Genomic DNA, 71,856 nt, shown 5'->3' with positions numbered 1-71,856 from the left:
AAGAATCTCAAGGAGTGTGATATTGAAAATCACCACAGCTCGCTAATTAGGGTTTATAAATGGTTTTGTTCTATGTGGGATATAAGGTAGAATCATATATCTGTATAACAAAACACAACTAAGGGTCCAATAGTTATACAAGATAAACATCCCATCAAATTACAAATGTCTGATCCCACGGTATTGGTTTTCTCCTCTCTCTTCAATTTTATAGTCTTTCCTCTCCTCCTCCCCCACGACCTTCCCTTTTTTAATAACACCCCTCTAATTTTATTATATTTCTTTTTTTTACTCTTTCAACCCCAATTTTTTTTAATAATACCCTCTCCAATTTTATTATTTTTCCTCTTTTACCTCCCAAAGAAAATGCTTGTTTAATAGGCACATGTGAACTTTAGTAACTATTAATAATTGGGCTTGATATAGTTTGGGCTAAAACTATTACACCAATTTATAGGATGAGATGGTATGAACTAAGAATGCCCATTTTTGTTATCGAGAAAAGATATGGGAAACATGCTCAATATTATTGGATTGAATAGTTACCTCAACTCCTCTTTGTTTGACGAAACCATTCATTTTAATTGGTGTAAAATTTTTCAAGAAAAGAAGATAATAAAAATAGTGTTTCGTTAGAATTTTGAATCCCATTGTGTTGTGACTAGATCCAAAGTCACACACGGAAATCGGTTATTGAAATCAATCCTTTCCAACAATAACTGAATCAATTTCAATAACCAAACTTTAAAAATGTGTTGCAAAGTAAATGCAAGTAATAATAAAGAGAGTAGAAAAATGAATGCAATCACAATACTAAATATATATGGTTCACCCATAATGGGGTTATATCCACGGGCAAACTATAAGTAAAAATCCATTAAAAGAAGAAATTATAAGAATGGAAGTCTAGACTTACCTTCCACACTCTGATGAAATCCACCAAATCTCTACACCCAACTCTAGTAAGAACTCAACTCATAACAACAATGTGATGATTACCCTCAAATAATCTTGAACTTTTAAGTTTTACAAAAGAAGAAGAATACATATAGAAAGAGACTCAATGCTTTCTCATATTTTCTACCAAAGAGAAAAGCTCTTTTAGAGAAGCCCCTTTTTATGGACTGTAGCAACCATCTAGGAACTCTCTTTTGTTTCATATAAACTAATGAAATGAGATTACCCAAAATACACTACATAAGTGGAAAAGCCCATCAACTCATAAAAACAAAAATGATGTGGTGATTTTATATCACCAAACCCAACACATTGAAAAATGGTTTGGGTTTGACCACATACATATTTTAAATTGTGGATCGTCTTTTGATAATAGCCAACTTAAGAAGATGTATGGTGGAATCTATTGTGAGTTTTATATAACAATGCCATCAAAATTGCAATAGTAATAAAATTATTAAACACACACACACACACATATATATATAGGTCCCATTCAGCACCAAACATTTTGGTCAACATTTTAGCCAACCATTTTTGTCCTACATGGGTTAGAAGTTTTGGAATGGATTGATTTTTGGTGAGGATGATTTCTACGGTGAGGAGATCATCCTCACCAAAAAGCAGCCCATTCCAAAACTTCTAGCCCCATGTTTACAAGTTGAAAAATCGTGGACCGTCGATTTTTTTGTAAACCATTTTTGATGGGGTTAGAAGTTTTGGAATGAGCTGATTTTTGGTCCTCACCATAGAGATCATCCTCACCAAAAATCAGCCCATTCCAAAACTTCTAACCGATGTTTTGAAAAATGTTTTGCCAAAATGTTTGGTGCTGAACATTTCCCATATATATCTATAGATATATATAAAGTAAACATTTTTAATAATAGTAAAGGAAATGGATATTAACGGGTCTTGTTGGAAGCCAACATTTAATCATAAATAGGAAAAAAAAAAAAAAAAAGGCAAAGAACATAAACACTTATTTGTATTAACTGCATATATATTAAAGTTACAAATCTTAAGCAAGGACATACATTCATAGCCAACTTGGACAAATATTACTTCACATCCCATGAACTTCACTACATTACTCAATAAGTAAAATTAGATAAGAGTAGCATATCTAGTAGATAATCGAAGGACACATTTCAGCTTAATTCACAGTCCCTAATAGTTAATAACTTAGTCCCATACTTCATTAATCCTTATATATCCCTAATCTCTAATAGGAATAACTTAGTTCCATGCTTCATTAATCTTCATACTGCTTGGACAAATCGATGTTCATGGTTCGGGCATTCTCCTAGAGTCCAAACACCAACAATAGTAATCGGACCTTGAAATCTCCAGCAATTGTTCCGGGCTCATTCGTTCAAGTTCATTCTGCGCCCTGGATGAAAAATTGTTGCGGTTTTGTGCATCAGTAGCCATTGGATAATCCTCCATTTGATGAACTTGGGATCTCATTCTCATGTAAAGCCTCATTGTAGCAACACAATCATCGTAAGGGTCTTGTATACCAATCTGAATATCATATCTGTTAAATTGAAATATTAGCCATCTCTTGATGTAAAAATCAAGAAAGAAAAAAAAGAAGTGAGCTCACCCAAGATAAGCTTGTGTTAGGTACTTGAGTGAGTTACTGAGCTTGCTTGTTTTCATCAATGGAGGATATTTGGCTGTGTCCCTGAACATAATTACATTCTTCCAAATTAATTTGATCGTCTTCATGGGTACGGTTTTGTTACAAAATCACTTGTTGTAAGGAAATCAAATACCTTAACATATGTGCTGGGTACTCCATTCCTAAACAATCGAGGTCATTATCCAAACCATGTCCTACAAGAATCCTTGCTTTTCCGGCCCTCGAGCGAATCTTCCATATCGGTTCACCATTGCACAAATAGTCTTGAATCTTCCTTTGCACTTGCCTTACTGGCATTGCATCCCTCAAGTATTCCGGCTGAATGCCCGTGATCACATACCTAAATAAAAATTTGAATTTGTGGACATGAAATCATACAAATCACGAAAGTGATAAACATAAAATCAAGAACATACAAAACACTTCAAGACTTAACGTCCACGGATGATATGAGAGCAATTCACTATATTTGAGAAAGAAATAACAGCCAAAACTTTCTCACAATACCTCTCAGATGCATCAAACCCTCAAAACCCTAGTTTTGTTTTCAGTTTCTCTCTCCCATGACCCTAAAACACTTTCCTAATGATCACTAGAATCAAGACATCTTCACAACAGAAATAGATTTTTACGCGACATATTAATGTTACTAAAATGCTATCTAGCTATTAATTTACACCATACCTAAAGTTTGTGACTGGAATCTGGGGCTTGACATAAGAGTGGAAGATGATGTTTTCATCCTCGTCGATGAGGCACACCCTTGCACAGAGATCCAGTGAGCCATCACTGCCGCCACCAACCATCTTGCAACCTAATGCAACTACTTGTGGGCCCCGAGTTCTTCCAGTATCGATTTTGAGATCGTCGTGTAAGCCCAAGTTAGATGTTTGTGAAATTAGTCCCTAGAAGAAACAATATATATCATAAGTAAATCAAACTTGTTGGACTAAAAAGAAGTTACACAGGATCATAAATCAAACTTTGCAGGTCATGGGTTACCCTCGAGAGTTGGCATGTCAATCGATGAACCCTAAGATCATCAGGACCATCAAGAATGGCAAAGCAAAGGCTACATCCTCGGCCATTAAACATCCTAGCACATTCTAGCTTCGGCAGTGGTCCTGGAAAAACAAAGAAGTAAGTCATGGGTTTCACAAACAGACGGTGACCCCTTTTTAATCGATTTCACAAGCATTAAAAGGCCAACTAAATAGTAATAGTCACAAGAAGTTGAGATTTACCCATGAGATGTTCCCTTAATGATTCAAAAGATCGACAATGCTTTCCACAAATTCCACACATGGGCTCATGAACTGAGTGATATGAAGTCCTCATGTGTTCCACTAGATGCTCCATTCTATTAAATTGCCTGAAGCATGCTGCACACTTGTTCCTGCTTGCAATAGTTATTATTAGAAATTAAACATGTAATATTGTGATACAAATTTTCTATAATTGATGGCCGCCATGAAGTGTATGTAGTTTTAATTAAGCCTAGTTTCCACAACATGAAAAAAGCCTATATTTGACCGCCCAAGACCGTCGAATTTCATAAAGTTTGATGAACCAAGACGTCAAAATTTTCATTGTCAATTGTTTTTTTCAACGGACCGAAACCAATAAATTAATGGAGGATGGGAGAAATTTGAAGGCTCTAAGCCATTGAATTGGGGATCATAAAAAATTTCAACGGCTATAGGCCTTCAAAATTCGCTTTCTAAAATTTGTGGGCTTTGACCCATCGAATTTTCTTGTCAAAATTTTTAGTTTTCACGTAGTGTTCCTAGCTAGTTTTATTAAACATTTTCCCCAAAATGATATGCAAGGGACTGATCGATAATAGAGAGAGAACCTTAGTGTTTCCGAAGACTCAAGTCGGTTGTAGTCCATGAGAAATATGTTGTGTAGGGGGAGAAGGAGAAGGCTAGGGTGGAGTTGGGGGTGAAGGTTGGGGTGAGGAGAGGATGTATTTATATATGATGGCTGAATTGGAGGATTCCTCAACTTGAATGTTGAAAAGTTGAAATGACTCCTTAAGGGATTAAATTTGTGGAAAAAAAAAAAAAAGGTTTTTGGGTGCAGTGTACCAGGAAGAAAAAAACAGGCTATTCAACTTCATACCTTAGAAAGTGGAGTCTCATGACATGTCACCCTCCCATGTATTATTGTTCACATTGATGATGCAAGGCTCCCTCTTCCCTGCATTTTTACATGTGAAAACTCCCACTTGTAGAAAAAACATCAATTATAGAACATTCGTTGCAATCCAAACTCTTTGCACCCACTAGCTAAAGTGAATCTGAGGCCAAGTGTTTGGATTGGAAACGAATTTGAAGTGTAAAGTCAATAGTTCCATATAGTTGGAAAGTATTAAGTATGATACATTGTAATAAGGTGTATGTTTTCGTGAAAATTATGAAAGGGTGCTTTAGGAGAACTATCATTGTTTTGCTGAAATTATCAGCTCAACCATGATTTTAAAATATTTATCAAAAAGGCCATGTACCCATTTTGGTATTTTTTAATTTTATCAAATACATACAAATGAGCTGTTTTTTTTTTTTTTTTTTTCCTTTTTGAAAAAGGCTACCATTTAGCTGAGTTTACCTTTATACTCTTATTTTTAACATCAAATAAACATTAACCATAAATACATTTTGGGTCTTTCAGTAATTTTGTGAGAAAAAAACATGGTCTTTTTATTTGAGGTTCAGAAGAAGGCTAAAAAATAGAACAGCAAATGTGTTCCCACAGTGGATACCCATTCATCTATACCTATAGAGTGGTGATAATCTGATTACCCCACGTGACATACTCAATTGACTACTTGACGTGACAAATTCGGGAACCTTAGATCTGCACTCCTCGGGATACACAACTTCCTCAAGATACATTTTTTAAAATGAGGAAGTGCAGCTATGTATCCCGAGGAGCACAGGCCTACCATTCCCGAACTTGCATCAGGGTAGTCAATTGAGTTTGCCACATGGGGTAGTCAGATTATCACGATTCATACCTATATCATACATTTATGAGTATGTCTGCATGGGATGAAAGAAAAAAAAGTAATAAAAATAGAAAAACACTTTCCCTACTAAGTTAGTAAGGAAAGTTTCCTAATCGCAAGCAACAAAAAACATGATCCAATGCTACAAAGATGTAGAGAACAAAATTCTATGAAATTTGAAAATAAATAAATTAAATAAAGTTATTTTTCGCCGTTGAATTTTAATTTTAAATTTGGGAGTTCAATGGCCTTTCATTGTCAACACCTTGTATCAAGCTCAAAATTATTTATTTTTGAATTGTTCTTTTTTTTCATGAATTTTTTAACAGTGTTTCCTACACCATAACTAGGAAGAACAGAATTTTCATGAGTAAATCAGGAAAGTACTAAAAATGGGTATTTCAGTATTGTTTTAATATTCTAAGGTATATATGTTGAATAAAATTTCAGCCTTTTCATATCCCATTCTAGCTGGTGTACTTATAATAAGAAGAAGGAATTGAGGAAGACAACGATAACCTTTTGATCAATGTTAAACAATCGAGAATGAGGATGCAAATGTGGATGATATTGATTATTTGATGAATTCTTTTTGGTTGATGAATCCAAAACTTCTAACCCTAGTTTACAAGTTGAGGAATCATGGATTGTTCAATTTTTGTAAACCACTTTTGATTGGGTTAGAAGTTTCAGAATATGCTGATTTTTGGTGAGGATGATCTCTTCATCATAGAGATCATCCTCACCTAAAATCAGCCCGTTCAAATTGAAAATCCACTTTTGATTGGGTTTCAGAATATGCTGATTTTTGGTGAGGATGATCTCCTCATCATAGAGATCATCCTCACCCTAAAATCAGCCCGTTCCGAAACTCCTAACCCATACATTGAAAAAATGTTTGGTTCTCTTTAAGGCCTTCGAACGTCACCCTATATATATACAGGGGTGGCGCTAGTAAGGAGCTGGTGGGGGCAATTGCCCCCACAGAACTTTGAAACACCCCTATATTTTCAACTAATTACATGTCCCATTTGTTCCCACTCCCTCACCTCTCTCCCCATTTGCCCCCACACCCTCAGCTCCCTCCAATTTTTGCCCCTCCCTTCAAATTTTTTTTTTTTTTTTGTTAATGACATTGCCTCTTGACCGGCCCTTCTCATATACTAAATGAAAATGACCTAAATATCCTTTTCTTCAACTTTTAACTAAAAACCTCTGAATTTCCTCCTAAAGCCATTCATCTTCAAGTTCTTCAACTATACATCTAACCATAGTTTGTCCCCACTACAAGAAAATCCTAGCTCCGCCCCTATATATATATATATATATATATATATATATTCTTTTGATAAGCAAGCAAGGGATTAAAAAACAGAAAGAAATAAAGAGAAGTAGGATTACAATATAAGTAATGTTGCATGATTCTAACCGAAGGAAACTAGAAGTATCTCCAATGTAAGTCAACTTCACCCAAGGTGGCACATCCATCATTGAATTTTTTAAGGTAGAAGAGCCATTTCAACCATGGTTTTATAACTCATTTTGACATGTTGTCTCATCCATGAACGAGACCAAGTCGTCTCGATCAAGTTTTCCTATTTATTCGAGTTGTCTCGTACAAGAATGACACTGACTTTTAAGAGATATGTCAGATTTGAGGCGACTTGTCAATCCGTCTTGTTTGGTAGATTATACTGAGACAAATCGGATGAGTCATCTCAGTCTCGGACAAGTTTTAAAACCATGATTCAATAGGCATGATGGGCTATTGGTAAATCATCAGCAACTACATTAGCTTATCTATGTATTTTACCGACCAAGAGTAAGCTGTAAAGCTATCCAAATAGGAACAAATTGTTGATACATAGATGATATTTATATAGGATTCGATAATATAATATGAAATTCACCACTTATTGGGAATAATTACATATTAAATCCCCCCCTCCCTTTTTTTGTTTTTTTTCTTTCTTGCCGACTTATTTTCAAATCCCGATTTGGTGGCAACTACTTAACAAGTACCGTTGAGATGCCTTTATAAGAACATCCTTGTCAAAAATTAAGAAAGATAAAAAAAGAGATTATCTTCACATATGAGGGTAAAAATCTTTAATGCTTTCGGCAAAAGAAATTATTTGGTGATAAGGTCACAATATTGACTTGTTTCTAATGGGGTTCAAGGTTGTAGTGGAGGTGAGGACTGAGGAGGGGAAAGAACTTTGACTTTTTGTTGAATAACCAATGAATATTGACATGGTGGAAAAAGTCAAACAGACTATCAACTTTCTTTTGACTGTTGTCGTGGGTCCCAATAGATAGATTCTTACTTTGAAGATACTCAATCCCTCTCAGAATCAGACTAAAAAGCTGTACAACAGTGGAGGAGAGAACATTTGTGATTCTGTTCTCCTCACCATGCATCAACCTCTTCATATAGAATGTCAAACCAAAAGGAGAGGTCATCCACCCTTGAAGCGTCAATGTTTGACTCTTCTTTTCATTGTCTGCTTCTTATTCTTTGACACGTGTCAACTTTAGATAACTAACTAGGCCTAGGGTATCATATTCAAGGAAAATAGATCATGAGGTTTGTGCTCTCCATGTTGTGCTTCGTCTTCTCTTATATGAGCCCCTTAAAATAAAAACAAACAAAAACCCACTAAAGAAAGGATATTCTCTTATGATTCGGATTCTTTGGTAGAGCATGCCATGGTCCATGGATGGTTATAAATGATTTAAATAAAAATTCCAAGGAAAATGAGAAAGTGGAAGGTACTCAAAACATTTTTTTTTATATCTTTTGGTTCAATGAAAAAGCATGGGAGGATGAACAATTGGGCATGCTATTGCTTCGTTCACCCGCTAAAATGCTCTTTTTTTTATAAAATAAATAGTGAAATTACTCGTCACTCCCACTTAAAAAAAGATAAAGTAGAGCTTCATTTGAATTATTGTTTTTCACTATTGAAAATTTCTAACAACTACTAGATTAGGAGTTGAGGTTTTCCCAATCATTGCTAACCTATTTTTCAAGTTCTAAGGGTATTACTTGTTGTATCTTAAAACTTATGTAGATTCAAAGAAGACGGAGAATGAGAAAAAGGGGAGAGATGAATGAGAGAGAGAAAGAAGAAGAAAAAGGAGGAGGAGACTGAATCAAATTTGGTAAGGGATGGTGGGTGATCAAAGCAGTACATAGAAATTACGACTTTAAAGCTGTAAAGTGGGTGAGACGAGCAATAATAGTGCGCCCCCAAACAATTGATTAGGTGGATCTACTGGACCATGTGGAGTATGAGCCAAAGTCTAAAAACTATGAATGTTTTATTATTTTTTTTTGAAGATTGTAAACTATGTAATTTCTTGTGTGATATAAGGATACCAAAGACATTTGATTAATTATAATCAGTCTAGAATTCTAGTTCTAATATTGTTTCAACTTGAAATTTTGTTGATTCATGAACTCAACTGTAGAGAATTTAAAGGTGTCTTAGTATATAAATTAGGGTGTCAACAAGTTGGTTTTGGTTCACATGGCCCCGCATACTCCAAAAATTGATCTCTAAATAAAATATCGATCCCAATTCTTGGTGGTTTTGGTTCCAAGTATGTAATCCCTTGGAACTAGAACCGATCCTACAAATACATTGACTTGTCTATCCATCTCGTTGGTGGACGATACTGAGACATATCGGACGAGTCGTCTTGGTCTCAAACAAGATTTATAATCATGCTTGGGATGTGTCAGAACCATAGATTTTCTTTCATCGGGATTCACAACTGCACAACTTTATGGGGATGTGCAGTTGTGTATCATGAGGCATAAAGTCTATGGTTCTAGCACCTGCCACGTTAGGAGAGTATTTTTAGTATGTCAAGGGGGGGAGTCAGCTTATCACGACTCTTTTTTTTTTTTCTTTTCTTTTAAAAAAAAAAAATTGTTCTACATCCATGTGTCACTTAATTGTGTTTTGGGGGCTCACATGGACATATGATCCATACAAATAGGTGGTCCTTTGGTCCATATGACTCCCAACTATGTATCAAGATCAACGGTCACAATTTTATACAACATTTTTAAACCACTCGAATGCCATCCATTTTGCAAGATCGAACAGCCTCATATGATGTTGTGAAAAAATATTGAGAAAATGGATGACATCTAAACATTGTCTTTAAAACCGTTGTATAAATATTGTCCCTTGAATCCTCTATTTCTATAATGCAATACTATATTATATTTTCATGTTGTCATGGTCTAGAACCCCAAGGGGTTGGCATAGTGACAAGTCGAGCCTTGATAAGCTCCTCAGGAAGCCTAGGTCAAGTGTTTAGTATTTGAAACCCCATGAAGCAATGAATTCCTTGGAGTCACCCTCCAAGATCAGATTGACTCTTGACTCAATCAATTGCACATAGGACTTTCTGAGAGGGCAGTGTGTGTGTGACCATTCCCACGATAAGTTAAAAAAAAATTTAAAAAAATGTTGGTATGGTCCGGGGTAGTTTGGGCTAAATGTTGCTTAGGCCTAACTCGGCCCAAAATTAACTGGTTTGAAAACTATTAGCTATATCTTTCTTTTTGGGTTTGAGATCAAAGCCCTAACACTTATTTTTGGCTGGGCCCAGCTGAGAACCGTACCTTCGACCCTATTATCATTCCAAGGGTAAAGTAGTAAATTCGAAGAAAAGCTTCTATATTGACTTTATTCCTCAGGAGTGGATGCCACGTTTATGAAAGGAAAATGCGATTTGGAGGATCTTTATCAAGCGAACGGTTGAGATGAGAATATTTTTTTTAAGGACCCAGATGAATTCCAATAATTTGAAATGAGAGGTGCTATTGGCACCCCAACTTTTACTTATTTCATTTCAATTTCTTATATTATTTATATCATCCCAATTAAAGATTAAAACACACCATCCAAATATTAAAAAAATTTGACTTAAATTTTAATCTCACCATTACAAAACATTATAACAATCATTCTAATTGTTGTTTACAATTATGATTAGGATCATATAAAATCTTAAAATCGAAAAAAACGAAATATGATAGAAAAAACTAATGAATTTATATTGGCAAACCAACTTTTACTTATTCTCACGTTCTCAACCCTTCACTTATGAGATATTTCTCAAAATGTGCGCAACACAATTACCATTCTAATATACTGTTCATTTTAATTTTCAAAACTTATTTTTTCAATGAATTCGTCATTTTTATAATCAACGAATTCGCCCACCGGAAAAAAATATTTTGAAAATTAAAATGAATAATGCACTGGACCAGAAATTTAGGGCATGAAAAGGAGATTCACCCTTCACTTAATTTTTTTAATTTTTAATTGGGATGTGATAAGTAAAAGTTGGGGTGCCAATAGTAGCTCTCTTGAAAAACCGCAACTCCAGCGAGGCAACAAAAGCTGTCACACTGCACCATAAAACCTCAATGACAACCGATTTTATTAGCGTAATTACTCGAGCAAATTCGGTTTAAAATGGTGAAAAATTGTTTGTTTTTCTGAAATTTTCATTTCGACCAGAGGATTTGATGTTTCAAGAAAGCATGTTTCATTTTCTTATATTTTGCGGAGAAAAGTTTTGACATTTGGAGGAAAAAAAATGTTTTTTTTTGTCAAATTGTTACAGAATATTGGAGAAAATTGAAGCTGATTTGAGTTTTCAACAAGAAAGAAACGTCCTTTCTCGATTTTCTGGTTAGATTGTTGAGAGAATGAAGGTTTACAGCTTTAAATGCAAAGATCGGTGAGGGAGGAAGAGAAATTTGAGAATATTAGAAATGTAGTTGATTTAGGAAAGAAAAAGGATTTTTCAAAATTCAAGCTTTGTTAAATTTGAATGTTTTCTGTTTAGGAGATTATGTGTAACTCTGCTGTTTTAGATGGATTTGAAGAAACAAACAGAATTGTAGGGCTTTTTGAAATCTACATTTGGTCCATAAATAAATGTTTGTGAATTTTTTATTATTGGATGGTTTTTGAATCTGGGTATTGTTTCGATGAAGAATTTGAATTGGTTTAAGAAGATATCAAACAATAGTAGATCAGATAAAGAACCTATTTCTTGGTTGAATTATTCGATGTCCCCTGATGGAGAGATAAAAGGGGAAGTAGAGGAAGAATGGGGTGTCGATATGTCTCAGTTGTTCATTGGGCGTAAATTGGCGTTGGGGAGGCATAGTAGGATTTATCATGGGATATATAAGCAGAGTGAGGTGGCTATAAAGCTGATAAATCAGCTTGAAGAGGACAAGAGTTTGGCTGATTTGTTGGAGGATCAGTTTGATTCAGAGGTGGCATTGCTATTTCGTCTACGGCATCCAAATGTCGTCCGGGTAATCTCTATTTCTAACTTTACATTTAATTGATTCATTTGCTAGGTTGTTGCTTGCTTCCTGTAATTGAAATTCAACAGTTTTGATTATAAATCTTGGAATTAAGAATAAGGTTGAAGAAAGAATGTGTGGTGCAGAAACACCCAACCAACCTTCAATCCAGATGATTAACACACCAAGATTTTTGCAAATGAGAAATAAAGAACAGATCACTCAAGAGACAAGATTTACGTTGTATGGTAAAATTGCCTATGTCCATGGGGGGCCATGAAAATTTCCTATTGGCGTAGTCACGAAAAATACAATATAATTTAGGGTTTTCCAGAGAACATATACATGGCATCCTAGGGCTTCCAACATATTTTCTAATATCAAAAACACCCCCAAAAGTTGTACCGGCCCCGAACCTCTGGCACTCTAGGACCCTAATTAGGTTTTCCTAGGGTATATATTTCTCTTTTCTTGGTGGAAGGTTGTAATCTGTAACTGCGAGTTTCTCTTCATAGTGGAATTGTTGTGATCTGTGAACGTACTTCAATATTGAGGGAATCACGTAAAAATCTGTGTTTGCATATTGATCTTATTTTTATTCTTTATTGTTCTTGGATCAGTTTTTCTACACTTAATGTATTTTTTAATTTTTTTCATTTAATACACCTACTCTTCTAGTATTGCAATGCATCTTTGATGGTAGGAGTCGGTACCTTGATTATTCTTTCTTTCCTTTGTGTTATTTTTAAGTTTTGTCGGCCACATTTACTACATTCAGTCTTCACCAGCTGCTATATAGAATAAAAAACTCAATAGATTTCTTGTTCACAATGCATCTCCACCTCCTATTCTTCTGTTCCCTTCGCAACTATCTCATTAGCTTTACATTTCATTCTACAAATTCACTTGCTTCTGATTAGCTCTTTTCTCAAATGGGGCTGCCACTACGTTCCACATATTGGTTTCTTCGAGTGCTTTGAGTTTTTTTTTATGGCATCCACCATGAATTGCTGTTTTGGCATATGACAAAACAACAGGAATTGGACCCATTTCAGTGGCAAAGCTTCTTGATAGTAACTACATTCTCAAGACGATTAGGCAGCTAATCAGTGAGAAACTAAGTGTAAATTTTGTACTTGAGATGTGTCTTAATAATATTCTATCCAACTATATTTTTAGTATCTTTCTCCAATGCACAATGTACATCATCTATAGCCTTTGCAAAAGGAGTCATAAATTAAATTTTCTGAATTGGCGAAATCAATTTAATTTTTCACACTATCGTTCAAGGAAACTAACATGTTTTTCTTTAAATAATTCTCCAAATGTCAATAGTGTCTGCTTCTTTTGTTCTGTTTATCAGCATCAATTATATTTTAAAGTTCACTGATTTTGTGAATTCTGTTTAACTAGTAGTAAATGCTACCATGACAGTGCGGTGTTATTTGTTATATGCAGTTTGTTGCAGCATGCAAAAACCCCCCTGTATTTTGCATCATCACTGAATTCTTGGCCGGGGGCTGCCTTAGAAAATACCTTCATGAGCAGGAACCCCATTCGGTTCCACTCAACTTGGTTTTGAAATTTTCCCTTGATATCGCACGTGGAATGCATTATCTTCATTCCCAAGGGATACTACATAGAGATCTCAAGTCAGAAAATATATTGCTCCGGGAAGATATGTGTGCGAAGGTTGCAGATTTTGGTATCTCATGCTTAGAGTCTCAGAGTGGTAGTACAAGGGGATTAATTGGTACATATCGCTGGATGGCACCTGAAATAATCAAAGAAAAACATCACACAAGGAAAGTTGACGTATACAGTTTTGGCATTGTTCTTTGGGAGATTTTAACAGCGTTAACACCATTCAATGGCCTGACTCCAGAACAAGTTGCTTTTGCTGTCTCACAAAAGGTATGATCAATTTGGTATCTTTGATACTGTGCACTTTCTAATTTTAGTTAAATGGTAATTCCTGATGCAACATCATGACTCGTGAGCTAGATTGGTTTTGAAATACAGATACAAGATTTGTAGTTAAATGGTAATTCTTAGACAGCTTTTGAAATATATATAAAAGATTGGTTATTGATTTAATATCAGTCTGGTGGTAAGCAACCTCAGGAAATATAAACTTACCAGCATAAAAAGGTGAAACAAAGTAGTGAGTTAGTATCCAGAATGGTGTCTACGTGACGTGTTTTGGTAAGAGTTTAAGACACATTGGGCTTCTAGCCAAACCATTTTTCATATGGCACACAGCCCAATGTGTTTATTTTCCATTAAACACGTGCCACGTAGACACCGTTCTGGATGGTAACTTTAAAGTAAAACCTATGAAACGTGAAGCTTTAAATATTCCAGTAGGAGCAAGCTACTTATTGGTATAAACCCAATGGACAGCTTCTTTTATTTGATGGAAAGTTGAATTTCAAGCACTTGTTGTATTTCCAAAATTTCTTCATAGTTTTTCTTGTATTTATAAACGTTGGATTGATGCAGAATGAAAGGCCACCTTTGCCTACTGCTTGCCCTGTTGCATTCAGCGATCTCATCAATCGATGCTGGTCAAGTAATCCAGATAAACGGCCACACTTTGACGATATAGTTTCAATTCTCAAAAGTTACGCGGAGGCTTTTGAGTATGATACTACATTCTTCTTATGGTACAAACCATGCCAACATCAAACTTTAATGAGATGCATTCCAAGGTGTGTCGCAGTCCATAGTTCTGATTTTTTGGAGGCCTAGAGTTCTTCTCTAGGACTGCACTGTGCCATTTTCTTCTTGGTGTCAGATGCTCACTCAAACATTACTCCAACGTGTTTTCGATAAGCAAAGGAATACAAATTGAAAGGTAATAACTCCTTTCGCTAGTATGTATTTACCTTTTATTATTATTTGTGACTTTTTATATTTTAATTTTAGTGGGTAAAGAAAGTGAAATCAAATTGAAAATCCATCACCTCAAAGTCGCATTTGCTATGTTGTTGGTTAAAAAATCTGAATGTCTGTAATATGATCTCTGGGCCTAAATAAACTTTTTTTTTTTTTTTTCATATATGTACATATGGGAAATGTTATTGCTCAAGCTCTAATGGGACGTTAGCAAATTTCACAATCTTCAGTTTTTCAAAAAATTTCCTAAATAATAAAAAAAAAAAGATTTTACGTACCAAGGGCACAAAATCATAGACCGAAAAGATCTATGGTTCTATGCACTTGTTACATCAATCGTGTGATGATGGAGTGAAAATTTTTGAGTAAGAAAATCATTAGTCACCGTTATGTGACAACACATTATGCTTATTTAGACTATGAAACTAAATAATAATAAAAAGTGGCCCACTGGTAGGGTCCCACTTTTACACCAAATTCGATTTATAATTTAGTGTTACATCGTGATGATATAGTCAATGAACGGTGGAGATAGACAATTGAGTCGAAATCAAGCGTTGAAGGGCTTATGACATGCATGAGTGATTGGAATCGGTGGGTCCGAAAGTGAGCCATTGATGATGCGCTTGACGATCCACTGATTGGCTGCTTCAGAATAATGTATGCCATCCCAGCTAACGTGCGCCTTGGGATCATTGCAAGGCTTACCATAGACCGTACCATTTACTATTGCTGTCGTACCACAGTTCACATGATAACCGTAGTAACTTCCACAACAGAACTTCTGGGGATCAACAAAACCTGCCAATATCTCAAAAGTGGGTCAAACATTCTGAACCGTTGGATTGGTGGAAAACAGCAGAGAAAAGTTACCTTGATTCTTTGCATCACTGATTAGCGTGTATTTAGCTGAGTACACGTCGACGTATGTGAATGACGAGTTTGGGAGTTTGTCCTTAAGCTGAGTCAACTTGGTCTTGAGTTGCTGATTAAATTCCTGAGCCACCTCGTTTTGTGGCTTCACGCAGCCGCTTTGATCGAGCTTTGATGAGTGATATATGACGCTATACGGCAAGCAACCGACTGGGCCAGTGTTATGTACCCAAAATACCCTTGCCCCTTCATTGTAAAGTTGCTGGAACATAAATTAATTAATTGAAGAATAATATTGACCGTCAGATCAAAATCAGGGCAGATTGCTTACTTGGACGGCTGTGGAGAATTGATCAAGGATGTTGGGAATCGAAGATCGTGTTTGATCTTCTGTTGTGTGCTGAAAACCGTATGAAAGATCGTTCTGTCCGATGTCGAATGTGTATAGAGCCTTGGAGAAATCCTCGGGTTTAGGCAGTTTGCTTTTGAATGGTGAGATCTTAGCTGAAACGTTGAAAGGTCCAATACATGTGTCACAATGAATCAAGTAAATTAAACTTTATTTAGGATAATTTTCAGGTATCCCTCCTAACTCTTTATAGGATTAACCAATCCAAGTGCCTAGCTTATGAGTTTAATAACTTCATCCAATTATAAGTTGGGGTTGTCCAAAGGTCCAATTAACATATATTTAGATTTGAAACCTAAATAAAATATCAATTCTTATTCTTATCGATTTTAGTTTTGGGTATGAAATCCATGGATCAGAGCTGACCCAACAAATACATGTTACCCCTATTACTTGATAACAATTATTTTTTAGGGGACTTACCTGGTGCGTGTGATGTGCAGGAATTGCATGTGCCCCAGGACTAATCCTGGGATAAGATCGTGGTCTATGGATTGGGCAAAGCCCAAATATAAGCTTGGTCTATTGTCTACATGGATACCCAATTATCAAAAAACAAAAATTGTGATTCCTTACCTGATGGTTGACACCAACTTAGAATTCTTCAAGCAAATAAAACTTTTAGAAAAAAAAATTATTATATGGATTCTTTGTTTATAATTGAGATTAAGAACGGATAACGATAGTGTATTCGATACATAATATGAGCAATATTTCCTCAGGGCCACCCACAAGGGTGTTCCCTCACTTATCTAGTGTGTGTGTTGTGTGGGTATTGCACATGCCTAAGGGAGGGTCCCATATGCCTTGGTTCCAACCCTGGCTCATCCGGTCCCCCTAGTCGAACGTAAGTCTAGACACCCCCGTTATAAATTTGAAAAATAAAAAATCAAAAAGATAACAATATGTATGGACATCTATCTACGTAAAGAAAAAGTAAAATCAAATATTATCTTTAAATTCTAATGTTAGTTAAAAGATGTTAATTTACTTCTAATCTACGTTAACAATTAATGAGATTATTTAGTATCATTATGCATAATGGACAATGATATCATTGACATCATTATGTTAAGAACAAACACCATAAATGATTTTACCGTAAAAAATCATATCATACGATAAAATCTTGTACGACGTATATTCATAACACAATGATGAGGAAATATCACAATCATAAATAGATTTAAAAGTAAAGTAAAATCATTGTAAGAAAATTATTTATAATCAAGCAAAAAAAAAAATTACATCCACAATGGTAGATTCAATACAGATAAGTCGATTTGAGATTATTTCGGGTAATTTGGTACCCATTGACACCTTTATTTATAAGTTCTTTGAGAGCCTTTGGTTTGAGGGTGATACAACAGTGAAAATTAGAGGGCCTTGGGATTTTCAAAGGCATGTTACGTATCATGACTTGAGTCTTTTTTTTTTTTTTTTTTTGGGAAAACTAACATAAATGACCAACAGACCAAAATGCCCTAAGAGTCGTGCTGGTTGATACAAACGGAGACACAAAGGTGATAAAATGATGGGGGTGTCGTGCATATTACCATAGATGTTTTTCCGTAAGATACGAGTCAAAAACATCTACGGTTATATGCGCGTCACCCCATCATTTTATTTTATTTTTTCACTTTTGTCCATATTCTAATATTCAACCTGGTGATTCTATTGAGAACCGACAGACCTCGATATCAAGAACAAAAACTAATGTTTATATCGTTTTGAAAGAAAAAAATCAAAGATTCTGGCCAAATGATTGAATAGGTTAAAAGAAAGAAACCTACCATCCATTTTAGGGGTATTTCGGTCATTTTGGGTAAGTTATCTTTTTGAAAATCAGGGAGGGTTATCTGTAATTTTCATCTAACCCGTACGAGTCTTAAATCTTTATGTACGAGTGGTGAATATGTATCATAAAAAATAAAAAGGAGATAAGACAAGCCTCAATGTTCGCCACGTGTAATAATGTATATTTCTTTATTTATTACCTTTGTGGAAGTAAAGATCGTTGGTGCGTGCTTTGAACTGTTGAAACTGAGAGATCTGGACGCCTAAATGAAACGGACTATAACCGCCTTGACGAATGGAAGATCCACCCGTAGCAAAATTCGCTCCGTTTCGAAAATTCGCTCCAATCGAATCCAAATAGGCGCTCAAGTATGGCAACCCCAACTCCTCAGCTGCACACGATCAACCAAAAGAGAGATTGGTCTATCAAAAATCACACTACAATGAACAACAATCCAACGGCTGTAATTGTAAAGTGTCCAAAAAATAATTGACGAAGAAGAGAATATGTTTAGGGTGTGTAGTGTAAGTGTAACTCTCTCTCTCTCACCTATGAAATCTATGATGAGACGACCATCACAGAACCTTCCAGAAGGTTTGCCAAAGAAAGTTTCGCCATTAGGAGGATGAAGAGCAGTAAACGCTGCAGATATTCCTCCAGTATCAGAGTTCGAATCCCCAAAGTTGTAAATAGCTGGGAAATTACAATTTGATGAATCAATCTCCACCGTTGATCCTCCAATCAATCCCTGAATCAAGAACCCAATAAACCCCACCACAACCACTTCAAACGCCATACCAATAGAGAAGCAATTGATTTGAACAAGACCCCTTCCCTACTCCCTACTCTCTACTCTCTTATTTATGCAAGAGCCAAGAAGAATAATGATAAGGAGAGTGGACCTGAGCCCTGACTAGATTGAACCGGGTGGTTTTCTGGGTTGGAGCCATTATGGGCCTTGGGTTCGACCCATAAAGAATTAAAAGTGGTTAGGTTCATGAGTTTACCTAAACCATGCGGGCCCACATGCAGAAAATTCTACCTTGACAGCCGTTGTGGTATCACGGGAATTATTAGTCATAATGTACCTTTTTTTTGTAAGAAGGGTGGGACCACACCACTGGTTATCACCCATTGACCTGGACCACTAATGTCTAATGGAATGGTGTTCGAATATGATTGATTTGATTATTTGTCGGATCGGATCCTCATTGGATCTAAATTTTGGATCCAAAGATTTGATTTTTGTTTGGAGTGGGAGTAATCGGTTGGGATAACTCTAATCAAACGGACACTACTTTGATTGGTTGGATGTTAAGTTTGTGAAAAACACTTTTCTTACCAACTTACTAAGACTCTAAGCCTTGCTAAGCTTTGTTAGAATGGATTTACAATCTCTAGATTTCATGGAAAAACTCAGCTCCTTAAAAAGAAAAAAAATGGAAGTGTCCGGAGGCCTTAAAGAGAGTCAAATATTGTATCAAACATTTTTGAAAATAGGGGTAAGAAGTTTTAGAATGAACTGATTTTTTGTGAATATGATCTCTGTGGTGAAGAGATTATCCTCTCCAAAAATCAATTTATTGTGAAATTTCTAACCTTAATTTACAAGTTGAAGAATCGTGAACCATTCAATTTTTGTAAATCACTTTTAATGAGGTTAGAAGTTCGGAATGTGCTGATTTTTAGTGAAGATGATCTTCTATGACGAGAAGATCGTCCTCACTAAAAATCAGTACATCCTGAAACTTCTAACCCATACATTGAAAAAATGTTTGGCACAATGTTGACTCTCTTCAAGGCCTCACAACACCACCCTATATATATACATTGAATTTCATCAAAGATTTTGAAAATGGATAACTACCAAAAGTTTATGGAACTCTTAAATTTAAAATTAAAATTCAATAATATATATATATATATATATATATATTTTTAAGTTCATAAATTTTGTCCACTACAACCCTGAAGTATCAAATCATGTTTTCGGATACCACAAGGTGAGTACAAGGACTCTTACTAAGAATAGTCGGATTGAAAGTGTTTGAAGATACGATTATAATGGATCACACAAGGGTGTGCGTATGTGTAACCGATTCTCTTAGATGACATGAGGAGTTTCTATTTATTGTAATTGACAAGAAAATAATGAAATGCTGACACAATTATTCTTACATTTTCTTTGGGTATCCTCTTTGATGCGATATGGTATCACTTGTTATTATTGTTATTCGTTATGTGAGCAAAGATCTATAAATCTAGCAACGGAGATGATGAGAAATAAATAAGAACAATCAAGAAACATAAGATTTACATGGTTCACCTGTGCTACATCTACATTTTAAAGACGAAAGAGTTGTCCCTATATTTGAAAATGATCAAAACCCTCATACAATTGTAGGTTTTCCCATCCAAAGCCGACTCTCTCCTTTGGTTACACATTCATAAGAAGGTAAGTGATACAACATGCATCGTGAATCAAGTCGAAGATTCTGAATCTACATAATATAATTTAATATAAAAAATAAAAAATAAATCATAACTAATGATTATCTCTGTCGATAATCAAATTTGATGAAGAACGATACATAAAATTTTAATTCAATTTGTACCGAAAGCCCCAAAATTTTAGTTCTTTGTTAAATCAAATATGTCTGGAAACCACAAATAACATACCCACATAATGCATCATTGTTTATTTAGTAAGAAAATGAGATCTGCTACATGATCAAGACAAACAAAGCAGGGATCCACTACTTAGTGCATCCTATTCGATCCTTTAAAGGAAGACTTACAATCAATACTCACAATGCAATCTTTAACCAACTTATTGGCAAGCTGGCACCTTTGCGATCTATTTTTTTATTATTAATTCTTCGAAGGAAATAGCCATGTGGCATACTCAATCGACTCCCTAACGTGGATAAGTTCAGGAATCATAGATCTGTATGCCTCGGGACAATTGATTGCACTTCCCCATAAAAAGTGTATCCCAAGGCATAAAGATCTACGATTCCCAAACTTGTCCATGTCAGGGAGTCAACTGAGTATGCCACCTGGCAAGTCATATTATCATGACCCTTGTTAGCCATTTGGAATACAACAGAAATTCAAGTTCTATTCAATTTTTTATTGTAAAAATCCGGTCTAAGAAGGATACACTTACGTAGTGATTATGATGAATGTAACAGCTTATATTACATTAGATCTAAAATGATCAACCATGGAAACTATGATTACACAAGGAGGATTCAAAAACTATTATTTTATAAGGGCCGAGTTCCCAATGATCCTCTTGAGTGAACAATGAATCACATTGGGAACTCGAAATCTAACTATTTTTACAAGTATTTATTACAAACAACACGGTAGAGTTGCAATGAGGTTGCAACAGATTATTGCTCGTGTTTATTGTGTAACAGTCCATCCTCTTTAGTAGTACAAAGCATGTTAAAGATGATTCAGCAATTCGTGATGTCTGAACACAGACCATTGTTGAAGAGTGAATCTATAACTCAAGGAAAAAAAGTGGTAGGAAAGGCATTGATCACACATACACTTTTACGGGACTCCTTAACATCACAGAATCAGGGTCATGTATTCCAAGTCAATCACGTGGGATATCTTTTACTTTGGGGCCAATCTGATTGGACAGATGGAAAATGTAATACATCGAGCTGCTTTTGCCAACATGACACGCTCGTTTTCTGTCAATGGCCTCTCAATCACCTTCACAACAGCGGCGTCCTACAACAAAAATCAAGAAATGATATATAGATCAGTACCATTAAGAGAAGATAATGCTTCAAATGTCCTAATCACTTATTGGCTAGCAAGATGAACACACAAAATGCAAAATGCAGATTTACATTATAGATCTAATAGAATTGAATTTACAGCAGTGTGTAGTTTAGGGGTGGAGAGACACTAGAGCACACAAGTTATGGAGGAGAACCATGAAATCAAGCAAAGAACACCACCCCAATCCAGGTGATCTCCCCCTTTGAACACCTTATGCACGGTAAGGGTTGGAGTGTGGAGGCACCCAAATACCCTAAAATTTAGAAGATGAACACACAAACATGTATGCAAAAAAGAAAGAACACCAAATCACATGGGAGACAAGATTTAAGTGGTTTAGCAAAATTGCCTACATCCTCGGGTGACATGAAATTTCTTAGTGATGAAATCACAACAAACAATACAATAATTAGCATTTTCCAGAGAACAAATACATATAGCACCCTAGGGTTTCCAACGTATTTTCTAGTACCAAAAATACCCCCAGTGATAGAGGGCCTGCCGGCCCCCGAACCCCCGGCAGTCGGCGACAAATGCAAGCCCTGCATACCTCCATAGATGTAAACTGAGATTAGGGCCAGAAAAAACTAGGGTCCCACACCAAAGAATTCCCCTAAAGAAGCCTACAATTTGGGTAGATGAACCTTTTGAAAGGGCAACTCTCATTATGATGTTAAAGATATAAAAGACAGTATCCACCAAAAACAATCATAGGCGACGCCCCACAGATGAAACTCAAAGACTAGTTTGATCTTGAGAACCGGAAAAGTCTGGGAGTGGGTAATACCACAAACTTCAGTTTAACACTCAAGTTCAACTGCTTGCCTACCCACACCCCACACCCCACCCCACACTAAAAAGCTTCCTGCAAGGAAGCAAGTGATGCTAATTTAGATGGAACAACTTAAGCATCTAACCCCCCTTTGATAGAGCAAATTACCTCAGTGGTTTTCTAAGTTCAAATAATGTAGGTACCAAGAGAAGCATAACATTAGAGCATTGAATGACAACATAAAGTATTCTAAAGTCTTCCAAGCAAGTAGAATTGTTCACAAGCCCAGAAGCCAAATGATACTAAAATAGTCGTTAAGGCCTCTTTGGAAGCAAAGAGTTGGGGGGTGACGGTAGGCAACTCACTGAAGTTGCTAAACCAGTGCGTGTTTAGAACAACCCAACTTCAGAAAGTTGTGATTCCAGAACTCTTTGACAACTCTCATTTTTAAGGAGCCACAACTCTCCACCTGAGAGTAAATAACTTCTTATTAAGTGATATAACTCAACCTAGAGGCTGATGTTGATGATGATAATCATGATCATGATTATCATCTGACTATATCTGGATATACTGATAAAAACCCGAACCCAACCTTAACAAAATGCTTTTATTACCCAAATTATAAAGGGAGCTGCTATTGGCACCCCAACTTTTACTTATTACACCACAATTTAAAAAATTAAAAATAAGTCAATAGATGAGAATAAGGAAAAGTTGGGATCTCTCTAACTATAATTGTAAACAACTGCTGAAGTTGTTTAAATGTGTTATAATGCTTTGTAATGTTGAAGTAATAACTTAAACCAAACTTTTGTAACATTTGAATGGTGTGTTTTAATCTTTATTTAGGGTGCCAAATAATTTAAGAAATTGGAGTGTAATAAGTAAACGTTGGGCTGTCAAAGGATTTGCACCATCCAGTTGATCTTGGTGGCCTACCAGGCTTACTAAAGGATTTACACCATCCAGTCCAATTTGGAGTTCTCTGCAACTCTGGGGTGAATTCTCACTGGCACAAACACTGTTGTAATTAATTCACTATCAACTTTTCGAAACTGAACTTCAGAGAGTTATACTTTCAATCAAAAGTCCATCAAGAGTATGCTCCACAAACCAAACAGAACCTTAGTTTCATTAAAATACAAACTACCAACAAGAGAAGGAATACCTTTGTCTGTGGTTGAACAGAAGGCCTTACACTGGCAACATCACCCACTACAATAACATTGTTGACATTTCTTCGTTCATCTGTTTCTGTTGGTGAGGCAGTTGAATGTCTCCATTGCCCATTGACAATGAACTTATAGTAGTACCTTAAGAAAAATGTAGCACATTAAAATTAAATATGAAGTTCAAAACTTGGTGAACTCCCAAAAACAAGAAAAGGTTGTATTGTACATCAAACAAACTTACTTCCCTTGTGGGAGTTTAATTTCAGCTTCATATTTTGGCCCACCCTTGTGAATTGCCCTAACAGGTTCCTTCCAATTTCCAGTGAAATCTCCAACCAAGGATACATCCTCTCCCTATAACACACAGACAAGATCAGAGATCCTAGAAGATACATTAATGAATTTTCATGAAGTCATAATGCTTCATGTGTATGTCAATCTCCAGCCTATTAAATATTAAGCATCACAGATGAAGGGCAAGTTCACACTTACCTCTCTCCCATTCCACACAAAAGTCACAGCATGTGTCAGAGGTCCATCATGTCTCCCATTTTCTAGCATAGCAATAAGATCCCATGTTGCCCAGACAATTGCAGGTCTGCACTCAGATTTCTATCATTAAGCTTTGTCAAGTCAAGCTATCAAAAAAAACAACTGTTGGTGACAAGTTTCCACTTGCAGCATATAACACAAATTGAGTTGCTAATGCAGACTCTTCACAACGAACTCAATTAACACTTTATCCCAAGAGAGCTCCAATGGGCCAGCTCATTAAACAACCCATAACATTATCTTTTTTTTACATTTTTTATAGGTGAACAAGAGAAGGCGGGGTTTTGATCCCAGGTCTGCAGTATTACCACACACAGAACTTCATCACCTCACCAAGGTGGCACCCATAACGTTATTTAAAACCTTAGGTTTAACATGGTAGAAACAAGGTTGTCATTATCATCATCACAGCCATATTCAAATATTGCATCAGGTAAATTCGAATTCTAAAAATAAAACCAAATATCAAAAAACAATAACATAGCAGATGGTTTGGGAGTATAACCTGCTAGGCCTGCATGGGTGCAATCCAGTGACGAAATTGTAAGCATCGTGAAGGGAAGTATCTTGCATCCAGTGCAAGTATGCAATCACACAAGCAGGGGATCTATCAAAGCCAGTAGTACAAGTCACAAAAATCCGAAGGTTCTTCCTCAATAATCGTAATAAGAGCCCTGCAGCAAATGGAAGTTTCTTCCTCAAATCAAATGAATCTGCTTCCCTGCAAAATAAATGACATGGAATATTATTATTCTAATTTACACTAACTACTATAATAAAAAGATAATATTGTGATCAACATAAGGCTTCTGGTTTGGCATGTTTGCAAAATGCACAGATCACAGTAAGTTTTAAGCTTTAGAAATTGAGTGATTGAATACAAAGGTAAAGATTAAAATGTTTTAAAATCACACACCCAGGAACCAAACTTTCAAAACAGTGACTGGTACTAGTAAAGAAAGAGAACCTACAATCTCTGTTAAGAACAATGTCATATTTCCCTAATCAATTAAAATAAATGATATTGTCCAGAGCAAGAACATGCATAAACTGTGTAGACAAATACCCCAGGCACAAGAAAAATAAGGCATAAATCTATCTTTTATAAGTAAAACTTATTAATTACCTTATAGGATAGTTGATCATGAGGATATTCGATCGGCGGCATGAATCATTGATTGATTCAGAATTAATTCCCCAATTCAAACACTCACTCGCACTCTGGAAATTCAGTACAGCAGTGACTCCCTGATGCATACATTCTGAAACTGTCATTAATCTCAGAACAAGAAATCATTAAAATCACATTGAGTGAAAAACTACTCTCCAGTCTATCAATAGAAAATAAAAAACAGAAAAAATAATATAATAAGCTAGATAGCAAGCTGTTGGTTAACAGTGAAATCGAGGTAATGATTCATTTCATTTAGCATTCCATACAACGGGATGGTCTACTGTGCTATTATGATTATTTTCATGGAAAAGAGACAAATCATCATATTAAGATAAAAACTTCCCCTCATAGGTATAAGGATGAAGGTGGGTCTTGAACCCAAGTCTCTGGTATTACCACTCACAGACTTCATCAATTTACCAAATTGGTAACCTCAGTCATCGTAATAAGAATGAAATGAAGAAACGGTTTTAAATCCTGGATAGATTAAGAAAAAAAAAATTACCTATGCAGCAACGGCATGGTGATTTTCCCATTTTGTTTGTGTTGACATGTATCAGTACAGATTAGTGTCACTACATCCAGACACATCCTGTCACTTTTTATATGTCACATAGAGCTCTAAGCAGTCTAAGCCCTTTGATTTAATTATTTTTTCTAGAAAATAGTTTCTAAAAGAGGTTGTATGTGGTCCATTCACCATATAATACTTTAGCAGGCGTTAAAACACAACCGTAATTGTTTGAGAGTGTCTATGGAACTGAACAGATTTATGGTGTATCCATGTATGAAGTAAGTTGGAACCTATATTTTTTTAATGTGCTAAGGTGCATGTTATGGCCAGCAGCACTATATTGAAAAGGCACAAAAATGTATATAATCGTTAAGAATAGGTGAACAGTTATGTTTACTACAGAAAACATATGATCGTCTTTACATATATATACGTGCCCCTCTAAAAAGGGAGAGGTCTTGAGTTCAAGCCCCCTCGTTAGCCACCCACAGGGATTTATCCCTGCTTACCTGGTATGTGTGGTTTGTGGGGTGTTGCATGTACCCGGGGTATTTGGGTAAGATATGGTGCTCTAAGAGGCCAGTTGCCTTGCCCCTGCTAGTCAGGCCTACAAGTTCGGAACCCGTCATCAAAAAAAAAAAAAACAATGACACATGCACATGCTGGTGTTCAACACAGAATTGACGACTTAATAAATTAAAGTATAGAAGATGTAACACACCAATCATAAATCATCTTTAATAGAGAATCTATTTAATAAAAAGTGACATTCCATTACATGTAATGATGTGTGTTGGGATGTGCTGGCATGCATACTGGTGTCGATACATGCCTAACACTGCTAAAACCCTAAAAGCATGGTGTATTGTAAGTAAGATTTACATAACATGTGATCCATGCCTGTAAGAATTTCACATGCATACATCTTGATATCCAAGAAATGTAAGGATAAGATCATGAATGCCAAAACTAATATGTAAGTCCATTGTTTAGTTCTCTAAATAGGAGAATACACATTTTGTAAATATATTTATGCATGTGCAAGCACAAGCAATATTATAGATTCAATAGCATAGAATCCTCTATAAATAAGAATAGAAGTACACTTGTATTGAGGCAATGACGATAAAAGCATATACCAAAACATTAGCCAAAGTTTCCACGTCAGTTTCTGTTTGTATGCACGATCCCACGTATACTTGCTCCGTAATCTGTAACGAAATATAAACAAAACGGATAAGTACAAGATAAAAATTTTCTTTGTTGACAAGCTTACATGCAGAGCTCTTAAGGTAATACCTCATAAGAAGATCCATGGGAAACTAAATAAAGAGCTGAAAATAATGATATTCTATTGGATTCTAGCAGATTGTTGTGGCTACAAACACCAAGAAGCTTAGAGTTTATTTAAAAAGAAAAAAAAAACATATCCTCCAAGTCCAAACATATTTTCAATTAACGACCAGTGACTCAAACAATAGCAAACAAAAAATAAGGAAACACACTATTCATTTTCACTTTTTTTTTTTTTTTTTTGATAAGTAACTATTCATTTTCACTTGAAAAAGCGCATATCCATCAAAGAGAAAGCAACTAGTCAAATAAACTAATTAATGAAATTCTTACAAGTGCAAGTACACTGCACAAAACAAGTATATCCTCACACCTTGCTATATCTCATACCAAGAGAGTGATTATAGTAGAGCTCGCCCTTAGAACGATCAAGTGCTTTAATATATTCCTCCAAAGGGAAACTCCCATGACCCCATTCAACATCTCCAGATTCTTCTTCAGAGAAAACGCAAACAAGCTGGCTAATGGGTGCAACAAGATTACCATTTTGCGATTGAGAATAAATTGATCCATGTTGTTCACTTAAATACTTCCACCCTGGTGTTGTCAAGAATTTCGAGGAAAATATGGCAAATCCAGAATTCCCACCGCCCTCAGATGAGGACTGCAAATTTGATGTCAATATAGTTCTGTTCCACGTCACTGTTGGAACCCGGCCTCTATTAAATAAAATATCAAGGTCACTCATACGATGTAATTGATGAATTGGAAAAGGAGAGGAGGGCCGTTCAAGGACCAGGCTAAAAGATCCATTTTTCTCCTTGAGCATTTTCCTGAAAAGAAAATGAACATGACGAACTAATAAAATTGGACTTAGAAATACAGACAAGAAAAGTTACTCAAAATTATATCAGGGCCAAAAATTAAACATAATGCACGGCAAAATCCTAATTGTGAGGAAAGAGAACTGTTGGAATAAATATTGAGCACAGGGCAGTAAGTTACAGTAAAACCGCAACATAGGGTAAGTTTTTCGCCAAGCTAGGAAACATGCAGGCCCCAGAAAGGACATCTCTTATAGGTTGAACATTGTCTCAATGGATTATTATAAGGGTCGCTCTATTTGCACCACCTTTGATGTAAGTGCACCACCTTAATTTTTTAAAAAATCCCGAATGTGTCCCCTGGGTTTTTGATTAGTGCAACAACCACATTTTAAAAGAAACCCTAACCTTCTCGTTCGTACCTCGCGTGTAGAAGACGAAGTGAGCAACTCTTATTTTCATTTGTTCAATAGATTACTCCTCTCTAAAGCTTCCAAGATTAAGATTTTAGAAGATTACATCAATGAGGTAAATTTTTTCAAGTTTGATTTATTTTTATTTTTGTAAAAATGGTTTTGGTTTTTGTGTCAACAGGTGCCTATCAACACAGGCAAAAATCAATTTTTTTTTTGTTTTGTTTGTGTCAACACTGGACTATCGATATAGACAAAATTGAATTTTTTGTAAAACCATGTTTAAAATGGCAATGGCTGCTTGTATTATATTGCTTCTTGAATCATGAAATCCTCACTGAAACCTTCATAAGTGCAAAGAAGAGATGAATGGATTTGGTAGGTAGGTGACCAAGATTTCATTAAGCACAAAAAATTAAAAAAATTAAAAAAAAAAAAAAAAAGTTTTGGCCATACTGTGTATCCCCAAAATCCTTGATTTCAATAAGATCGCCGCCAGGCACATCACTTGCCTTCTTCAAAGCATCACCCACCATGATTATTCTCGTTTTCTCAGCATTGCCCTGCAAACCAATTTCAGTTTTTAAAACAACCACGAATGCAAACTCACCCTATTCTTTGTTTCAACTCAAGTACCAATCATCGATTACAAAAGACAAATCTAAGACTTCCAAGATACCAAATAACGAGTTTTTTTTTGCAAGAAAACCAGAAACACAATCCAAATAAATCGAAAAATTACAGGAACTTGGTGTAAACTAAGCAATTTCCTACACCCAGAAAACAAAGCAAGAATCAAACTCGAACAGAATTAACTAGTGCACCCTTATTACTTCCATACGAATAAAATGCTCAAATGCAGTATAGAGGGAAAAATTACCCCTTTTTTCAGAGCATGAACGAAGATCTTTCCGTCCACGGAAACCGCAAATCGAATTCCAAGTGGTTTCTCAAGCGTCACCATATACTCGTTAAGATTCATCTTATAAGGAGGAGAATTAGACATTGCATAAACCCTAGTTTTAATTCTCCAACTGAAACAGATCTTCTCTTTAACACCACTAAACCTAGAACTAGAACCTCCCTTAACGAAACATAGATCTCTGCCCAAAAATGAAGAACAAAGAAGAGATTGAGCAAGCTTGTCTGAAGAAGAAGAAGGAGAGAAGTTGCAGAGAAATGGCGAACCATTAGAAGCTCTGCAAGTTGAAAGTTGCAGAGTAGACATGGCGGAAGAATCTGAGATGAGTTATTGGTTAGGGTTTTTAGATCGAGAGATGTAAGCGTAAATGGAGTGATCGTCATCTCTCTATATCTCTCTCTGTTTGTTTTTTTATATATAAAAAAAAATATCTTAGATTGATGGATTTGATTTTGATGAGGTGAGGTTCGCGCTACTTTTGTCGAGATGGAGTTGGTTGTCTTTTGTAGAGAGTGTCTATGGAGATGCCACGTGGAAACAGTTGGAAGTAAGATGTTTGCTACTCTGACTACATAGCAAAGTTGTTCCTCCCACTCTATGTATGAATGCCATGTGGCACATTGTTTTGGACCCACTATCTCCTCCTTCGGAGTTTGGACGACTTTCTCTCGATCTACAGACACAAAAAGATATAAAGGTGCACCCGACAATTATAAAAGTTGTCCACGTGGTACGTTTGGGAGCGTGGGCTAAATGTTTCTTCTGTTGGGACCACCACAAGATTAGGGCTCTGTTTGGAATCCTCCAAAAATGAATTTTATGGGTCTTTGATTAGACCGTCCAAATGATTTGCATTGCGAAATTCAAATCATTTGCAAAAACAATGGACTATTTGCACCCACTTTTTGGCTCGTCTCACCCACTTAAATGTTATTTTCTAATAAATAGTGAAATTACTTGTCGCACTCACTTAAAAAAAAGACTAACTTTTTGTTCAGTGTGAAGATATCGAAAATTCTCTTTGAGGTTCCTTAGGATCTTATTGATTCCACTTAAAATGATTTGATAGAAACTTATCTATTGGAGATTCAATAGAATCATATCGAACCTATGTTGGAGTATTTAGTACTGAGCTATCAAACAAAGTTTCAATTGATTTTTTTTATTAGTTATTTATTTATTTATTTTCTATCAAAATTTTCTAACAAGTCCTAAAAATTAGGAGTTGAGGTTTTCACTATCATTGCTAATTTTTTTACAATTTCTAAGGATATTTCTATTTGTACTACGAAATATGTATTGAAACCCTAGTTGAACCTTACATATATGCAAAAAAAGAATAAAAAAAAATGAGAAACAGGGAGAGGTGATTTAGAAAAAAGAAAAATGAGAATGAAACGAATGAGGAGACCAAATGAGATTTTGGTTGGGATGGTGGGTGTTTGAGTAAAACTCATAAGATTAGAATTACTCCTTTCACCCGCTTTTTAGGTGTTGAAAATAATAAGTGGATGAGGCAAGCAATAAAATGGGTGAAAATAGTGAGCCCCTTTGCAAAATTATTCGACTCCAACTTGTGCATATCAAAATTATTAAAATATCCTTCATAAAAATTGATTAAAGTATAAAAATTTCCTCGATACTTATTAATGCAATTTACACATAAAATTGATGAAAATACCCCTCATAAAAAATATATTCAATTACATATTGTAATTACAAAAATATCTCTCATCAAAGAAAATTTTACATTACAAAAATAGTCCTCAATACTTGCAATATGTAAATACAAATAATAAAAGTATTTTTGTAGTTTGATGATATCGAATATGTTAAAGTTATTTCCAAGCATGGCCTAGGTCCCATGTCAGATGGCGGTGATGTATTGGGAAGAGTTTTTGCTTGTATGCACTAGATATTGACTCTCTTTTTTTAGAAAGAACCTTGGTACAGTGACTTTAAATAACACTCGAAGTGGCATTGTGAGCATAGTAACAAAGTTCAGATTCGGTACTTATTCGGTGAGGGTTCAATTCAGATATATTCAATAAAATAAAATAAAATTGATAAAATTTTACAGATTATACAAAATATTTTATTGGTTTTCTTACCAAAACCTATCATCTTCAATTTTTATCTAAATCATACTTCTTCATGTTTAGATGTTAAAAAAGCTAAATTTTTTTAGGTGAAGGATAAAAATGCTATCATATTTCATGAAAATTTGAGGGATCGTTGAATTAATCAGCTAACCTCTAATTCAGAGAATTTTACAACAACAAAAAAAAAATTAAATCGGAGAATTTTGTGATTATGAGTGGGTAGAGAACCACCATTTTTCCTCAAAAGTGTATAACACTCATTTATTGAGAAACAAATCTATACACTCTCAGTGCTAGGTCGAGTGTTATATCAAGAAGTTTAGTATTTTTCTTTTGGTAATCCAAGTTTGATACAAGTTCCTCACATTAATATTATGAATTTGTGTAAAAACTTGGTGTCTTTGGCTTAGTCGTAAAACTAGTGATAAGATTTACTCCTGCTAGTCACATTGGTAGTTTCTTGACTTACTATATTGCACATTGGGAAACTTGCATGGGAGTAGGGACGAGTAACTATAGGGACTAGTTCATATTCCCAAGGGGATATAGGATATCCTGCCTAGTAAAAAAAAAATTGAGATATCAAATTGATGTGTACCTAACATCTGGCCCTAAGTCATCAAACTAACATGTACAAGAATAATTGAGATATCCTTATGTTTCTCAATTGATCACATGCTCCCCTTGACCTTGGTCTTATTTTTAAACTAATGGGAAATGGTCTCAATGCCCTCATCTTCATATTGTAATAAGTACACAAGTCATTTCTTTTTATTTCAGAAATCAATTATCCTCAAGCTCTTCAATCTTTGAGGTACACATTTCTTTTTTTTCATCAAAGTTCTTAAAATTTTGTCCTTTTAAAGATGCGACATCACATCATGTTTTATTTGTTGTTTTTTTAATAATCAAGTATCCCCATAGACAGCAGATCGGGCTTATCTGGTCTTTGCCTAGTCTATAGACCATGGTCTTGTCCCGAGACTAGTCTTGGGGCACGTGCAACACCCGCACATCACACACACACACACCAGGTAAGTAAGGGTGTACCATTGCGGGTGGCCCTTGAGGAATTAATGTTTATACTAAGCATTGAACTCACAACCAATGAGCATTAACCACTTATCGGTCCGAAATTACCATTTAGCTAACCCCTCAAGGTTTTCATAACCATGTTTTTAGATGCCACAAATTCATATGGTTAGGATCCTCTCCAAGGTACGTTAAGTAACAAATTAACAACATCAATTTGAATTTTATGATGTGGATCTCCACGCTTAAAGATAATGTATCCTATCCCTGTCTTGGATGCAATAATAAGGGAGACAATCACTCATTGTGTGAAGCAAATTGGCTAAAGTGGGCCACGTTGTAGGTGTGGGTCTGACTTGGACCTCAGTTTTATTTAAGATTTGGCCCAACCCAGTTCTATATGACAGATCCATTGTCTATCCTTCTTTAGTACCCAAATCATTTAGATACGACAACTAGTGTCGGATATACTATTGGTATACATGGTTCAAAGGATTTGGGATCCCATGTGATCCCAAAAGGCCAAATTAAGTCTGGGTCTGGTTGAGTTAATTAACAATTCTCGTAAAAAATACCAATATATGTTATATTAATTAGAAACATAATAAAACTGTCTTATATGATAATTACAAATATATATATATATATCGGACTGGGCCAGGCCTTTTAGGCAACAAAGATAGTTCCAAATCCAGCCCATCTAAATATAAGGCCGGGCTTAAGAAAGAAAACCTAAACCCAAGCTTGGTCCACCTATAGCCCTGTGTCTATCTATATTCGGATTTGGCTTCGTTGCTTGCTTGAGGGAAGTTCTAGAGTCAAGTAAAGAGAGTAACTTGAAAGAGAAAGTTTTCTCATAAATGAGCATTATATAGTAGTGGGGTTTTTCGATATGACAAAATTAGCCCTTTATTGTGACTGTGGCAAGTTCTAACAATAAAATATTAAGGGCATACTAAGTCATTTACAAGAAATTATTAGGTATGCTTTTAAATTTTAATATACTAAGTGGGCTGGGCCACCCATGGTTTTAAATTCAAACCACCTGGACATGGACTACTTTATTAAACCTAAACCCGGTTCATGATGGGATGGGCTGGACCGGATCAAGCCAAAGCCCGGCCCATTGACAGTCCTAGTTTCACTAGATAAGCCAATTGTAAAGGATGATACTGGTGGAAATGAAAAAGATGAATTATATTAGAAACCATAGCTCACTGCTTACATTCTGCTATTGCCCGGTCTGGACCTTTAGTTTTGGCGATTTTCCGGTTTGACTTATTTAGAATAAATACCTATCACTTGTATTATTTTTCTCATTGGTGAGAAAGAGATTAAAGGTGCGAGTTTGCTAAGTTGGTAATGTTAGTGAGTATTGATACCACTAATGTGGGTTCAAAATTCACCTTCACTTGAGTTACTGATCTCAGTAAAAATAAGTTTACTCAATAATACTAATATTTTTACGGTTTTACTTAATCATATTATGTATATACCAACATCCATAGTACATCTTATTTGAAAAGATAACTCATCAAACACCAATGGATCCCAGTTTAGCTCTATTGGAATCATTAAAAGAATTCAACCATTTTTGCTTTCTAATGATAAATATGCTTATTAGCTTGCCTATTGAGTTCCTCCGCTGATAAGAATGTGACTGTCCTAACCCGGAGGGGTTGGCTCAATTGCAGTTTCGGACCGATAAGTGGTTAATGCCCGTAGGTCGTGTTTGATATCCAATACGAGCATTAATTCCTAGTGGGCCACCCTTGAGGGCGCACCCTCACTTACTTGGTGTGTGTGATGTGCCTGTGGACTAGGCAAAGCTCAAATACGGACCCAGTCCGATGTTATATAAACTAAAAATTGAATGTCTTGAGAATCAGCTACTTGGATATTTTTAAGGTTGTGGAGCAATGGTCTTATAATGCTTGATAATAAAGAGAAGCATATGTAATGTCTTTCCTTCGTTGTATATGTAACCAATATATGAATGCTTACATATGGTGGTAAATCACATATATCACAAGGGCTAACAATAAGAGAACATTTTTTTCCACATGTTCTGTTGTAATATATTTTAATAAAGAATAATGATTTTCTGACTCTCCCAACGTGGCAGTGAATAGAACCATAGATTTCCTTGGGATACACAATTGCACATAATTATGGGAATATGCAATTCTGTATCTCGAGAAAAATATGTGGTTCTATGCAGTGCCATGTCAAGGGAGTCAAATTATCACAACTCTTTAATAAAATGCATTTTGGCTCATGTTCTAAATTCTTAAGAACATTTTACAACTACAACAATCAAAGTCGTATCCCAAATATTTCAAGTCAGCTAAATGAATCTTGTTTCCCCATTCCACTATGGGTAGCGTTCGACAATCAATGTTGGGAGTCAAAATTTGTCTTATATGGGTTAAAAGTTTCGGATTGTGTTGATTTTTTGTGAGGTTAATCTCTACAATGAAGATAGCGTCGTTACAAAAAAAAAAAAAAAATCAGCCCAATCTACAATTTCTAACCCCATAAAAAATGGTTTACAATTTAATAGTACAAAATCGATGGTCCACAATTCTATACCACTTTTGAACAAGGAGATCATCCTCACAAACTATTAGCCCAATCATATCTTTCTAAACCATATAGGACAAATGCGTTAGCTACGCCATATATATGTATAAAGGGAAAAAACTTCGTCTAGTGCAAAGGTTTCTTCTTTGAGGTTTGTAACCACGTCCCCATCAGCGCCCTAATTTTAATTTTAGTGAATTACCAGAATTTTTACCCATTCCATTTTTTGGGTTCTTGATTTATTTTTATTTTTTTCCTTTACGAAATATTGTTTCATTTTAGAGGTGGCATGAAAAAGACTCGATATCGTATGGATTTGATCGTATTGATGGTAATTTCACCAGGTTTTAGGGGAATTACTCCTCTTTTTTATTGATCGAACTCAATTACATGGACCGTCATTCCACTCATCCAATCCTCTTCACAAACTTGTACAACCGATGTCGTAAAGATTACCAACACTATTATCAAAGAAATATGAAAACGGGCAACAATTTTGCACCAAATATCTGGAGGTATGGAAAGAGCGAGTGTGTTATATTATTCGTAGTGAGTTCATATTTATATACACTATCTCCAAAGACCTCCTTTTAAGATCTTCAATATTTTTTTTGTTTCTCAAAACTAGTGACATAATCGTTTTTGTTTGAACATTGCCCATTTTGATCCAGTCGACTTTCGTTTAATTAATTATTTATTAGAATAATGTTTATACACGTTTTTTTCAAATGTATTCAGTCGACTTTCGTTTAATTAATTATTTATTAGAATAATGTTTATACACGTTTTTTTCAAATGTGTTCATTTTTAATTTTAATTTTTATATTCGTTTTTAGTTGCCTATCTCAACATCCTCCTCTTTGCTCCCTTTGAAACGGAACTTTGTTGTTTCGAAAGTGTAAGATGGGTTTCACACATGAGATGCTGAGACCATTGAATTACATTTGACTTGGTCAGATGACGACATCAATGAAGACTAGAAAGGTCAACTGAGACATCATCAAGATGATCCTAACATCCTATCAATCACATCAAATAGAATATCTATAAAATGAACGGCTAAGATCAATTGATGGGACTGAACCCAACAATAAATAACAAAAGTGTGTACAGTGTGTGTGACAGAGATCCCCATTGACATTAGTGAAAGAAAACATTTGGACCATATAATGATCTATCAATGAACAGCAGATAATTTTGTCCTATTTTCTATTTATTTAAAACAATCTTGAGAAATCGACTGGACATCTACTTGATGAGATTGATCGATTGACTACTCATATTGTTGGGACCTACTCTTTAAAATGTTTTTTTAACTTTTTCCCAAATCTACCATATCACACAAATTTATTTATTTTGATTAAAAAAAAAAAACAACAACTTGAGTTTCTTAATCTGTATTTGTATTATGAGTCGTGATATTCAGACTCGAAAATTTTCACTCGATCCATGTGAAAAATCCATATAACCATAGATCGTATTCTTTCAAGAGACGTAAGGAAAAAGATTTATGATTGTGTACACTTGCCACATCAAATGAGTACAGAGTGAGTGAAATTTATTGAGTCAGATTATCATTAGTCTTGTATTATTTATACTAAATATAATAAGTATATATTACCTTCTTTTTTCTTTTTCTTTTTTTTTAATAAAATTTTAGTTATAATAAATTAAATGTTAATTTTTCACTTAGAAAACACAAATAGTTATTGTAGAAATTGAAATATCATTAAGAGAGCCTTTCAACGAATCCATTTTTACAGAGAATCAAATTTTGGTATATGTACAACTTTGTTGTTTGAGAATGAAATTCTGAAATAACGTAGAAACTTTTGAAGTAATAAAAATATTTTTAAATTAGATATTATTGGGAAAAAAATTGTAGAAGAAATGAGAAATTCTTTTAGAAAATTGGTGTTGTAAATTATAGTCCATAATTATGATACATATAGAAAGAAGAAACGTTGAAGTGACCTCAAGATTGGACCTCACATCGTACACCCTGACATGAAAGTGTATGGGGTCCATAGATTCTTTTCCTTGAGATATGAGTGAAAAAGCATCTATGATTCCTATCCACTTTCACGCCAAGATGTGCAATATGAGGTCCAATCTAGAAGTCACTCCAACACGGCTCTAGAAAGAAATGTGATACAATAATAAACCCACAAAGATAAAGTTATGAAAATTAAAATCTGAATTAGATAATCTCTCTTACCTTATCAAAATTTATAAACTTCATTGATAGAATGTATTTACAAAAATGACAAAATTGAAACTTGGGAGCAAGGATTGATTAAGGGACAAAAGAGTGATGAATATTAATTGGGCTACATATCAAACCAACAAGATCCATATTTTGTACTTGATAATAATTAAACTAGTTTGGAATATTTAGAGTGTGTTTTGATTGCATGGAAAATCCAAATTCATGAAAAAATAGTAATAAAAAATGATGAGAATGAAAAAATTGAATCCATTATTAGATGTTGCTTTGGAAAAAAAAAAGGGAAGGGAGGATGTGATGGTGGTGATGTAGGTGAGGGTGAAAGAAAAGGGGAGCGAAGGAAGGATGTGGTGGCAAAGGTGGGGAAAGAAGTAGAATAAGAAGGAGAAGAGAGAAAGGGTGAAAAATATCATTTTTCATCGAAATGATTTTCCATGTTCAATTAAACATACCCTTAGGAAGAAAAAAATTGTTCGATGTATTGTTTTCAAGTCATGAGGAAGGTAACTTGGAGTCAAGTCTACTTAGGAACCAAGTCTTCCAAAGTCTAGAACATGGGTTCACCGAAATAACTTGAGATTAAAAGGTAAAACCACAATAACACAAATATTAGGGGTGCAACTTGATTCAGTTCAAGCCGAGAATCGAACCAAATCAATAGCTTTGGGCTGGTTTGGTTAAGGTTTGGAACAAGTTGTGGTTCGGTTCTAGGTTAAAAATTGGAAAACCGATTAATTTGAGTCGATTCTCGATTCAAGGCTTATATAGAACCAAACCAAACCAAGAACCGAAACCTTATACAATAAATAAATATATTAATTCATTATGAATTTTTTTAGGATTATAACATAGATTAAGGACTTCTTTATGGATAAATTAATGATTTTCTTACGAATAGATTAATGATTTATTATATAAAATTTTATGTTTATTATTTATTTATTTTCATTAAAAATACGTTGTTTCCAACTAGTTTATAGGATATTGGCAATCCATAAAATCAAATCAACCTTCATATGGTCTGGGTTGGTTCGGTTTTATTGGTATTGCAATTTGATTTTGATTCTTATTTGGTGAAACTGACCTATGTCGGTTTGATTTTGACTTAGACACAAATCGAACCAAGTTGCACACCTAACAAATATAATTGCTAGATTGGACTAAAAACCATTCGATGTTGAAATAGGGATTGCAGTCGGTTTGGATCAAATTGAAAAAATAAAAGTTGTCAAATAAAACAGATTCTACAAAGTGGGTCATGTGGCAGTCTTGTCTCCAAATCAAATGTCCCTACGAGGATTTGGTTGAGTACCCGATAAATTTGGATGTCTTGTGGCCCACAGGCCAAATGTATGGTGCAAAAGAGTGAAAGGGAAATAATTGAAAACCAAAAAGAAAATGTTGAAGTAATATTAAAATTGACATCAATTCTCGCATTGCTGATGTGGATGTATGTATGGAATCATAAATGCTTTTCATCGAGATACTAGTGAAAAGCATCTAAGGCTATACATACACTTCCACATCAGCAATGTGAGAATTAATGTTAATTTTAATGTTACTCCGGACTGTCTCAAACGAAAATCCTAATTAAATCAGACCCTACCTGTACTTTTCTTGGAATGTGTACAAGAAGCTAAAATGAGCTTATTTCAATAAGAACAGTGTTGCTTTTGCTACTATTTTATTTTGTTAGAAAAGCTGATTTTTTTTTTTTTTTAGTGGCTATGGAAAAGGTTGTGTATAAGAAAATTATACGATAGAGCGAGATTGAACACATATCACATCGAGATTTTTGTTGAATCAAGATTTTGTTTTCTTGTATATCCAAGCATTTAAGATCGAGAAAAATGGTACATTGGGACAAAATGTGACCCCCAGATGCTGGCCCAAGACCTCCCATGGAGATTGTCTCTCTTCTAGAATGGGATAATTGTGAGAGAAGCGTAATTGAAGTAAAATACCAACAGGTAATATTGGGGTTTGTTACCATATCACTGTACAACGCCGACAAGGACGCCAATTGAGATAGTCTTGAGGTATCTATGATAGAGAAAAATCACTCCATGAGACACGGGAATTGATCAGTTTGACTTGAACATGTTAATATAAATGTGGAAAATCTAGTCTTATATCAATTTCTTAATGACTAGAAAATTTAACTTATGGCGAAGAATTTTATATTGTGTTGTAGAAATTATTTTGACAATCCGACCAAAAAATCAAGGGTGATTTGGACATAATCCTCAACATTTTGCTAAATGTTTGAGATACCTCCGTATTTTCGAAATGATGGAATTAATATCTTGACCTCGGTCTAAATGTGAAAACTATTGGAATGTTCTTATCTTCATCTTTTAGGGAAAAAAAAAACTCATCATTTTTCTCTCAAAATTATGTTATCTTCAAGCTCTTGAACCTCAAAAGTAAATTACTTTTAGCCCATTCAACCTTATCTTCTTCAAATTTTGATAGAAAACCCTTAATATCCTATCTAAAATACATCATTTGTACTTCTCAAAATACTTTTTTTTTTCCATCTTTATAACCATGTTTTGCTCTTGATATTTGAAAGTTGAAGATGAGGGGAAACATTTAGGTTGTAGGGACTAGGGAGAAATAAAAAATTAAAGTCAAGGGGGTTTAGGTCATTTTCTGATAAGTCTTCTTTAGTAGAACAAGGTCGAGAGGAATTGAGAACATAGGGGTCTGTCGACTCTCCAAGTAAATCACCAAAACGTGAGGGGATATGTCTTTATCAACAAAAATCAATAAATGCACATATTTTCAAGTTTATATAAACCATTGACAACCAAACCTCTCACCTGTTCCCACTGTCAAAAGATATAATTGAAAAATAAAAATAAAAAAAGAGCCCCACATTCACTTTGCACACTTTTTGAGAATAATTGAAAGAGTCGGTTTGTAAAGTCAGAAACAATGGACCAATTGAGAAACACATTTAGGGCACATGAAGAAAATATTGGACTCCATGGACCATTTTTTAAGTTTTCTTTAGGGTAATTTAATTTCTTTATTTAATCGTAATAAAGAGAGCTTTTATGCGGGTTGGCTTGTTATAGCTAACCTGCCCACCCAATAGAAAAAGAAGTGGGTTAGGTTATTAATCTTCAACCTTGAACTTCCATCTACTTCAACCTTCAAACTTGAATGCAAGGCGAGAATTTTGGACAAATAGATAATTATGAAATTTCAAGTATAAATTCAAGATTTTCTACTTAGGGTTAATGTTAGGATTAGAGTTGTGATGCAGTGACCTCAGGTGAGAACCTCATATTGTACTTCTTGATGTGAAAGTGGATAGGAATCATAGATTCTTTTTCACTCGTATCTCGATGAGATTCTAACTTGAGGTCGCTTCAACATTATTCTTAGGATTAACATGATGGATGAAAGAAAATATTGAATAAATTAAAAATAAGAGTCGTGATTTTCTAATGCCCCCTCTTATATGCTCCTTGATGTGTCATGTGCTAGAACCATAGAATTTCCTCGGGATATATAATTGAGCATCCTTATAAATGTGTAGTTGTGCATCCCAAGAAAAAAAATCTATAGTTCTAGCACATGCCATGCCAAGGAGCAAATGTTAGAGTACGTTAGAGGGGGGAGTCAAAAAATCAATGTCCTAAAAATAATTTACAGTTTGAAAGATAATTGATTTTTAAAAGAAAAATCAATTAAGATTTTTGGGGAAGTAAAAAAGAATGCAATTTTGGATAGAAAAATTTATAAGTTTCTACATTAAGTTAATGCTAAGTTGAAAATGATGGATTAAAAATAAGGTTGGATAGATTAAAAAAATTATACAAAATGGTTGAACTTGAAGGTAATTGGTTTTGGGAAGAAAACCCTACCATTTTTTTTTTTTAATTTGAAGGGGGGATAGAAATGGGCATTTAAGTCATTTAAATTATTAGTACATAAAAGAAATTCGAGCTAATGACTAATGTGAAACACATGTATGACTACGACTAAACTCATCTCTCAATTATCATAATGATTCTTATCAAGTTTGTGATCAATCTACTCAGTCGTCGAGACATGATTTTACGTACACTATGGGATGTTGAGAATTTCTTGGGAGTTTCTACTCCAGTGATCATGTCCAAGATCCATGGCCAATATATCTTTGAAATAATCAACGATAATACCATATGATAAGACCCGTACAATCAAAGTTGGATTAGATTACAACTATTATCCAACTTCAAACCAAATGCCAAGATCCGAGAAATTGTAGAACATACAAATCACCATCTTTTACGATCAGTGAGCGACGTATATCATCATCTCAAGAAAAAACAAATGAAATCACGGAAAGACAATGACAACGACAGCTTGTGTGGTCCAATCAAACTCTCACATGGCACTGCCACATATAATTGAAATGGTCATTTAAGTCTTTTAAATTATTAGTACAAGAAAGAAAATCGAGATAATGACTAATGTAAAACACATGCATGGCTACGACTAAACTCATCTCTCAATTATCATAATGATTCTTATCAAGTTTGTGATCAATCTACTCAGTCATCGAGACATGATTTTACATACACTACGGGATGTTGAGAATTTCTTGGGAGTTTATATTCCAATGAACATTTCCAAGATCTATGGCCGATACATCTCTGAAATAATAAACAACAATATCATATGACAGAACCCGTACAATCAAAGTCGGATTGGATTACAACTCTTATCCGACTTAAACCAAATGCCAAGATCCGATAAATAGTAGAACATACAAATCATCATCTTTTACAATCAGTGAACGGCATATTATCATCTCATGAAAGAATAAATGAAATCACGGAAAGATAATGACAAGGATGACTTGTGTGGTCCAATCAGACTGTCACATGGCACTGGCCACATATAATCGAAAAGGCCAACCTTCATAACAATGGACCGCCACGATTGAAATGTGCCACATAATTGAAAAAAGTGACATTACCAAGAAATAGGCTAACATATCCAAAGAGGCCAAAAATCTATAAATTTTCTAAGAAGAGAAAGGTATGCCATTATAGCTCATAAGAACTACAAGAGGACTAAGGTGGTGTTTGTTTGCGCTATTTTTCAGTGCTTATTGCTGAAAAAAATTAAATTCAGCACTTTTGTCAAAATAGCACGTTTGTTTACTCGTGCTTATTGCTGAAAATAAGTGAAAAAAATTCAGCACTATTTTGATGTTGAAAAAAAGTGCTGAAGCGGTAAGCACTTCGCTTTTTCAACACGGACAAGTATGCCTTTTGTTTTTTTGAGCATGGACAACTATGCCCTTATTCTTAAAAGGATATTACCTCTTATATCCCATGGATAAGTATATAGACACCCCACAAATTAATAAACCCACACCATAGCTAAATTATTTTGTCTTATATGGGTTAAAAATTTTGGAATGAGTTAATTTTTGGTGAAGATGATCTCTACAATGAGGAGATCATTCTCACAAAAAATCAGCACATCTTGAAACTTTTAACCCTACCAAAACAAGTTCAAGAACCGTAATTCCATTTTTTTTTTTTGAAAACTATTTTTAACGAATTAGAAGTTTCAAAATAAACTGATTTTTGGTGAGGATGATCTCTAGACCATATAAATTATCCTCACTAAAAATTTGGTCATTCTAAAAATTTTAATCCATATAAAACAAAACAAAAAATGGCTATAGTGTGGGTTGCCCTTATTAATTCATAGGGTGCTTTTATAATTACACATCTTTCATTTCCATCGAAAATTATTCATAAAAAATTAAGTTCTTTTTAAAGTTGATTTCAAATTTTGGTGACTTGTATGACATTATTATTTTTAATTTGAAATTTGTGGGCTTTTATAAATAGAAATTATTATTTATAAATTGAAGATTTGAGTATTATTTATTATTTAAAAATAAATTGTATTTTAATTTTATAAGAAATAATATATTTTATTGTGTTTGATAATAAATAAGCATTTAAAACATGCAAACAATGTATAATATGATTGTAAGGGTAACAAAGACAATTTATCAGTTTCAGCAATGTGTAACAAACATGATTCAGCATCTAAACAAACAACTTTTTTAGCACTTAAATTCAGCGCTTATAAGTTTCAGCGCTTAATGCTATTCAGCACTTATTTTTTTCAGTTTAACAAACAACACCTATTTTTTTCAGTTTAACAAACAACACCTAAGTATCATAGTTTTGGACCGTCACATTCACCTCTATATGTCAAGTATCTCGACTCGCCCGGATCCCTATGTTGTAAATAACGGCGTTTCGGCTCCTAAAATCCCAATATTCTTAGCCCTAATATCTTCGGTTGTCCCGCCTCAAGTCTTTTCTGTTGGAATCACACTTAAGAAAATTCAACTGTGGTTCACGACAACCTCTATTCTTATATTAGTAACGTCAAATATTGCCACGCGGCACATTATTTGAACTCACGTACACACCAAATGTTGCCAAGTGGTACACCTAGACATCCATTAACCTGTAACGCTCCCCTTTGTGGATCTTCACGTCAAATTCAACATTGATTTCTAACCATTAAAATTAGGGTTTCAAGGCCTTAATGGAAATTACTCAGATCTATTGGCTAAAAATATTCTTATAATTACAAATCTCATCAACAACAAACCTTTATCAAACAATCTGACGGTTAGGATTGTTCACATTTTGAGTCCAACGATAGGACTAACAGACATCGAAGTACCACAACACGAGCCTATCTAATCGGTTCACCTAAAATTTTCTCTTCTTCAAAGTTCAAACTTCTTTTCAGTTTTCACACCATCTCCTCAAACCAAATCAAACTCAAATTACTAAAAATTTACAAAGAAGATTCACTCGTTCCTTCAAAATCAAAAACCCTAGAAACTCACGTGGATCAGATTTCTAATTTTTCTTTTAGATTCTAATTAAACTGCATAAACTTAAAAATAAAAATATTACTCACCTTAGAATGGATGGAGATTCCTGCTCAATCCGTTAACGTTAGCAAATATCCCAACGAGATCCTGTCTGTAAGGAAGATTCGACTGCCGTCGATCACTTTCGTTCAACACTCGATCGCCGAAGACTCCTTTCGCCTTCACTTCACCGGAGACCTTTGGCTCGCCGAAATTTCTCCTCTCCTTCGAAATCTCCGTCTTGTCATCCTTCTCAACCTTCTCGTCTCTCTTCTTCGTTTTCGTTCTTGTTGTCGCTGGAGCTACGAAAACGTAAGTTTCCTTTCCGTCGCTGTTACTTCTGTTGAGAAAATCAAGGATCTTCCATCGCTTCGACGATCCAATCGAATTGCTCTTCTTGCATCTCTCTGGCGTCTCTTTAACGGATTTCGGGGTCCAAACACAATAAGTTCCAGCCGGAACTCCTTCCAATTCATCAGATTCCGATGACGATGATGACGGAGGATCGCGTTCTTCGATCAAGAGCTTTCTCAACGAAAGTCGAATTGTCGATCTTTTTGTTGGCTTGGTGTCGTTGAAGATGAGATCTCTGTTGAAGACAGGGTAAGTCGGTCTGATCTTTCCATTGAAGAAGATCTCATCAGCAGCAACCGATGACGATTCAGGATCTCCGGAAATTAAAGAAAACTCAAAATCATCTTCGTTAGTATCGTTATTGATCGCTTCTTCTGGTTCTTGTTGTTCTTGAGGCTGATTCTCAGAACTCTTCAATTCTTTTGTTGAGTTATCTGCAGCGACATCATCATCTCTTAAATCGCTAATTTTGGCGGAGATTTTTGGCGAAGAATAGCAGTTGAAGCTTGGCGAGCGCGCGAAAATCGAAACTTCTTGCATTTCGAACTATTTTATGGCAGAATCTCTCTCTCTCTCTCTCTCTCTCTCTTTCTCTTTATCTCTCCGCCGCAATTCTGCTTTCTTCTCCCCATCCCCATGTACTCCAATTTTGTAGTGATCCAACCTAGGCGGGTCTAACCCGAATCCGGTTTAAATGGGGTTGGGTTTGGGTAGAAGATTTTGAACTCGGATCTGGGTTTGGTTTAAAATCTTGAATCCGATAGAAAGTTAGATTGGGCTTGGGCCATGGGTTAAGGACTTCGAAAATATCTGCGAATACAAGGTGGGCCCCATGTTTATCAAGTATTAGGTTTTCTCTCTCTCTCTCTCCACCTCCCATGGTTCCACCAACACCACCAAACCTTGTCTCTCACTTAACCATCAATCCATCTTAGGTTCTTTTCTTCTTCTTTATATCATAGTCAATTGTTATGATCCCAAACAAATAGATAAGGAATTTTTGAGGTATTGGTTGAGTAGATATCATAAGCCACTATTAAGTGGAGGGGGCAACTTAAGAAAAGGACTATTTGGAGTCCAAAGAAGGGTATCGGAATGAAAGTTGTCATAGAGTGGGCGGCTACTATCACATTGCTCGCATGGTTTTAAAATTCGTTTTGACGTCTAATCTTGTCCGTGAATGAGACTGAGTCGTCTCGAACGAGATATCTGATTTATTTGAGTTGTTTCAGATGAGATTTAAAAAAATATCTTAGAATTAGAACAAACCATGTCTTTAAAATGACTTGTCAACTCATCTATGTCTCAGCCAAGATTTAAAACCATGATTGATTCTGAAGCATGGTATTGTATTACTACTCCAAGAGAAAAGTGTTTAAGCCTCAAGTTTTCAAAAGAATCACACCTTTAAACAATGAATAATGATTTTCGAACTAGAAAGTCTTCACTCTGTCAATACTTGACCAACATGGCATGAACATGAAACCATCTTTTTTCTCAGGATACATATCTGCACATCTTCATAAAAGATGTGCATATGTTTATCTTGAGGAAAAAGATCTATGATTCTATGAAAAATAGAAATAACAAAGATAACACAATCTTACAAAATACAATGATTTACGTTGTTCAGCAATGTGCCAACATCCACAGAATAGAATAAGAACAAAAACAATCACTATTTTCTCATAAGTTTTATAGTCTGAGAGATCTCAATTTATATAATTTAAAGTTACAAAAAGATGTAAAACTCTCTAAAACAGAAACCCCCAAAAATAGAAAATACATTAAGAAAATATTACACGATTGCCCTTGTCATATTCCTTAAAAAAAGAATTGGATTGGGGGCTCCGCCCCCGCACCTTTGGAGAGGGGCACTGCCCCCTTCACCCCCACTCGTTGACCAGGCAACAGGACTCCCGTAGCTTTGCGTAACTCAACAAAATACAAGACATTTACACAACAGGTTTCATGTCCATGCCACATCAATCGAGTATTAACTGAGTGAAGACTATCTAGTTAAAAAATCAGCACTCTTAAACAATTATGTGGTTATTTTTAGACTAATGATAAATTGACTTGTATAAAATGACGCTCTCGACATGGCAGTGCACAAAATCATAGATCTTTTTCCTTGTGTATCCCAAAGAAAAAGATCTATGGTTTTGTGCACTGCCACGTCAAGAGCTCCAATTTATCGTGACTTTTTTTAGGGTTTGGGGGAGGTAATCTAGCAAAGTCCCCATTAGAAAACAAACTATAGTTACATTTTTATATGAGTTGTGATAATCTGACTCCCCCTCGTGCCAAATACTCTTTTGACATGGCATGTGCTAGAACTACAGACTAATGACTCGGAATACACAACTACACATACCCATAAATCTGTGCAGTTTTGTATCCCGATGAAAGAAAATCTATGTTTCTGACACATCGCACATCAAGAGAGTATTTTGAATATACCATGTGGGTGTGTCAGATTATCATTACTCTTTTTATATATATTTGACCCCTAAAATCCTCTCTTACAATACAATTCAAATCATTAACCACTCAATCTTTTCATAGAAGACAAGAGAGGAGAAAAAAAAAAAAAACGGCCACTCTTTTTGCTTCCCACCAAAGGAACACCACCTATGGGCTTTTTGTTTATTGGTTGGGCTCTTATCACCAAAACAAAACCTCTCTCTCTCTCTCTTTCTCTGAATTCCCATTTTTGAAAGAAAATTGGCAAACCAATCAGACCTGACCTTGGATTGGTCGATGTATTCAAAGCCAGGTTTTGAATCCAACCAAAATTTTGATTGAACCTAGTGTTTTTAAGATCATTGTCAATCCAATCAAACCATATCTCAACATTGTATTGATGTAAAATGTATTTTACATTTTCTTCCATTCTTTTACAATTTTTAGATAACCTTTTAAACCATGGAAATGTGGGAAAAAGAAAAGAAAACTCAGTCTACTGGTCAATGGAAGTCAACTGGAGTTCTTGACTATCTGATCAACAGGCCCATATAAGAGACTCCAAGCAATCAGAACTATATCCCCATGTGTTTCCCAAAACCGTACCATTTCAGGGGGACCGGCATGCCTTGAATGACCCAAAACTTAGATACACAACTTATATGCATGTCTTGGATTTAAGAAAACCCGTGGCGAGCTCTACTCATATTGCAACAACATAGAACAACTGACACAACAGATGGAGTGAGTAGCCACAGCACATCCAACAGTATCTCCTTAGGATTCTGGATTCTATCCTCAACCCAGCAACGAAGTTGAAGCCTCCGACCTTTGCAGTCGTTCTCTCTGGATTATGTTGTGGTACATTGGAAAAAAATTGATCTGAATTACTTTATAGGAAAAATAGGGTAGCAGTGCAGAAACAACAACAAGGAGGGTGGCCAGCCAATATAGAGGGCTTGGAGCGCAAGCTTCAACAAGAACCTTGTATGCTGTGGTGGATCTTGTAGGTGGGACCGACCCGTACATTACCAAGAAGATATACCAGAAGGTGATGCTGCCCCATATGAAAAAGTGTTGGATCCAAGTGAAGTAGTTGATGGCAAGCACGATCTGACAGTTTACAGTCCACACAACACATGTGTACAATGTAGCCCCGAGGACATCATACCCTGCCACGTGTCCGTCTATCCTGAAGGCCTGCTGAACAATGGAGCTAGTTGTTAAGAAAAAGATGATAATAGAACATGAAACCCCATTAAACATCCATCCGAGTATGCGGGCCCAGCTGAAAAGCATGTTCTGTACGCCTTCTTGATGCAAACGAGGGTACTGTAAATCAGAAAGATAAAAAAGGGTGTGAGAAAACAACATTTTTATTTTGCTACACATAACAATTCACCAAGTATACTTTTCACTTGAAAATCTGCAGCATTGTAAAGTGGAACATTGCTAATGAACTATATGAATATAAGCTAATTAAGTAGCCGATCTATTTATCTTTCCATTTAAGTCACTAAACTTGGTACTCTTAAGTTGGAAATTTGAGTCGAAATTTCCTTTTTTGCTAATAAACCTTTTATGAAAAACAAGTATCACTCTTTCAAAGCACTATCTTGCATGTATGGTTCTGAATAAACATGTATGTTTATCTGAAAATAGCCATTTTAGTACCTTTCTCTGAGTATTATATTTATGCGTTTAAGAAGTAATTAAATCTTGATTACTGTGTACCTTGAGGCATAGTCGTGCAGAAACATCCTGATCGAAAACACCAAGAGCAATCACAGGAAGGGAAGTGAAGAAGACATTGTAGAAGGACATGTACCAATCGTTATAAGCAGGCTGACCAGAGAACGAAGCATAAGCCTCAAACCAAAATAAGGTAAACCCGAATGTTAAGTTCTTGTAGAAAAAGTAGCATATCTGCACATAAAAATAAAAATAAAAAATCCAACTTTAGACATAAGAATATAATTTGATAGATTACCAAAATCTTCCCTCATCTAAAGGAAATTTTTTCATTTTTTTGGCAAGTATTCATTCCATCATCTTTACTATTATAATGAGAGAGGGCGAAGTAAGTGTGGTTCAACACCAAAATTTGGATACCACAAATGCCCCCACCTTTACATTTAAAATTGACACAAGCAGGGTCATTTTGGTCAAAAATCAAAAAAATTACAATCCCACGACCCTATAATCACATTAGTTTTTTTTTTTTAATTACAGAAACATCTTTTTTTTTTATGTTATCTTCAAAATCCCCTTACCTAAAATTTTAAATTGCAGAAAGGCCCTTATAATACATGTGTGTTTGCACATGCCACCTAATAGCCATTTATAATGCTTTATTCAAATTATTTGAGGTGGCAAGTCTTCATTTTCCTAAAGAGATTTTGTTTGAGAGGATTGGAATATCTTTCAAAAATTTTGGCTTATGAGTTATAAACAATGAAGAGTTCCAACGAGATCTTGAAAGGATTAACTAAGACCAAATTCCTAGTTAATACAAACTAAAGTAGAAAACGCCAAGGAAACTGAAATTAGTAGAGCTATATTAGTCCCTCAAACATACCAATTATTCAATAAAGAATTTGGACACTATTGTGATGAGAAGGATAGAGATAACCGACTTTTCTATTGGTTTTGGTGATATCAGAAAAGAACAGGGAGGCACAGTTTTACCATCATGGCTATTCGCCTGTAACACCAATGGCCATGCACCAGCAACAGACGCTCCAAAAAACGGAATTGAGCTATTGTAAAATCACTAGACATAGCAGCCTGAAATAAAAATCAATTGGAATCACAATTAAAATTATCTTTGCTATGCAACATATTAAATTGATTGTAGGACTGCCAACTAACCAATGCTTGAACATTTTTACCCATAATTGGAAGGGCGATGGATGTACCCGAATAACCGCAAAAATCAAAATTCCCACTTAAGAATAGTTCTACAAAATTTCACCAACACCGACAAAATAACATACCTAAATCACTGACCAGAGAAAAAAAATAAGGTGATCTACCAAAACATGCACTGAAAATTGAAAAATAACAAAATGGCACACTGTTCATCTTAATTCCGAAATCGTAATTTACCGATTTCATTAGTAAAATACTTTCTTTAAAGTGCAGAAAAATCCACTGTTTTATAAAACAGAACTTTTTTTAATTGCTTTACAGATACTGAAACTAAAACAGGGAAAGTATTTACTGTTTTATAGAATAGGGAAAAAATTACTTATCATTTCACATGTTTACCGTTTTGGTAAAAAAATTAATTCCGAAAACAGTGATTTATCGTTTTAGAATTAAAAGGAATAGTGCGTGCCGTTTTGGTAAGTTTTCGATTTTACTGTGCCATTTTGGTAATTCTCTTGGAAAAAAAATATAACTACATTCGGTCTCTAGAGAAAATTGTTTTAAAAGCAACCAACAGAAATAACCATCCCCTTGTAAAAAAAGAAATACGTATCGCAACATTCATTTTCTGAAGGAAAATATATTTTCATCAAAAGGCCTCAAAGATCTGGCAGTTTGAGGATGAAGACAGAGGAGCTAATTTTTCTAAGAAAAGCGGTTAAACATCCTAATAGAGTTGACACTGAGGGAGCAAATGAAGAAGACAATGCATAAGAAAAGAGTACAGACCATAATAGAGAGAAGGAAATAATATGAATGTCTAGTAACAAAAAAGATAAGACTGAAAAGATGGGAACTTGGAGGGTTGATTGGGTTCCAATTCAATTCTATCACTAGTCACACAAAAAGTATGTTCAACAGGCCAAGACAACAAAAAATAAAAAAACAATGGTAAAGTAAAATGTGTCAAGGAGAAAGTGGAGTAAATGGGAGGAAATGAGATGCTAGAGAGAACAAAGAGGTAGAGAATGAAAAAAAGAAGTGGAGATACACAGAAGAGAAGATACATGTATTAGAGTAGGCTTGAATAGGACAACTTCCTAAAGTTTTCATCAGTAATTGGTGAACTCCGAGACGAGACGTGTCAAATCCAAGAAAAAGACTATAGAGGTATAAGAAAACAGAAAATGTAACAACCTGCATTCCCTCAACACCACTAATGCCAACTCCAATCTCGGCTTCTTGAAGCATGCCGACATCATTTGCGCCATCACCAATTGCTAGTGTTGTTTTACCTGTTCTCATTTTTACCAATCTTGTAACCTGCATATTTTCTACATTTCTTCAATTTCTTTTTTATGTCAACAAAAGAAACCATCGATCTTAGAGGAACTCAAAGATATTAATTTTCAAAAAACACCCAAATAAACATGAAGACGTTTCACTTACAAGTGCTTTTTGTTTAGGTGAAGAACGGCAGCAAATAACAGATTCACAGTCAATTGCAAGCTCCAGAAAAGAGTTCTCCAGATTAGCAGTGAGAGCAAAAGTCAAACAGTTGCCATCAATTATCAGAGCAGAGGCAACAGAACTTTTTTTAGCTGAACTAACTCGTGATTTTCCTTCTCGTATTTGGTTTATAACGCTCTCACGAGAAATCTAACAAAGATCAGATTGTTCAGAAACAACACAAAATGCCTTGTTTCATAGTAAGAATCTTGACATTTTGCATACCTTTGCAATGGTTTCCTTGACCCCTTCTTTCTCCAAAGCATCTATTTCTGGTGTATCTAGCGTGATCACAACCTGCTTCATTTCTTGCTTCAGCAAGCTACACGCATACCTGTAGAACCTCTTTGGGTTACAACATATAAGTTCCAGAGAGGACTCTCAGACCTCAGACTTGTCATACTATATTGATGAGGAGCAGATAAAAGCTTAGTATACCAGACCCGATATTGACTGCAGTTTCCAACTTATCACCAGTTAACACCCATATCTTAATTCCAGCCTGGGAAAGCTTGTCAATACACTCTGGAACCTATGCAGCACAAAGTGTAATCAGTTCCACAGTCAATCAATTTTGTACATCAAGATGGGTGTTGGCTTTCATGTTCCAATGGTCTTCTTGTTAATGTGCAATAAAACTGATATGTGCATTCTAGGGAAGTGCCTTGTGTGTTTCTGAAAGAATGTCAGCATCCTGCACGAACCTTTCTTTCATTGTGCTTATGTGTACTGCAGGGTCATTTATAAGGGCACAGGCTTGTATCGTACAGAAGGTCATGTTCTTAATGAATAAATGAATTTTAGCTAATCATAAGGAAATATCAATGGATGAGATACAGTACAAGACATATGTTAAGTGCCAAACTGGTTAAGGACTTAAATTTTATGCATTCCAACAGGTCTAGGCCTTTTGGAGTATTGGTTTAGGTTCTTAAAATTTGGTATCAGAGCCAACCCCTAGTCTCGGGTTTGAGTAATGGAAGAAGATAACTGGGAGGACGGAAAAACCCCGAGAAAAATTATCAAAAAAAAAAAAAAAACCTGAGAAAGTGACTGAGTGAAGTGCCCAAGGACTATGGGAAGAAAATCCCCGAGAAGTACCCACCCAGAGTAAGAACCACCTTAGACGTCAGCTGCAGAGTGTGGTAGTTTGTTATGTGCCTAAGTGGTTAAGGACTTAAATTTGATGCATTCCAACAGGTCCGGGCCTTTTGGAGTATTGGGTTAGGTTCTTAACAACGTATAATCCAAATGGAAATTCAATTGCTACAGATTCCATTAATATGTTAAAGCAACAAACAAGAGGTTAGTTTGATATTCACCCCCTTTTGTAGTTTGTCCTCAACAGCTGTGGCACCAAGAAGAATCAAATCCCTTTCGATCTTATCAGCTGCATTATCCATCAATGCATCTCGATCTGCATTGACAGACGTTCTGGCTTTAGAAAATTCCTCTTTCCATGTTTTGTATTCTTCTTCACCAATCTCACGGTATGCAACCACCAAGGTCCGTAAACCAGCCTCGGAATAATTGTTGATGTGATCCTTGGTCTTAGCCTCAAACATTCTTCCATCCCTTGAAAGTCTTCCAAACATTATACTGAATTCATGCATTTTAGGGTCAAAAATACCATAGACCAAAAGCTAATAACATCAATTTAATATGTAAATGAATCTTGAAGATGCTAACGTCCAAGGTTTCAATGGAACATTAGCAACGTCCAAGGTATATATATATACCCCTAAAAAATCCTATTTTTCATCTTGTAATGTTAAAAAACAAGGGTTTTATTGTCATTGTTCACTGGAAACTTTCCAAGTCTCGAACACTTTGTGATATCTACAAAAGAAAAATTACTGCAAAATGACAATAAAATCTTTTTGTTTGCACTAAAAGAAAAATAGCATTTTCTTCTTAGGGACATTTATAGAAAAGAAAAATGGTTTTGGTGGTTGTTAACAACTAAAGTCTTGGACGTTATCATTCCCCAATCACGAGGCATCATACCTGTCTGCCCCCTTGCAAAGGAGCAATAATTGACCCTCGTCATTCCTCACAACTACAGACATGCGCTTACGGGAACTACTGAACTCTAAGACATCAAGAAGCTCATATGATCTGAAATTGAGAAACAACTTTACATTTTACACAACAATTTACAAAGAAAACTGGGGAAGTCAAAGAAAGTGATTATATCTTATGACAGTTCCAAAGGAAGCTCACCGGTCAACCTTCTTTCCGGTCTCCGGATCTAACTCATGCAACGAGATGCTTGTCTGATCCCTTTCATAGAATTCAAAGCCTAGTTCCCTTGCGGCTACAACAAAAGCAGCTTCATCCGGTGACTCGGCTTCATATGAAATTTCACCCGACTCCCTATTTACATCAGGAATGGCTGTATGGCAGATTGATAACGTGCGAAAGAATTTCTGTATGACATCTGAATGAGGTTCCTTCATCCACTGCCCATTCATGATGCGTTCATCCCTGAAGTTGAAGCCTTTTATAGCTATTTTTGAATCCATAACCTCACCACTATGCTCCTCCAAATCTGATGACGGATCTCCAAATTCATGTGAGACATCTTTTTTCCTTCTTGCCACGACCCTCTCTACTTCTGTCACACCACGGCCATAAGCAGTACCAGCTATGGAGCATTTAACAAACTCCATCAAGTTGCAAGTCAGTGTACCTGTTTTATCAGACAGTATAGTATCAACCTGACCCAGTTCCTCATTCAAATTTGAAGTGCGGGCACGTGCTGGCCTGTCTGTTTCTTCGTGATACATATCCTGATCTTGGTTAATAAATATACTCTGTAAAACCTTCACAATTTCTATAGATACATACAAGGATATCGGTATCAAATATCCATACAACATAAGGCCTGTCAAGAAGTGAAGAAACCCGGCTACAGATGCTCTTGTTGGGTCAAAAAATATAGGTGAATCATCTGGTCTGAGATACCACCTCTTATATTTCCCACTACTAATATCTTTCTTAGTTTCAACTCCAAAGAAAATAGACCCAACAGAAGAAATCGAAACCAGGATACTGAAAAGGATATAGACTATCTTATCCATTTTCTTCTCAATTTTACTCCTCTTGGAAGGAGGATCAGTAGCATTCTGCATCACCTTTGTATCATGCCCAGTGAAAACCACTACACCATAGATATATTCAGTATTTCGAAGCTTTGAATCTCTCAAAAGAATCTGTTGGGGAGAAAGAGGATATGTGTTGTTGCCATCAAAGTTCAAACTTCCAACAAATGAATACAAATTTTCATTTGGATCCTCACATTTGATCATTGCCTTAAATTTCTTAAAGGCATATTCACTGTGTAGAGCAGATGTCACCTCCAGAGATTGCTTGATTTTTAAGTTTGTCTCACCGTCAAGGTTCATGGTCTCAACATAACAAATGCCATCCTCATAACTTGATGAAAGCAGAAGTAGATCAGCAGGAAAGAATTCGTCTTTTTCTACCTTCACAAGATCTCCCACTCGTAGTTTCTTCCATTTGGTTTCGTGGAAAGTAAGATCCCCACCATATACCTTGACCTTTCTGTTGTTGGCTTCTACATCCTAAACCCAATTTAAACCTCAATACGTTATTTGAAGTCCAAGGCAGAGTTTAAAAAGAACATGTAAAATCCAGCAGGCAAGCAATTATAATCAAAGGATGAAGCAATAGGTATATTAGTATTAGAGAACACCTGATACAGGTGAAAGTCATGCAAGCAACCAAGAATACATGGGAGTGCAGGAACAGAGTAAATATCAATATGCAGGGTGGCTTGTCTAAAAGTATGTTTGATATGCACTACTATAGCCTCTGCATTCTATTTTTTTATAATGAAAACTCTTATTAGTAAAAATAAGTTACAAAGGTATTAGGAAAGCCTGTATAAAATATATTCTTTGCACCACTTTTTGCAAGGAAATACACTGATTTACTTTTCCACATTCATGAATCTCCAACTTTATTGGTTTTCACCACATTCACATTATAGAATTTGGTTGAATCTCCTTCAACCACCCATAGACCATCAAAAAATTTCTTTAAACAATTTTAACCCCTGAATCGTTTCAATGATTCATTTGGATAGGAGATTCAACAGGGGAAAAATGATTTAATGACATTCCCTCCCTCACTAGTAAAACTCATCTAATCCCAGCTAATCAAGGAGATCTTCAGACTTTGCAATCAAATGGAATTTTATCCAACTATCAGCTGATTTCCTTCTAGATGAATTTGATAAAACCTTAAATTGAATTTGGAAGGTATACGTAGATTTGTCCCTTGAAGTGACTGATGTCTACTGAATATAGTGATATATCTTAGTAGCAAACATTTGTAGAATGATGTCTACCACACACATCATCACCATCTCTGAATATGAGGATGTGTCTTTCACTTTATTAGGTCATCCACCGATTTTTTTTTCTTGAGCATGATTTGACTATCATTTTTTAATTTATTTTATAAAAAGCTGGTCATCTCTGGGGGAGAATTTCAACACTTATTGTTTCAAGCCTATCAGACGAGCATCCGTCACGTTCTGTAATTTATTGTCTCTAATATTTTTATGCCTCCACCTCACCACATAAACAGTCATCCGTATAGATTCAAAACCCAATAATCGGAAGATAAAATGTGGATGCATGGAACATCATTATACATTCATTCTACAACTTTTATTGTTTTACCTAAGTAGAGCAAAATTTACCAATGATGGAACTTAGTTTACATATGGAAGCAAAAGGGCCATTTGACACTGCAACACCTTTACATATGGAAATGTTCAAAGCAAGTAAACATGGCTGAACCAAATTCAAAATAGAATGCAACTTATATAGATAGAGTTACGTAGCCGAAAGGCCCGAAACATTTAAAATACATAATAATTTTCAAAACCGTACCTGCTTTCTGCGTCTCCAGTCTTCAACAGCTTCTTTGGCCATAGTAGCTCCAATCACAACTAACAAAGGAGCTAGAATGCTATTAGCCGAATAAGGTGCCAATGGACTAAATGAAACCAAAGCCACCACAACAAAGTATAAATTTGCAACTCTCCTAAACTGCTCAAATAAAGACTTGGGAATAAAATTAGCTGCTGTATACTTAGTGGTGGAGACATAGTTTCCCCTGTAATTAAGATGAATTGCTTCAGCGTTGTCAGGATCGTTACAATGCACGACTCTCGAGTAACCTCTCTGCCCTATCTGAGAATGATCTTCTTCGAAAGAAGAACGAATGCACGAGAACGAGTATAGCTTGCTGAAGTGTAACCCTCTTCTCCGTCCACCCGCCATTGTCGTTGTCTTAATATAACAACCTTGTTTTTATCCCTCTTTTGTTCACTAAAGCTAAACAAAAATCAAACCTTTTTTCGAACTATCTTTTAAAGAGAAATCGAACCATTTCTTTCTTTCTTTTAAAGAAAAACACCCAAACAGATATCCAACAACTTCTTCAACCAATCTTCTCATTTCTATGTCTCTCAAAAACAACACTCAATTTTTACAAAAATTACAAGAAATTGAACAACTTATCTAGCATTCTAGTTCAGTTCCACTAAAAGATATTTATAACCTATTTTAGTAAAATTCTCTTAGAAACAACAAAACACAGCTTGACTTAACACCTATGAACTAGTAATTTCTTCGTCTCTCAACAATATTTGAACAAAGAAAGCGTGCTATATTTGATCAACTAAATTACGCGAGGAATTCTAACTAACTTCAAGAAACTCAACTAAATTCACATAGACTTAGAGATTTCTTCTAATAAATTAAAAGAAACAGAGATCCGAAAACTACCAGAAGAGATTTAAAGGACAGAAACCCTAGAAATGGTGGTCTTGAGCATTCTCTTCTTTCACTTGAAGTTCCAGTGATTTCTTCCTTGATACATTAGCAGCACACACATACACACGATAGAGAAAAGAGAGAGATGGAAAGAGAGAAAAAGAGAGAGTTGGATCTCTAGTTTTGCTGTTTTTATAAGCAAAACAAAGTAGTCAAGCTGGTCGTTACCGTACAACTCCCCAAAAAACGCCATGGCCTTCTTTTCGTTTTCATTAGTACAGCAAAGAAATACGTTGTTTCCTCCGAGTTAAAAAAAAATACATTCTGGAATCCGGATCCTGTACCCCAAAGAGTTGGCTAACAAGTCAACATCTTGTCTCCATTAAGGGCCATTTGTCACACACGACCATGCAATGTGTCTAATCTTGGATAAAAGGAATCAACTTTGGATGTTTGATTTAACACATTCACGAGCTTGGAGGTATATATATAATAAGGAGAACTGCTATTCACACCACAAGTTTTACTTATTACACTCCAATTAAAATAAAGAAAATAAATAACATGGTTGGTGCCAATAAAAAGTTCTATGTCATTTTTTTTTCTTTGTTTGGCTATAAATTTCTATTTTTTGGGTTTTAAAATTGTACATAAGCCTAATCATAATTTATAAGCAGTTATTGAAATTGTTTGAACGAGTGTTATAATGTTTTGTAATGTTGAGATAATAATTACCATTTTTCCTAAAACATGTGCAACTTATGACTAAATTCCGGTTAGGGTACAATGTTCATTTTAATTCTGAAAACATGCATGAAACATTTTCCAACGAGATCGTTGGTTGGTATTTTTAATTTAAAATGACTAATTCGCTATTATTAAAGTGACGAATTTGTAGGTAAATTTAAGGACAAAATATCCTTATTTTTTAATGGTGAATTTGTTTGTAATTATCAAGAAGTTCTTCACTTTAAATTAAAAATACCTACCAACGAATTCGTCAAAAAATAGTTCATACATGTTTTCGGAATTAAATATGAATAGGGTACTAAACTCAAACTTTCATCCTATATATTCAACCCACAAAATGGCAATTCACCCATAATAATTTTAGCCAAACCCTTGTAATGTTTGAATGCTGTGTTTTAATTTTTAATTAAGGTGTAGTAAATAACTTAAGAAATTAAGGTGTGAAAAGCAAAAAACTAGAGTGCCAATAACAGCTCTAGTAATATGTAGGTGCTCCAATAGTTTGAAGTCCACAATCAATTAATTTTCTTTGGCTGGGTCTTATAGCAAAGTTCGAATTCGATAATTATTCCATTAGTGTTCAATTCAATTAATTTAGATTATGTAAAATAAAATTATTAAAATGTCAATAATTTTTTTAAAATATATTAATGATATTTTGGATTTTTTTTATACCAAAATCTGGTTTCTTCAATCTTATTGAAAATCCTATTTTATTCTTTTATATATATATATATATGGGGAATGTTAACCTCCAAGACCTCATGAGAACTTTAGTATTTTCTAATATTTAATATATTTATTTATTTTATCTTTTAATAAAAATAATAAGGGTATGATGGGTTTTTTTCACGAAATGATAAAATACGTAAGAATATTATTGAAAAAAAAAAGTGTTGGAGAATGCTAACTTCCCCATGAAGTCTTGGATGTTAGCATTCTCCTATATATATTATTTGAATATTTAAGAAAATTGAGAGCGAAAAATAAAAATATTATAATATTTGATGATTTATTCGTCAATTCCTTGACTGAATCAGTTAATCCCTTATTTGGATAATTTTATAAAAATTTCAAAATTTGGCGAATTTTGTAACTATAGTTGATGGAAACAATGTAGGTTTTTGGGAGTAGAGAAGATAAGAACTCCCTGGAGTACAGGATGTGCACTTTACTTTCTGCCCCCACGCGTACGTTTTGAACGACGTAACGACCGATGTGTTGACACACGACTTTCGTAGATCAATATGCTGAGAGACTAACTCTAACCGTCCGATTGGTTGGAGTGATCTCAACGACAAGTCGGTAAAGATGTGGGCCAATGATTTGATAGCTTGTGAGCCTACACGACACGAAAATAGAGAAGAAAACAATGCTAATGGTGGGACCGGACGTTGGATGACATTTGTTTTTCTATTATTCTACTTTTGTAGTTGGCCAACCGTGTCAAGTAGGTGGATAGATCTATTTTTGTCCATCGTACACGTTACACGATCGATCTTTATCAAACTTGGCCCATTCGAATAAGGATCCGACCCGACCATGAACCTTTAGATATGAAATTTGGATTGGATCCGGATCCCAAACCATCTCTGATTTTGTTAATGATCCAGTGATCTGGATCCATAGCACATGATTTGGATGCTCTTCTTGATCCATTTTGCATGGTCTGGATCCGAACCATTACAGAGATATTTAATCGTTACTATTACGAGATAAAGAGTAGTTTGGACACTTTAATTCATTTTCTAAAAATGCACCCACTATATTTCATCATATTAATTAGGATATTTTAGAAACACCCCTTATTAAATTAGTGATATTAGATTTACCCTTTTGCAAAATGCAAAATTAGATTTACCTCCCTTGACCATAAGTCAACTTTGTGTTTTCTTGATGAGTTAATGGTATTTTTTTTTTTTTCAAAATACCCTTCAAATGCGTAAATTACTGAACCAAATTCTTAAACCATTGACCATGCCATAGGGCTTTTTATGGGAGGTGGGAAGGGAACAAAGGGAGCTCATGAAGAGCAAAACCACCTCTTTCGCGTTGCATAACAGCTCGAAGGAGGTCGATGGTCCCTTGGCAAGTCCATTAACAAAATGATCTAATCCCCACCGTTCATTATATGAAGATCAGTAGGCCCACGAACATTCACCGTAATACCCTAACCACATTGGACCCCTTCATGGACTACTTGGCCTTCCTATAGAATTCGATGTTGAGGGCACCTATAGATCGAGTCCCCAATGCCAAGTTTATCCTATAAGAAATGTATGAAATGCCATAAACAACAGTCACTAAAAATGAAAACTAAATCAAGAACTCTCAATTATCAAGAAGGGGGTTAGAATTAATTTTTTTTTTTATCATACATGCACCTTGCCATGGTGTTAGGTTTATGAGAAAATCTATGGTGGAAAATTATTAATATTTAGATGCAATAAAAATATTATAATTAATGCCAAAAGATTTTTTTTATTAGTTTTTGCATCTTATCAAATTATTTCTCTTAATAATCTTTTTGATTTCCTTTTATAATTTTTTTACATGAGTCTGATTTTCAAACCCGAAAATTTTCATTTTGTATGTATGCGGTTGACGTGGTTAGGGCATAGAACCATAAATCTTTTTCTTTGGGATACACAAGGAATAGATCAATGGCTCTATGCCCTTTTCATGTCAATCGATTACATACCAAGTGAAAATTATTAGAGTTTTTTACATTTTTCCTTCACGTAGTAGGCACACTTCATACGACAATGATGGGTTTATATATAGAACAACTTGTTATTACATATTAATTAGTTATAATTTAGAGACAAGAAAGATACGACGCATGATAACATTTTTTGTTTTGTGTGAGATTCTACAATTTGTCATTCTTCTTATTGATATTTTTTTGAGACCGACTAGTTGCACACCATCCATTACCAATTGCACTCCATTACTTAAAAATTGTCTCTTACACTCCATTCATACTTCAACAAAAATAAAAATAAAAAGGTTGCACTTCTTTTTTTCCTTCTTATCATGCCTACAAAAATTATTGTTTGTTCTTAAATTTGTGCAATAGGTACTTGATCATTTTTTATTAGTTTCCTCAATAGATCATCGTTTCCAATTTCATTAAAGAAAATTATTTTAACCGGATCAATTAATCAATAACTATTTGAATATCTTAAAACAAAGAGGACACAAAAGAAACAAAGAAGAGTTCGACTTTGAAGAGGCCAGCCCGCTTTAAAACCATCTTCAGTGCAAGACACATGGCATTTTGTATATATATTTTACACCCTACATTTTCTTCAAGATTTAGAATACCTCCTTTGAAATGTCACGTGTAATTCAAAGGAGAGGGTTTCTTCGAAATTTTGGACCGGGATGCCCGCTTCAAAGTTTTTTCCAATAAAGAAGATGAACAATCAGATTATTCAAATGAAGTGCAACTTGTAGGTTTGGAGAAATTTAAATAATAATAAAAAATGTAATATTTTTTAATTGAGGTGCAACTATCCACTAGTGCTGTGCAACTAGTCAGTCCCTACTTTTAGATAGCATACATTGAACAAAGCAGGTGTCACTAATACATTTCTATTCCTTGTCATTTCTATTTAAATAGGTGCACTTTGCACTACAATGGTATAGTTATATTTTGAAGGAAAAAAATAAGAAGATATGATACCAATACCAAAAGATTTTGGTGATCCTACCCTTTGTCATGTCTTTCCATAATAATAAAGTAACACATTTCATGCAAGAATGGTAGGAATTATTGTTGAAAAACTTTTCATTATCTTTTAATTATATTAGTAAGTGGCATGCTAAGCACCTTGTAAAAATATTAACAAAGAAAATTTTGAAGGTAACTTAAGAAAAAGATTTTATTTGTAGTTAAGTCGTGATAATCTAACTACCTGTCATGGCAAGTTCAAGAACTATAGATCTGCGCTCCTCGAGATACATGGTTCCCTCAAGATACATTTTTTATGGGAAAGTGCAGCCGTGTTTCCCGAGGAGCGTAGGTCTATTGTTCCTAAACTTGTCATGTCAGGATAGTCGATTAAGTTTGCTACATGGGGTAGTTTGATATTATCACAATTCTTTGTAATTTAAAAAATCTAACTTGATCATAGGGTAATGGGACTGTAATTTTATTATTTATTTATTTATGAAAATGACTTTAATTGTATTAAGTTTAAATGTAAAAGTGGACGCACTGAGGGGTTCCAAATTTTGGTGTCAAACCATGCTTACTCCGCCTTCTCTTGTTATGACAGTAAAGATGCAGTCCTAATCTTTTAGATAATATTCTTAGGTAGCATCTCCGAATTTCAAGCGGACAAAAGTTGGAAGATGGTCTAAAGGAAGAAATTGTTCAAACCAATTTTTCATTTTCAGTGTTTGTGAACTTGAAGAAATCAAAGTTGTGGATACCCTAGGGGCTTGACATATATTTCAGATGCCTTGGGGTTTCAAAATGATGACACACCCCCTTGACTGGAAAAAAAATTAGAAATCAATTCAAAATTTCATAGAATCCCAAATTGACCAGTCACATGAACTCATGTGTATTAAGGACGTCCCCAAATTACAAAACAACCATCGTCGTGCTATCAAGGATGATGTGAAATCTCAATTTGACTTTTCTGTGAGAAAAAAGTCTCTCCCTTTATTGTGTGCTCTTTGGTGCGATACTAATGTAATAATCAAAATACTCTCATCTTCAAGTTTCCAAATATCTTCCAAAAAACCTTTAACCTTTTGTTCATAAGTCCTTAATTTCCCCCCAAAAAACTATTGAGATGGCTTACACTATCAACACATAGACTGTCCAATCTAGAGATTGAGATTTCGAGCAAGGATCATGGACTTCCAAACAAATCAATGAGAAGAAAACCTGTAAAGTTGTTATCTTAGGGAACTTTACCAAATAGAGCAAGCATTCAAGACCAAGGGCTTGGGGTGGTGATTCTCTTAATCCAATAATTTAATCAAACATTCGTGTGGATCAAGCATGTATTGAAAACATAAACTTAATGTACAAAATATGAGAGAGAGAGAGAGAGAGATCAAACGAGCTTGGCTCGTCGTCCTAAATGCGAGATTCACTCCCACATTATGTGAGATATTTCTACTATGATTATCTCCTCTCAAAAGTCATTCATTCTTTGATTGATTAGTACTAACCATTGGATGAATAGCTTTTGAACTTTTAGAGATGATCTAATCCATATGTTAATAAGGTTGAAAAATTGAAATCACGATAATTGGACAACCACGTCTTTGACCGGTTGAGAGGAACAAGAATAAGTCTTACTAAAAAGTTGAAATTTCTATTTTGACGCTCTCTAGGAGTACCATAGGTTTAAATGGAGGAGAAGAGTGGTCTTTTATAGACATTTGGTGGCTGCATAGTCATTCGACTTCTTTGGCTTGTCCTAAGCACTATCTCTGTCATCTCATGAGTTCTCTCTCCATGAACAATGAGAGACTATTGAACGTAATTAAATAGATGGACAAAATTAATTTTTTAAGTTTACTATGCAATATTATTATTATCAATAATGTTTTTTATTATTATTCAAAATCGACTTATATGATGAATCTAAGGTTATGAATCCTAATTCAACACCAATTGGACTAAGACCCAATACTTTTTTCCAAAAAATTGTGCTGGAGTGACCTCAAGTTGTAACCTCATATCGCACTTTTTGACGTGAAAGTGAATAGGAATCATAGATGTTTTTCACTTATATCCCGATGAAGAGCATCTATTGTTTCCATACACTTTTATGTCAAGAAGTGCGACATGAGGTTCCAGACTAAGGTCGCTTTAGCATTATTGTTTTCAAAAATAAGGGTCCAACTCTTCATAAAAAAACCGACCAAACATTTGCACACATTTACAATTCTCATGAAATGCAATATAGAACTAATGTAAAGGAAAATCAATAATTGCCAAATAAATAAATAAAAATTCATCTTAAACAACGAAAGTCATCAAAGTCAATATTTTCTTGAGGAAAATAACTTAAGGTTTACTAGAAAGATGTTGAAGATGAGATCATTTTGACCATTTTCTTATACTCTCGTGGATGTCATCAAATTGAAATCTTGAAGCCGAAGGGAGATCTCAAAATTACCCAAATGATGGATGTGTAAGGTGATTCAATATTCCAATTGCCTATTTTATGTCTTAAACCTTTCAAGTCCAACTATAAACCACAACAAATCCTACTAATTAAGGGATCTACAATGTGGTACTCATATAATAACTGCTCCTATATGCTACAATATTCTCGGTCGAGTACCAAACATACAAAGAAAACCAGTCTTTTTGAAAAAGAGTTTACTAATATGCAAGATAAAGGTATCGGCTATCTTAGTTAATAAAGTTTGTGGGTGTTGATACCATACATCTGGATTCAAAATATGTTCCCACCTAAATTAATGAACTCGTAAAAAAATTGTCTTTCTTGCAGCAACACAGAAAAGTTATAATCTCCAGGAATGAAAAAAGATTTCAATACAAACTCCTTACATGATTTTTTTTTGTGCAAATTGTGCATGAATGGATATGAAAAAAAAAAAAATTGCTCACAGAAAAGTCAATTCGGTATTTCGCAAAATCTCATAATAGCCAATCACATAAACTCACGTGTTAGGCTTTGTGTGATTATTCATCCAGGGTTTTTTGAAATCCTAGATTGACTTTTCTAGGGGAAAAAATCTCTAGATGGATACCTCATTAGTAGTGCACTCTCTCTAAAAATTTCACTCACATTAAAGTAATTTTCTATTTTTATGACTATAAAACCCCCTATGAAATTGTAGTGTGCCTAATGATGTAGTGATGCATAGACTTATGAGTATTAAAAATATATAAATATATATTAAATCAATCAAGAAATAGTACCAAGTCTATTAATCGAAGTCACCAGTCAATTTGACTATTTGTGTAGGTCCACAAAAAGGCCCAAAATTGCCAATAGAATTTTTCCTCACAGATCACATAGGATCCTTGATCGACCAATCCCATGAGTCCACATATATTGAATGGCATCCCCAATTTACTAAACTACTGACTTGGCTTGTCACGCAGTGAAGAGTCTATGAGGAAAAAGTTTGTAAACAAAAAAGAGTCATGATAATCTAATGCTCTTTTTTAAGACACTCCCATCATAGAATTGTAGATGATTTGCTTTGGGATACACAAGAAAATGATTTATTACCATGGTTTTTAAACTCAGTATCGCGTCTCATCTTGTTCAGCTCCGATACCGAGTTGTCTCGGACGAGTTTTCCGATACGTTTGAGACGTCTCGTGAGATAACTCAAAAAATTGAACTGTGAGACGTAAAACTCGATCAAAAAATGAATTTGTGAGTTGGCCTCGATCAGCTCTGATACCGAGTTAACTCGGGCGATACGTTTTAGTCTCGAACAAGTTTAAAAACCATGTTTATTGCTCTATAATTGTCAGGTTAGGGAGCGTATAGGGGGCGTCTAAAAAAAGAGCGCTAGAATATCATTTATCAAAAAAAGAAAAAAAGGGTCCTGTTAACGTGTGCCATGAGGGGACGTGTTAAAGTGCAATAGATACACTTTTGACAATTGAATTTGTACCAAAATTGTCCTTCAAAAAATAATTTTATTACCAAAATACCCTCAAACACTTATTCCCAAAGTGTATTTATTACACTTTAACGTAACAAGATCCAAAAAAAAAAAAAATTCTCTCCCCTCCTATAGTGGAGTCCGACTTTGAAGCGGGCGGCCGTTCCAAAATTTTGAAGAAACCCTCCCCGTTACAAGACATGTTGGCGCTTTGAATTTATTTCACACCCTTATATTCCCACCAAAACTTGGAATACCACCTTAAAAATGCCACCTGTAATCCAATGGAGAGGATTCCTTCAAAAAATTTCCCCCTATAGTGTCCCAAGCAATTAAGGGAGGACTCAAATGCTTGGTGTTAAAAACTACAAATTTACGAGTCTAATTAAATGTAGATGTCTTAGTTTCATAAATGTCTTCTTTATCATTAAATACCTACTACATATTAATAAAGATAAGATGTATACATTATAATAATGTGCATGAGATACACTATATCAATGTAATCATGTATCTCATCACATATCTTGCAAATCTTAGGTTCGTATCAATTAGAATCAATTAGATGTTGGATTGATTGATTATTTTTCCACATTTATGAATATTTTGGATCTTTATAAATCCAATGGGATATGTAATCACCATCCAAGAATTTTCAATAAAATCAATTTCACACATATAAATGATATATTTATATGAAAAAATTGGCCAATTTAGTCATTACCCCTCTGGGTTTCATTAAATAGTTTACATACTCCCCCATTTCCTTGAATTGACAACATATCCCCTGACCATGGTCTTCTCTTAGAGATTAATAAAAAATGACTTTCATGATCATCCTCAACCTCTATCCAAAACCCTTGATTTTTCTTCCCCAAAATCCATTTTCCTAAACTTCCTCAAAAGTCCATCGTAGTTGAAGAATAGAGAAGTCCGAGAATGAAATTGAGGATGAAATATCTTTTCCTCTGAGTTGAAGATGGTAGATTTCTTGTAGAAAAATCAAGTGTTTTCGGCAAAAGATGAATATTAGGGCAATTTTGTCATTAGCTTAAAAATACAAAAAAAACTCAAATATTCATCAAAATTTGGTGGTATGCCTAAACTATCCAAAATAGATTTGATAGATAAAGCAAAGCTATACACTGCAAAAATGCAAATATATGTCAAAACATATATACATATTATATTAAGCTCAATCTTATTTTTTAAATATTAAAAAAAAAAAAAATACAACCTGTTTTGTTGTTGGATGAGAACAAGTTGGGCCCAAATTTTCAATCAAATCTAACACAAAATACTTTGAAATATCTAATGTGGTTCTCAAGTCATTGTCCTAACCGCATGTAATCACATGGAGCCAAGTAGTTGAGGCACACAAACATTTCAAATGAAATGAGGTGTATCAAGTTGTCCTTGGACTAAAGCACTATGGTTGTATGATGTTGATGTGGCGTGTACTCAAGTCCTTGGATGATTGGTAGGACCCATATGATTTGATGATACCAATGGTTAAAATTTTATACTCTTTTAAAGTATTTTGGCCTTAATATTTTTCTAGTTTTGAAATATTTTGATCAAGATATTTTAATTTTGGATGAGATCGAAAAACGTTGAATGTTTCGAAAATATTTTCACAATATGTCTTACAACACTTTTTCGCCTATTGATGATGATTGAACCAGATTGTTGTGGAAAATTTCTCAATGACCGATCAAGATTCATAAACTGCGGAGATTAAAACAAGAGAAAACAAAGAACACAAGAAATTTACGTGGTTCAACAAAATTATCTATATTAACGGACAGCAATGATAATGCTTTATTGATGAAAACTGCGAGGATTTCTGAACTTGGAATATATATTGTCCCTAGGGCAAAACACACATTTTAATTACAAAAATACCCCTAGAAGTTGTATAGGCATCTAGGCTATAAAATACATCCAAAAACTTAAGTTAAGGCCATAAACTAACAAAGATCTATTTTAGGACTACGGTATATTTTTGGGATGCATGTTCATCCAAATCTTTAGATTTCGTGTTTAAATGGTCAAGAGTTCATGTTTCTTTGGTCAACTTTTGATACTCAAAGTATATAATGTTTGTATATCTCTAATCAATTTGAATTTTTTTATGTTTGGATAGGTGGAAATTCATAGGTTGGCGGCCCAAAAGACCATTATAAGATACTTTCAAGGGAACAATATAAAGGTGTTTGATTCAGGTCGATCACGGAATTTTTCCTCAAAAGATCACATAATGTTTTATACCAAACTCTTGCATTAAATTCAAGTGCCTTTAACACGGGACTACTAAAGCTTTTAGCTCTCGAATTAAATGTAAAAAATGGGACTTTTGTGCTTTCTTACATGTGACTTTGAAGTGCTTTTATCAAAGGATGGCATGGTAATATGTAGACCTAACATAAGATGTCGAATAAATCATAATAAGTTATCCGACCTCGTGGCATTGACATCATTTTAGATAATTACATGTATCCAAACATATAAGACTCGTTCGATTTCCAACTCCTCGGGGGCATTTGAGACTAAAATTTTGGAATTTATGGTCAAAAGTTCACTAGTTAAGAATCAAAAGCAACATGAGAATCTCAAGTTTCACTTGGAAAAGCTTTTTGATGCTTATCAACATAGTTGAAGACTCTCTTTGTTCAAGTTGTTCAAAAGAAACCCCCATAGAGATTGAATAATTTGATGAATCCTGTGTCGCTTTCAAATGATGATCGACATAGACCATATTCCTAAAACCATTCGCCATTTTCAATATATCTCGTTCATGTTGATGTCATATCAAATGAATGGCTATAAAGGCCCGCCCTTATAATATTACACCTTTAGTTGAATCTTGAATTAAAAGAAAGGGAAATGGCCATGAAATTGAGACAGAAAATTAGAGAAAATTATTTTATTGTCTTTTGATTGTCCATACTCGAAACTCAACATTAGCTTACAAGTTTTCAATCTCTTAGAAATTTAGAAAATTATCGTTATTGACTTATTTTAGATAATTCTATTTAAAATTAGTGGAATCAAGTTTAATAGTAAATCGATTATGGGTGGATGAGTGAAGTAAGGATCCATGTTGAATTTAGAGGTGGGAATGCCATCTAAGCGAATGAATAAGCACTTATTTACATAAATTAGAGTATTATAAGAAAAAAGCTTGTGTGAGATAGTAGAATTACTTTTTCTTAGCTTCGCACTCAATTTTTTTATTTTATCTATTTTCTTGTATTTCTTTCCCAAGAAATGTGATTAAAGTTTGGTGTAGAGAGAGTTTTTTATCTTCCTTGGACACGTAATTTTTTTTTTTTTTTTAAGATGCAATAATTAGTCTTATATATAATATAATTTTTTAAGCCGAGCCTTCAAGGGATATAAGAAAAAACATATGTAAAAACAATTATTTTAACAAAAAATGCTGAAATAACATTAAAATTGACATCGTTTGGGACATTGGTATGCACAGAACCATAGATGCTTCTCACTTGTATCTTGATGAAAGCATCTATGGTTCTATAAACACATCCACGTCAACAATGTCTCGAACGATGTCAATTTCAATGTTACTTCAGCACGACATTTTTTCAAAATATGGGTTAGAAGATTCGGATTGAACTGGTTTTTTGTGAAGATGACTTCTATGATGAGAAAATCAGCTCAATCTAGATCTTCTAACCCCATCAAAAGTGATTTAGAATGTGGACCGTCGATTTTTCACCAATAATTTGTAAATCACTTTTGATAGATTTAGAAATTTCAGATTGGATTGATTTTTTGTGAGGATGATCTTCTCATCATAGAGATCATCCTCATGCAAAATCAGCTCAATTCAAAACTTCTAACCCACATTTTGAAACATGATTGTTTTTACTAATGTCCCTTGAACGCCTCCCCATTTTTTAATTATTATTTCACAATACTAATATCTGACTCTCGAGGATCTCTCTATTATCACTTATATTTGATGGTGATAGAAGCTCAAATAGTAACATTGATGTTAGAGTTCATAACGAAAGGTGGACAACTGGACATAATAAACCAAAGGAATATCACATGTTCATTATTGTTGGTAAGTGTTATTTTGTAGGGGAGGTTATAGATTTTTGGATATTTGATTGCAACTTGAACAAACAAAGACAGAATTTTCTAACTACCATTAAAAATATATTTAAACATTGGATATATCTATTTTTTTCACTATAATTAAATATTTAATTCACTTTATTAACAATTTATATGGTTCATTCATCTATACATTTTCAATATTATAATTTGGGCTGTCACTGGATTAAGCCCGTATTGGGTCAAGGACAAGATCGATTTAAGGCCAATCCGATGAGAATTAATCAAACTAATATAACAAAAATAAATAAAAATTATTTAAACCTTTGTCAAATCTGATTTTTATCCAAAATCAATTTAATATACAAAATACAAATAAACTAAATATATAATATAATTGGCATACTCTGATATCTAATGAGGACATGATTGACCCAGAACTGATTCAATGTGTTATCAAATATATCTTTATTGGAACCCAAATCCTTGATCCAGATTCATCGAATTAAAATGGATTGAATTTTGGATTTGATCCAATTTAGTGAAAATTGTGGGAGATATTTTTCGTAAAGTATCAGGAGCTGACAAATGGTACATTGGGATCTGGAAATGATAAACTACGTCGAGGTTCTCTATTTGAATCCGATCAAATATGAGTGATCGAATAGATCAAAACTCAAGCCTAAAAAAAGATAAACCTCGAACATTAGGTTCAACACGTAACAAGAAGGTCAGGTCAACCATAACCCGAAAATCAAGGATAAGCGAAAAATGAAAATGGAAACTTACGAATTAAAAGAGAAACTCCAAAATTAAAAGGTTGCACGAATACCAAAATAACAACTAAATACATTCCTAACCAAAGCAAACTTATAAAATGGATAGAGGCGAATCTCAAAGGAGGATCATGGGGAATCCTAGTGCATGAACTCTATAAATACAGGAGTCATAGACATAAAAAAATATAAGATTCTCTCATTAAAAACATGTACTCCTTTATTTGGCATTAAGATTCTGATTTGAGTGTTGAAGAGGTTGTATTACAGATACACTTAAGAATTTAAGACACGAAAATCTTAAGAAAATATCACAGATCCCAAGGTACTGCTCACAAACAACAGTCATAGTTATAACCGTCATCAGATGGACATCTCTTCATGATATATATATAAAAGAATAATAATCGTCCATTTGGTTTGACCATCCGCCGTGAGCTGTCAGATGCAAATTTGGAATGCTCCAAATTCACGTGACAACACAGTAAGTTGCATAGTGATTTTATCCTACCCCACGTGACACTCTTTTAGGTCTTTTCCGGGATTTTTAATTACTGGATTTAAAACCTTTTTCTTTCTGATAGATGGGCTAACAACAACTCAACAAGTAGTAATGAGGCTGTCACGTGGATAAAAGTTGTTTGTGGAGTTGGATAAAGTTTCTTACTCTTGGAGTATATTGGACTTTTCCTTTTTGAACAAGCATATTGATTTTAGGGTCTGTTTCATTATCAGGAAAATAAAATTTCACGAATTTCAAATTCTTGGAAAATGACCGTCGTGGAAAATTGAAATTTAATGGAAAATACCAAGAAAAAGTAGAAGAAAAGAAGAAGAGGGAGAGAGACGATTGTAATGAGGTTGATTTTTATAATTTGAATCTTGTTATCGATGATTTATGTTCAAACGTTGAGATTGACGTTTTACAATCTTTGATATCGGTTGTTGTAAAAGGTGATATTGATGATTTGAGTAAGGATTCATCACAATGATTTGAATTGTTGATCTCAATAATTTTAACCATCTATCTCACTAATTTAGAGGGGGAAAGGGGTTAGAGAGCATTAATAAAATAAAATATTTATCAGATACGACCAAGTTATCTAAGAAAAATTAGAAGGGATTAAGAAAGGAGTCCCTCCTACTTTATATTAAGTAATTTCTTAAAAAAAAAAAAATTTTTTTTTTGGGAAGATCTTTAAGGAAGGTATTTTGCCTCTCATTGAAGATTAAGGCCTAAGGGTATGTAATTGTTTGAAAAGTGAGGATATCTCAACTGTTCGCCAAATCTTCGAAATTAAGTTAAGGACCAACTTGTTGGATGTCACCTAGTATCAACTGCACACCAACCTATAAAACA

General features: G+C 34.7%; 6 protein-coding genes across 9 annotated transcripts; 1 reads left to right on the top strand and 5 right to left on the bottom strand.

Moving 5' to 3' along the window:
• Positions 1-2,129: 2,129 nt before the first annotated feature.
• LOC147401089 (RNA exonuclease 4-like) lies at positions 2,130-4,498 on the bottom strand. Its single transcript, XM_086441551.1, has 7 exons — positions 4,461-4,498; positions 3,850-4,001; positions 3,608-3,729; positions 3,290-3,510; positions 2,739-2,945; positions 2,567-2,647; positions 2,130-2,497 (listed from the first exon to the last, which is right to left on the bottom strand). Exons 1-7 carry the CDS (start codon positions 4,496-4,498, stop codon positions 2,245-2,247), a joined length of 1,074 nt encoding a protein of 357 aa, XP_086297677.1. The 3' UTR covers positions 2,130-2,244.
• A 6,557-nt stretch (positions 4,499-11,055) lies between these two features.
• Positions 11,056-16,040, top strand: LOC147401088 (serine/threonine/tyrosine-protein kinase HT1-like). Its single transcript, XM_086442227.1, has 3 exons — positions 11,056-11,973; positions 13,423-13,878; positions 14,467-16,040. The coding sequence occupies exons 1-3, from the start codon at positions 11,638-11,640 to the stop codon at positions 14,713-14,715; spliced, it is 1,041 nt and encodes a 346-aa protein (XP_086298353.1). The 5' UTR covers positions 11,056-11,637; the 3' UTR covers positions 14,716-16,040.
• LOC147401087 (GDSL esterase/lipase At3g27950-like) lies at positions 15,289-18,802 on the bottom strand. The gene is made up of 5 exons (XM_086442226.1): positions 18,492-18,802; positions 18,142-18,333; positions 16,067-16,239; positions 15,736-15,997; positions 15,289-15,663 (listed from the first exon to the last, which is right to left on the bottom strand). The coding sequence occupies exons 1-5, from the start codon at positions 18,736-18,738 to the stop codon at positions 15,413-15,415; spliced, it is 1,125 nt and encodes a 374-aa protein (XP_086298352.1). The 5' UTR covers positions 18,739-18,802; the 3' UTR covers positions 15,289-15,412.
• A 2,391-nt stretch (positions 18,803-21,193) lies between these two features.
• On the bottom strand, positions 21,194-29,781 carry LOC147401086 (phosphoglucan phosphatase LSF1, chloroplastic). The gene is made up of 10 exons (XM_086442225.1): positions 29,344-29,781; positions 28,920-29,026; positions 27,600-28,059; positions 27,073-27,144; positions 25,372-25,493; positions 24,751-24,966; positions 24,186-24,291; positions 23,935-24,047; positions 23,690-23,834; positions 21,194-21,692 (listed from the first exon to the last, which is right to left on the bottom strand). The coding sequence occupies exons 1-10, from the start codon at positions 29,689-29,691 to the stop codon at positions 21,573-21,575; spliced, it is 1,809 nt and encodes a 602-aa protein (XP_086298351.1). The 5' UTR covers positions 29,692-29,781; the 3' UTR covers positions 21,194-21,572.
• An 11,818-nt stretch (positions 29,782-41,599) lies between these two features.
• Positions 41,600-45,225, bottom strand: LOC147401085 (uncharacterized). 2 transcript variants are annotated; one of them, XM_086442223.1, is made up of 2 exons: positions 44,296-45,225; positions 41,600-41,722 (listed from the first exon to the last, which is right to left on the bottom strand). In XM_086442223.1, the coding sequence occupies exon 1, from the start codon at positions 45,140-45,142 to the stop codon at positions 44,297-44,299; it is 846 nt and encodes a 281-aa protein (XP_086298349.1). In that variant the 5' UTR covers positions 45,143-45,225; the 3' UTR covers positions 41,600-41,722; position 44,296. The 2 variants fall into 2 exon arrangements, with proteins under 2 accessions (XP_086298349.1, XP_086298350.1); XM_086442224.1 differs by lacking the exon at positions 41,600-41,722 and adding an exon at positions 41,737-41,981.
• Positions 45,226-47,430: 2,205 nt separating this feature from the next.
• On the bottom strand, positions 47,431-57,552 carry LOC147401084 (putative phospholipid-transporting ATPase 8). Of its 3 annotated transcripts, XM_086442221.1 has the most exons (11): positions 56,374-57,547; positions 53,672-55,035; positions 53,456-53,566; positions 52,771-53,047; positions 51,892-51,980; positions 51,674-51,782; positions 51,389-51,598; positions 51,137-51,262; positions 49,757-49,855; positions 48,803-48,994; positions 47,431-48,400 (listed from the first exon to the last, which is right to left on the bottom strand). In XM_086442221.1, the coding sequence occupies exons 1-11, from the start codon at positions 56,764-56,766 to the stop codon at positions 47,867-47,869; spliced, it is 3,504 nt and encodes a 1,167-aa protein (XP_086298347.1). In that variant the 5' UTR covers positions 56,767-57,547; the 3' UTR covers positions 47,431-47,866. The 3 variants fall into 3 exon arrangements, 2 of the variants coding, with proteins under 2 accessions (XP_086298347.1, XP_086298348.1); XM_086442222.1 differs by lacking the exon at positions 49,757-49,855 and having other exon boundaries at positions 56,374-57,548; XR_015178332.1 differs by lacking the exons at positions 47,431-48,400; positions 48,803-48,994 and adding an exon at positions 49,940-50,028 and having other exon boundaries at positions 49,779-49,855; positions 56,374-57,552.
• Positions 57,553-71,856: the final 14,304 nt, after the last annotated feature.

This window comes from Akebia trifoliata, chromosome 5 (genome assembly GCF_017979445.1).
Source record: "Akebia trifoliata isolate Shusen 1 chromosome 5, ASM1797944v1, whole genome shotgun sequence".
Classification (NCBI taxonomy): domain Eukaryota; kingdom Viridiplantae; phylum Streptophyta; class Magnoliopsida; order Ranunculales; family Lardizabalaceae; genus Akebia; species Akebia trifoliata.
Note: the sequence above shows the minus strand (reverse complement) of the source record. Positions and strands in the feature narration are given on the sequence as shown.

Bases quoted from the DNA above. Each gene is read 5' to 3' on its own strand.
- LOC147401089 (XM_086441551.1), bottom strand. From the start codon at position 4,498: ATGGACTACAACCGACTTGAGTCTTCGGAAACACTAAG. The intron at 3,730-3,849 runs GTAAATCTCAAC...TTGTTTTTCCAG, and splicing joins ATTAAGGGAACATCTCATGG to GACCACTGCCGAAGCTAGAA. The intron at 2,946-3,289 runs GTATGGTGTAAA...ATTTTTATTTAG, and splicing joins ATTCCAGTCACAAACTTTAG to GTATGTGATCACGGGCATTC.
- LOC147401088 (XM_086442227.1), top strand. From the start codon at position 11,638: ATGAAGAATTTGAATTGGTTTAAGAAGATATCAAACAATAGTAGATCA. The intron at 11,974-13,422 runs GTAATCTCTATT...TGTTATATGCAG, and splicing joins GGCATCCAAATGTCGTCCGG to TTTGTTGCAGCATGCAAAAA. The intron at 13,879-14,466 runs GTATGATCAATT...GGATTGATGCAG, and splicing joins CTTTTGCTGTCTCACAAAAG to AATGAAAGGCCACCTTTGCC.
- LOC147401087 (XM_086442226.1), bottom strand. From the start codon at position 18,738: ATGGCGTTTGAAGTGGTTGTGGTGGGGTTTATTGGGTTCTTGATTCAG. The intron at 16,240-18,141 runs GTAATAAATAAA...TCAACGTTTCAG, and splicing joins CGATCTTTACTTCCACAAAG to CTAAGATCTCACCATTCAAA. The intron at 15,998-16,066 runs GTAAGCAATCTG...TTTATGTTCCAG, and splicing joins AATTCTCCACAGCCGTCCAA to CAACTTTACAATGAAGGGGC.
- LOC147401086 (XM_086442225.1), bottom strand. From the start codon at position 29,691: ATGTCTACTCTGCAACTTTCAACTTGCAGAGCTTCTAATGGTTCGCCA. The intron at 24,967-25,371 runs GTAATTAATAAG...TTTATTTTGCAG, and splicing joins ATGATCAACTATCCTATAAG to GGAAGCAGATTCATTTGATT. The intron at 24,048-24,185 runs GTAAGTGTGAAC...TGTGTGTTATAG, and splicing joins TTGTGTGGAATGGGAGAGAG to GGAGAGGATGTATCCTTGGT.
- LOC147401085 (XM_086442223.1), bottom strand. From the start codon at position 45,142: ATGCAAGAAGTTTCGATTTTCGCGCGCTCGCCAAGCTTCAACTGCTAT.
- LOC147401084 (XM_086442221.1), bottom strand. From the start codon at position 56,766: ATGGCGGGTGGACGGAGAAGAGGGTTACACTTCAGCAAGCTATACTCG. The intron at 55,036-56,373 runs GTACGGTTTTGA...AATTGGGTTTAG, and splicing joins ACTGGAGACGCAGAAAGCAG to GATGTAGAAGCCAACAACAG. The intron at 51,783-51,891 runs GTCTGGTATACT...GAGGTTCTACAG, and splicing joins GAAACTGCAGTCAATATCGG to GTATGCGTGTAGCTTGCTGA.